The sequence below is a fragment of the Acipenser ruthenus genome, chromosome 9, assembly GCF_902713425.1.
Source record: "Acipenser ruthenus chromosome 9, fAciRut3.2 maternal haplotype, whole genome shotgun sequence".
NCBI classification, from domain to species: Eukaryota; Metazoa; Chordata; class Actinopteri; order Acipenseriformes; family Acipenseridae; genus Acipenser; species Acipenser ruthenus.
The window spans coordinates 37903156-37975244 of NC_081197.1; the positions used below are offsets into that span (position 1 = coordinate 37903156).

Genomic DNA, 72089 nt, shown 5'->3' on the forward strand with positions numbered 1-72089 from the left:
GGGTAGAGGGCAAAATGGATGGAGCTAAATACAGGCAAATCCTTGAGGAAAACCTGCTTCAGTCTGCAAAAGACCTAAGACAGAGATTCACCTTTCAGCAGGACAATGACCCCAAGCTCACAGCCAAAGCGACACTGGAGTGGCTTAAAAACAAGAAAGTGAATGTCCTAGAGTGGCCCAGTCAAAGGCCGGATTTGAATCCGATTGAGAATCTGTTGCAAGACTTGAAGATTGCTGTCCACCAACGATTCCCATCCAACTTGACAGAGCTTGAACAATTTTGCCAAGAAGAATGGGCAAATATTGCATGATCCAGATGAGCAAAAATGGTAGAAACTTCCCCCAAAAGACTCACAGTATTGACTCAGGTAAATACTTATCTAACCAAGACATTTCAGTTTTTTTATTTTTCATTAACTGTTTCACAATAAAAATTCTCTTGCCTCTTCAGAGTGTTGAGTAGGTTGTGTAAATCAAAGAAAAAAAAAATCCCATTTAAATGCATCAAGATTTCAGGTTGTAAAACAAAAAAACTGTGAAAATGTCCAAGGGGGGTGAATACTTACTATAGGCACTATATATATATATATATATATATATATATATATATATATATATATATATATATATATATATATATATAGAGAGTCTAGAGATATGCACCATTTTATTTACTGTAACAGTAAAATGTGTTTAATTTTTTTTTCCATTAATTTTCTCAGGTTTCTGTCATGTTCTTTGCTCTACCGGACTGTTAACCTGTGGGAGCTCCAGAGCCGTTTGGAACCTCCAGTGAAGAACCAAAGCCTTACATAGCCTGGATAAGTACCCCTGACTGTATGACTTACCTGTGGATGTGTCTTTAAAAGACAAGCCATTTTCAACGTCCCCTAATGTTGCGTATTAAACAAGCAAAAGCAGGCATACATATTAAAACTGTAAAGGTGTCCCTGTTACCTCATCAATGCTTCATGGTGGGGGCGGTAAGGGTTCTGTCTTAATGTCTATCCACTGTAAGCAAAGGCCTCGCTGATGGACTGCCAGAAAAGCAGCACATTAGTTATGTAATGGTTTAGACTGGAATTGGATCAGTGACTAAGCTGTGAAAGCATGGAATCCATCATATTGATAATCTGTACGTTGGCTTAATTTCAAAACCAAGTGTCAGCACTTGCACTCTTATGTTGACTCATTCAACACACCAGAACGACCACCAGAACACCCAAAATCAGATATGTGACAAAACGTCCTTCTTGGTTAGAGATGGGCTCTACTAAGAGGCTCTCTATCTGTATGGAGGATGAAGAGCACAACATGGACGTATACTTGAAATCCTTGTGCACTGAATTTCAAGCCATTTGAAACCCAATGGAATAAAACCGAAGATCATCTCTGGCAAGGCAAGAGCAAACACCAGGAGATTAAACCATTTTTGCTTTTTTAAAAAACAGGAGTTTGTGATCTAGATTTCTGTTTTATTATATATGTGAGTCAGCTTGTGTGAAATAGGATACAGGACTACATCCCCCAGAATGCACTGTAGTTGGAATTAGAGCAGGGAGTGATTACACCTGGCTCAAATTTAATGAGGGACACAAAAGAAGGGTTAAAATGTTTGTAGGCGCTCTGTCTGCCTATGTGCTCTATAAAGGTCGGTTGTGACGTTTTGAGAGTCCAACCAAGGTATAGTTCTATTCTATGATTGTATTTTGAATTAAAAGTACATTTTGTGCTGAACTTTTTTCTGGGGTATTACTGAGTCATGGTCATAATGGAAACTTACAAGACGGTCAAGATTTCACAACTGTACCCTGTCTCATTATATAAATAACCTTTCTTTTATAACTGAGGTTTGTATTGTATAATAGTCTATGACTGACCAAGCTATACATCTTGTGTATAGCTTGGTCAGTCATAGACTATTGTAGCTAAATATATTGCATGCCACGCCTGAGAAAAGACCAGTGTGTACCTTGTTTAGTGAATGAGGGGTTTTGGTGACAGTGTATAGTTTAGGAATTATAAAAGTGGAGGAGAGGCTTTTGTTTTGTTACTGTGTTTAGTTGGTTTTGTTTTATTTGTTTTGTAAATAATAAAAGTGTGCAAAAGAGCTAAAACTCTGTTCCTGTGTCTGGGTCTACTATATAAAGTGTGCAGACCAGCCTTGCCCGGGATGCTTTACCACTATATATATATATATATATATATATGATGGTGTGAGATACATATATGACCTTAATTTTAACATACCAGTAATTATTTGTCACCATAAACCCACAAAGAAAATGTGTGCTCAGCTTTAAAAAAAAAAAAAAGTGCTTTTGTTTTCTCAGTAACTTTTATGCTACTGATGCAGACAGTATATTCCTGAGGTTGATGAGCTTTAATCAATCATTTGAAACAATGCATTTTAATGATTATTATTGTTATTTGAAGGCAGGCAGCAGTATTCAAATCTAATATTAAAACAAGGATACATGGTAATTTTGAAACAATAACAGCATCAATAATGGTGGCAATTATACCGACAGCCGATATGTGAGGTGGGGTTCAAAGAAGGTGCTGCCCAAGGCTTTATTGAAAAAGAGCTCACTGTTGCAGTTTGCAATGCTGTATGGCCCGGTAGACAACAACCTAGTTCTAAGCTGAAGTCCCCGAGAACAAGCAAAAGGTCATGACGAGCAGGTGTTGGATACAGGCCTCTGCGGAGACTGAGCTGGTGCTGTAGGCTTGCAGGCAGAGATCACAGGGACCCTGCTGCGTGGGAAGACAAAAGCGTACAGAGACTAAGCAAGGGCTGATGCACATGTCTGCAGTTTTCTTTTTGTATGTTAGATATTAAATTAGTATACTTTTGTTACATCTACAAAATGGTCACCACTTTTTAAATACCATACTTAGAGCTGTACAGTACTCAGGCCACATTTGCATCCCTACTTGATTTCAGTATCAATATTGATTATACAATTTGTTTGGCATTTCATTAGAAATCTATTTAGATGGCTCATTGTTGACCTTTCTTTTCAGCATCCACTGTGGTCGATACAGTATGTCATTATCTAAGGCTGCATCATGAGAACGTTGCTGTGGTTGGTGAAGTAAATGTGAGTGACTCTCAAGTCAAGAAAAGTCAGCTAATCTGCTGATAACGTATTTTATAACATATCTTAAGAATCTGACATGATGCTACTATAAAGAAGTTGTGGTATTGGCCAATTGTAGCTAAATATATTGCATGCAACACCAATAATGCCAGTTAAGAAAACAGGGCTGTTAGTCATTATAGTCATTCTGTGATTTACATTCTTTATAATCTATTTTGCTCTTCTAAAGTCACACAATTAACGTTTATTAAATTATTGCAGAGAATAATAAAAGACCAGCAGTTAACGTGCAACGTTGTAACGGACAACTTTATGACAGCGTGAAAGAAACGCTACGAATGATAAAATCAATGACATCCGGCCCAATATAAGTCACAATAAAGATTCTTTGTGCTCTATAAAGGTCGGTTGTGACGTCCAACCAAGGTATAGTTCTATTCTATGATTGTCTTTTGAATTAAAAGTGTACATTTTGTGCTGTACTTTTTTCTGGGGTATTACTGAGTCATGGTCATAATGGAAACTTACAAGACGGTCAAGATTTCACAACTGTACCCTGTCTCATTATATAAATAACCTTTCTTTTATAACTGAGGTTTGTATTGTATAATAGTCTATGACTGACCAAGCTATACATCTTGTGTATAGCTTGGTCAGTCATAGACTATTGTAGCTAAATATATTGCATGCCACGCCTGAGAAAAGACCAGTGTGTACCTTGTTTAGTGAATGAGGGGTTTTGGTGACAGTGTATAGTTAAGGAATTATAAAAGTGGAGGAGAGGCGGTCAAGATTTCACAGCTGTACCCTGTCTCATTATAGAAATAACCGTTCCTTTTATAACTGAGGTTTGTATTATATAATAGTCTATGACTGTCCAAGCTATACATGTTGTGCTTACTTGCTAATTAGCTGTCAAGTCTTAATGTTGGTTTCACAGACCCAGAATAGCACGAATCTTGGACTACTTTACCTAAGGTAACATTAGCTTGTGTTAACTGGGTCTGTAAAGCCAGTGATTAAAGAGTTATGTTGGAACTGAAATAATATAAAACAAGCTGATTTAAGAAAACATATGTATGAATTCATTGTAGGTCAGTGGTGTTATTTTTTCTATTTCAAAATGGATATCAGTCATAGACTCTGCAGCTTTTGTAACCAGCGTCCCTTACAAGAACATAAACAGATTTAAATCAAGCATTAACGACAGAGATGGAGGCCTTCTGGTTTTGTGGCCAACCACAGGTCAGTATCGACTACTAAAGGTCATAGAGTTCAATAAGGTTAGCCTATTCGTTGTATTAATGAGCACATATATTGTTTTATGTATTTATTGTTTTATGTATGTATGTATTTATTTATTTATTTATTTATTTAGCGGATTGCTACTTTTGAGACAGTGACCAGCGTTTCACTAGGATTATGTAATGCTGTATTCTGGTTTTACAGTTACCTATTTGTTTTTGTAATTCATATCTTGCATGTCCAGGTTACCATAGATTTTCCTTTGTCTAACCAGGTGGTTTAATGACAATGGGGTATTATTAAGTCTTCTTTGTTTAGGTTGAGTCTATTTCTAGTAGTATGTACAGTAGTTTTTACACGCTTTTTTATGATGAGGGAGCTCAAAGCATTCCTTTCATTTACTTTGTCGATATTGTAGCTAATCTGTATAATACATGTCTATGGAAAGGATAAACATGCACAGTGGGTTGAAAAGAATAAAACAAATACAAAATAACCCAACAATTGGACTGCACAAAAGGGTCACAAGTTTGCCCATTTAAACCATAACTTAAATAGCTGCATCTGGGCTCTGCTGTGTTCAATGCAACCATTTCTTCTGTTTGTCCTTCACCACTAAAATGTATACCGTTTCATTTTTCAGGAAGCAAAGGGCTGTGCGGTACATGCATCCACAAGACTGATTCTTATCTACCACTGTGTGAATAAGGCATGTAAAAACAGTTAAGCTAACTGATGGCATCTTCACATGCAAGATTATCTATACCATGTTAGCTTTGGCTAGTAAATGCTGTTGGTTTAGGATAGAGAAACACCTTGTTGTAAACCATTTAACATTAGCTTATATCTTGAAAGGATTATAGATGCAAACAATGCTTTAGTAAATGTACTTTTACTGGGAATGAACTGCACTGTAATTATTAAAGAAGGAAGAGCCTGTGCCACTGAGTGCACAAACAGATATGTGATCTAATACCTGTTCCAATTTGAGGCTACTTCCTTACTGGTTTAACATCTTTTGTTGTTTTACAAAAAGCATTTAAAAACAGTCAGTGAACCCAAACCAGCAATCTTCCACATCAAATGAAGTATACATTTGCATTGTAAAGAAGTTCATTGGTGGAATCAAGGATCAAAAAACTGAAGAACTAAAATTCTTAGTCATTAAATGCAAACCTGAGAAATGAGTGTGTGAGATGACTGCTACTCATGCTGGGGTTTTGACCTACAGTATTGCACCAATTTTCTACTAGACCCATAAATATCAACTAGTTGTGTCTTTTATAAGATTTTGGCTGACAATGCGCAATTGGAAATGTCAAACAAAATGCCTGACCTATGTGTGAATGATAACACTAAGCCACTGTCAGCTGCATTATTGAATTGTAGTAGAAAATGTTACAGCACTTTTTTAAGTGAACATGTTCAACTTGCTTCAGAGCTAAAATAATGTTTAAATTATACTTTTTGTTTTATAAAAATTATGCTACAGCATACATAATGGTATCAACTTCATAAACTAACAATTGCAATGTTTATCTGGAAAGCATTATATCTTTAATCTATTCTTTATAGTTGAGTATAATTTCAGAATACCATGTTGTATTTGCTCGGCAACACTGCTAGCTTGCATTACGCCTAGGGCTTCTGGTTTTCGGTTTTAACCGATAAAACCCGATAAAACACCCCCGATACAAAAAAAATAAATAAATCGGTGGATAGCCAATAAACACCGGAAAAGCTGTGGAAATAGTTAATCAATTCACGTTGAATTTACCGTATTCCCATTAAAAAATAAAACCTACTACAAAAATAATAATAAATACATTTCCCAGTGCTGCTGGGCAATGTCCCGCCTTCCTGCCTTGCATCTATTATTGATTTGTTCTCAATACTTTAAACCCGCCCCAACTACTGAATGACAGCACATTCCTACATTTAGTTTGGAGACTCCGCTTGCGAGATTTAAAACAAGATTACAATCAGGGTGGAGGCTTGTTAGCGGGGTTTCAAGCTGTATTACAGTTAATATACAGAGGATTTAAAACAGAATTGTGGCGAAATGCACAAAAATGTCTGCGCACAAAAACCCCAGAAGAATGTGCCTGTGACCATAGGGATTTCTTTGTGGAAGACAGCAAAGGAAAGAAGGTACAACTTAAGTGTGCAAGTACTGTCGAGTTACTACTATACATATTTTGACAGTAAAAAAAACAAAACGCTCACGCATTTTGAAAAGTAACCGAAAACACTAATTTCATACAGTATATCAAAAACGAAAGCCCCGAAAAAAAAACGATTTACATAAAACTCGAAAATAGCTAAAAATAAGCACCGAAAAATACAATTAATAAAACCCGAAAAACAAAAGTACATTTGTGAGGGAAGTTTCTTTGCAGCAATTACAGACATAGTGCTAATTTAAATACAGAAGTCATTGAGTGTTTTTAATATAATAGATTGTGTTGTTTTTTTATTTTATTTATTGCTGAAATATAAATGTGTATATTGTTATAACTATTTAAGCATCCAACATGGAACTTAAAATACATTTTCCAAACAAAGCTGAAGATCAGCAAGATATTGCAAGTGAATTACAGTATGTATTTACTAACAGAAATAAGAAAGAAAAAAACATACATTGAAACTATTTATACTTTTTTCATTATAACCATATATTATTATTATTATGAAGTACTGCAAAACTGTCAATAATGAACCATATTAAAGACACTCAAAATATAAACCAATAGTCCTTCCCTGAAAATTTGTAGAAACAAATTAAACAATTACTATATATGTCCGATTGTAACTGGTAAATTCAGGTACTGCAAAACAGGAAGTCTTTTTATTTGAGGCATATCCTGTCTTTGGTGCTGACAACCGGTTTCCAGGAAAGTAAACCAAGAGAGAGAGAAAAAGACAGAATTAAAGCAAAATGACCTCCCACTCAGCAGTAACAACAGCCGGGATCAGACGCAATATTGTTTTTCATTGTAAAGTAGGTATTACATCATTCATTTTTGATTGCGCTGTGTCTGTTATTCTTCCAAACAAAGCTAAATAAAGAAATAAGAGAATCCCAATGGACAAGTTCTGTTTTTGTAGTTTGCATTTTGAAGAGGAAAAGGATAAATCTTCCACTATATTTCTAATATTTAGCAAGTCGGGCAGAGCAGTGTATGGTCGGGTGTCATGAGTTCCTTCTCTCTTCTGTAGTCAGTTTCTTCTGCCACAGGCACATGTGTATTTGTCATAAGGTCGAGGGGATAGACATATTTCTTTCAGCAATTATTCACACAGAGAAACAAATGCTAGTTCATTATTTTGTACCGCAGGCTAAGATTATTTCCCTGATATATTTAAGACCTATAGTTATGTGTAACTATTCAACAACAGCAATGGGAAAGAAGGCTGTCTGTTACTTCACAAGGGAGATGATTGCAGGTGCTTTTGCATCTGGCGTGCCCATCCAACATGTCCATCATCAGTGTTTGCAGAAAACCACTACCGGAAACCACAACGCCGACTGCAAGCAGGACGGATGGAGCCTGAAGAGTCTGAAACATAGTGTAACAAGCAACACATGTGCTACAGTGGCCCAAATCTCAGAAACCTTCAAAATGGACATGGTGGGCTTTGGTAGCAGGTCACCTCTTATTATTTGGTCAGTCAGTGTACAGAATTTCTGTTTTTTTTTCTCACTTATAAATAACCTATAATATATTAAAGTTTTCTTGTAATGAACAAAAATAGCAAATATCTGAATCTTTGTACGTTTTTGCATGATATAATCTCAATACTGAACCTAACCCTAACCCAATCCTTAACTCTAAACCTAATTATAAACCTAGCCCTAAACCCCCTAACCCTTTTCTGATACAATTGTGTACTTACATACTGTATATCCTGCAAAAATATTTACACTTTAAGTACATTGTAACTATGCATAATAACATTGTACTTATGTGTAAGTACTAAGTAACTACTATGTAAATACAGTCATTAGAGACACTTAAATTAACACTAAATGAGCAATATTTGTTGTTACAGCAATAAACTAGAAAGGTGCCCATTAAAATGTTAGTGTAGCAAGTACAGGAACGTGCTCCCGACACAACCTTAAATCTTGACTTACATATGAGAATAAACTATTTCAGAAAATGTAAAAGCAAACAGATAAATAAATAAATTTGCTCCACATTAAATATTTCAATGTTAGCAACAAAGTCAACAGACACGGAAACATTAGGACACTAATGCTAAATTATTAGTGACATAACGATTTTATACAGTATACAATTACAGATTTAATATACACACAATTGATTAATATATGGCCTGTACTGTCAAGCTCCCCTTTCTACTCACAAGTAGTTACAGCAGCAGTCCACAAGAAGATGCCAATAAAGGGGTTCAATGTATATTTCAAACTGATGTAGAAAAACGTCATAAATTCAGTGACACGCTTTTCAAGTAGAAGTATTTCTCTGTCTTCAATCATAAATAAATTTATAAAGTTTCTTTCAACATTTCTATATTTAGCGCTACGAAGAGTTTTAAAGTTATGGGTGATATATTTCAAACAGACATCAATGTTTCCACATAGATTATGCAGTCACTTGCAATCATGCACACCACGTGCTTAGAATGGCAACAACTACACAGAGCAGGAAATAAATGAGTGTCAAGTGCATGTTTTCAGACGGGAAACATGACAGACGCCAGTACACAAGCAGCTTTTGCGTAAACATAGAACTGCCTGGGAAAGCAGAACAACAACTAACAAATTGTAAATAATTATTGTTCTGCATAAACTGAAGTAACAGAACTGCAGGAGAGATGGCATGGATTGTGAATTTATGGACGATCATTCTTCTGACTTTTTCTAACCGCTTCGTTTGGACAAATGGTAAGGTAGTTTGTTTTTAAGACTTGTGATGAACAGTCCATCTGGCTGACGAGACACTGTAAGCAGTTGATTGTCATTAGAAAAGTGAGAATTTATATAGTCTACAAAATGACTTCTCTGCTGAATGGTATCGTACAAGACGTGGTATGGTGATGGAATGTCTTGTCTTATTTAATCTTAACTTTTCAAATGTAGTGCTAATTTATACTCAGCACGCCGTTGTTCTGTACGGTACTGCACATAAACACCAGGTAAAGTAATTTAAGGCACTTTCCATTAAAATTTACTTAGCTGCTTAAATTAGCTGCTTATGTACAGTATCTCATTTAGAACATTGTACAATATCAAGCATCTACATTTTTATATTACAACATTTTTTTAAACAACATTTTTGATATTTGAATCTACATTTTTGATATTTGTACTAAACCCTTGACAAAATGTTTTGGTGAATTTTAATTTAGTCCTTTACAGTAAATTCTATTTTTTATTACGCACCATCAGCTCCTGAATATAATCTTGTAGATGCATAATGTATAGTAATATTTACAGTTCTGATGAAAGGAATTGCTAACAAACACACTACTTCAAAATCTCAAAAGTTTGTTTAAAAATGTACATATTTATTCATTACCTAGCAAAACATGTAGCATAAGCAATGAAGGAGTATTTTTTTCATATCACAAACGATTACATCAAACGTTTTTTTGTTTTTTTTTCAGAGGCTTGAAGTATTGTCTGAGTGTATACCATTAATCTGTGTACAGTACTTACTGCATCTAGGCGTTGTATTATACCGTTTATTCTAATTTGTGTGGACAATTTGTATTCAATAACCCCTAGAATAATGAGGTATTGACAAACGGTTAACTTTATTATTGTAAGTGGAACGTTTGCGTCCATAAGATTCCACTCTACTTACAGTAGAGTGGGGCAGTGTGTAGGTTGTTCTCTTCCTTTTGCTGAGAAATGAGGGTGTCTGTCTTGCCATTCAGGCAGCCACATAATGTAATCTTCAACATGACTCACTGATATTTTACAAACTAGAATTACTCATGGAAGATGTAAATATCACAGAAAGTATTTATCCACTGTATACAAATCATATATTGGGTCTCAGTGGGTCTCAGTACTAAACCAAAATGTATTGGCACTGCAAACTGTATTGTTCTCATAGCATTGTTTCTGTTGCTGAATTAATTTTATTATATTTTATTATAAATGACAGCCAAGTATGGGGCAGCAGTGTGGAATAGTGGTTAGGGCTCTGGACTCTTGACCTGAGGGTCATGGGTTCAATCCCAGGTGGGGGACACTGCTGCTGTACCGTTTAGCAAGGTACTTTATCTAGATTGCTCCAGTAAAACTGTATAAATGGGTAATTGTATGTAAAAATAATGTGATATCTTGTAACAATTGTAAGTTGCCCTGGATAAGGGTGTCTGTTAAGAAATAAATAGTAAGTATGGTATTCTATCTTTGCAAACCTTTTCAGGTGTAAATTGGAGGAGATTGTGCATGGGTAGTAAATGCCATATACAGTTGTGGCTATTTTCAGTGTAATATATTGCCCATTTTATTGTTTTACCTTACTGTGTTTGTAATAGACCCCATGACCAAACAAGTGAGCACCTTTACTGTATGTGTTTACTCAAATTGTGAGGTTGTACCTATAACTGAAATCTCAAAGGATAAGATAAAGACACATATAATAATAGAGCATGCATGTGAGTAATGTGTCTCCATTACTATTTAGAGTTCAGAGTTGAAACAAAAAGCAATGCTTGTCTTAATTTCTTATACTTTGAATGAGGCTTGCTTCACTGCTCCTTTACTTCAGGCTGTATAGTGCACTCAATATTTTTTAGACCCCCTCTCCACTAAACAAACTGTATTCACTGTATAGGGATTAGGAAAGAACTGCGAAAAAGTCAAACGTTTCAACATGAATACTACTGTAAATATTTTCATTAGAAAATTGTGTCATTTTTGAGGGACTATACCTTTAAGTTGGGGTAGCTATCACGATAGATGCATTATGTAACCTTCAAATCAATCCAAAAGCTCCCACTATTTAGATCATTAAAACAGAACCCTTATGTCATTCATCCTAATTGTGGGTCTGACTCCCTAAAAATGTCATCTGCTATGCTATGTAGATATTATGTATGTTTGTTTGCCTTTTACAAAATGAATGGAACCGTGCCAATGTACAGACTAATTGTAACCCCAATTCTTTAAAATTCACGACCTGTTGAGCATTGTGGGTTAAATGGTTTGAAACCGTGTGAAGATATATATGTAGCACATGGATTCAGGCAAGGCACAAAGCAATGGAACAACCATTCAAACAGTTTGTTACTAAAAGTGAAGGATTCTGGTGTAAGTGCAAAACTACATCCTGGTACTATTCTTTTTCATCTCGTCTACAATACAGAAACTGAAAGCCGTAGAATATATACTGATACACTGCTTTTTTGTTGTTTGTTTGTTTTTTGTTTTGTTTTAGCACACAGGTTGTAGCTTAAAATCCTAATTGGTTTGAAACAGTGAGCCACAATAGTGGTTTTTTCTGTTGTTTCTGGCTTTCAGTTGTCACACTGGGTCTTATAATAACTGCAAAATCATTTGGCATTCGTTATTACAATAATTACATAACTCTTACAGTAAAATGATACATACTCAGTAATCATCAGAATACAATATGTGCCCTGTTTTTTCATTTCTCTAATGCAACAATTTAAATGGAAAATCTCTCAAATATTGCATGCAAGACAGACAACCTGTGTTTAAACTTGAAAAAATACAATTTACAAATGCAAAACGAATGCTAAATAATTCTGAATGTTTTGTGTAAAAAAATAAGACTTCCCTTTAGTTTGCATGCAGATACATGTTTAATGATGACAGTTGCTAATACTGTACATACAAATAATTTACTGCACATAAAATATAAAGCAAATGCTGTGCTTACTGTGATTAGCAATATGGTAAAGTATTCTACACGCAAACTATTCCAGATTATTTATTTAAGTGTATTACAATGCATACATGCAAATTCTAATGCACTTCATGAGATGTCAAAGGAACCTTTCTTCTCTGGAGTTCTAATGTGTGTTTTTAGTGCCTCGCAATGTTATAATCCAGATTTAAAAAAAAAAAAAACACATTCTAGTTTTGCAATAATCATCTGAACTATTATATTTTTTGCTTCTTAAAAAAGGATTTGCATGGCTATAGTTGCAGGATAAGTGAAATTAAAACTAATTACAGTGAGCCTTGTGAATCTTGCTTGCACTGTGGTTTTACACCTAGGTTTAGGAAACAACAAAGTTGCTTACATTTGCTTTATTTAAATAAGTCATCTCACATGAGATCTCTGAGAATGCAAAGTTCAGCATGCTATTTAGCGGGTAATTACCGTAATTGCAAATTAGGTCTGTTTACAAAAAAACAAACAAACACACATTTGTGCTAAACTGACCGAGTAATAACTTTATGAATCTCTGAGATCATAGCAAACAATTATAAGTCTAATCTTCAAATTACTTTTAACTTATAAGGCCATTAAAATTACAATAACTTTTTTTTTTTTTACTATGATTTTAGTTGAGTGTAACAAAATGATGAAGGATAACATAATATAGTGCACTGCCAGACTTGTGGTGTGTGAGTTGAAGTACAGTCCAGTACATTCCAGTACATTTTTGCTTGTTTACTATATTTTTACCCTTTTTTGTAAGTATGCTAATTACAGTATATGACTGCTTTGCTGGAACCCTCTTGAAAATAAAATGAGTTGTGTCTTGGTAAAGGAAAGTACTGATAAAACCAAAACTAAACGGTGCAATATTATCAGAAAACCCTGTTTTGAATTGGATATTTTGTAACAAATGGACATTCTACAGGAATAATTAAAACTTTTTAGGTTAAGCAATGGATCCTTATAAGGTTTATGAGATTTGCACAGATGATTTGTTTTAATAATAGTTATTTGCATACTTAAATGGAGGGAGTGTCTACTAATTTTCCTTTTCCTGAGAAATTATTTTACTTAAATGCTGGAAGTGTCTGTGTTCAAAGCTGGAAGTGAAATCATCGCTTGATATTACAATCATGTAGGCTATGGATTCCGGCAGCAGTAATTACAAACTTTTGTTGTCGTTTTGTGAAAATGTATTTTTTACAATATATAATATATCTAGTGTGGTTTGATTTGCTCATGGTTAAATGCAAAATATATATCTAAAAAACTGTAATTCACGACAATCTTCTTCAAACAGATAAGCCCCTATACAACCTGTCTCTCCATGTACGAATTTCTTTGCATGAGTTTCACTTCTATTCATGACTGCAAATCAAATGTTACTTTTAATAATACATATAAAAAGTTGTAACAGAAGATTATTTTTATATATTTACAAAAAAAGTATTTAAAACGTGTTGCATACTCTCCATGTGGCTTTCATTTTATTTCATGTAATTACTGTTAATCTGATTCAAGATGCCCACACATTTAAAAAGCACGAAATTCTCAGAATATAGACTGCATGGAACATGAAAAGGCAAATAACAAGTAGCAGATTCTCGAAAGAAGCTACTAGCAATGCACCTAACATTTTTTAAAAGTCTGGTTTCACAAACTTTATTTAATCTTGGAGTGCCCTACCTACGTAACATTAGGCAGTTTTAAACATTGAAAACACTCAACAAAATATTGCTTCCTACAGACTAATATAGGTAACTAACAAATTGTTTTGTGGTGGACAAAAAAAAAACACAATTTACAGGAAAGTCAGCCATTTTTCCATCTCTATCAGCGCTGTCAAGATCCTGGAGGGTGTGCTATTTCAGTAGAACTCTGACTGAGTTGTTAATTTAAGACAGTTGCAGGCATGGACTGTATTAGTCAGTGGGGTGGGGTGCCGCAGGGACTGTGCTTGGACCTCGATGTTTCTTATGTATGTAGATCGGGAGATAATCAGCAAACTTGTCCAATTTGCAGAAAACACAAAGCTTGGGAAAGTGGCTGACACGGTTACAGTCACCCAGGAAATCCTTGCACTGCATACAGAACTGGGCAGAAACATGGCAAATTAAATGCATTGTCAACCAATATAAAGTATTACACAAATGTAAGATCCATATACCAAATGGGTGGATAGAACTAGAACAGGCCCACCAAGAGAAAGACATTGATGCTGTAATGGACTCGTCGCTGTCAGCAACCAGGTTGTGCAGGGATACAATCCAAAAGGTAAACAGAGTGCTTAGGTATATAGCCAAAAATATACAAAACAAAAATGTACAAAACAAAATGAACCCCTCGAATGAACAAAAGGCTTGGACCCCAACAAGTTTGTTATAGTTAAGTTTATCAGAGAAAAAAGCGATCAAAGAACTTCATGATAACACCAATATTGTAATTAAACTTGCCGATAAAGGTGGTTCAATTATAATCCAGAATAGTGATGATTACATTGCTGGAACATTAAGATAGTTAAACAACATTGAGTTTTATAGACCTCTCAGTAATGATCCGCTAGTCGGAGGCTGTGTGGTCCACTGGTTAAAGAAAAGGGCTTGTAACCAGGAGGTTCAAATCCCACCTCAGCCACTGACTCATTGTGTGACTGAGAAAGTCACTTAACCTCCTTGTGCTCCGTCTTTCGGGTGAGATGTAATTGTAAATGACTCTGCAGCTGATGTATAGTTCACACACCCTAGTCTCTGTAAGTCGCCTTGGATAAAGGCGTTTGCTAAATAAACAAATAATAATAATAATAATAATAATACATAATTCACATTACATTACATAATTCAGAGAAGAGAGAGATGGTATCTTAAATAAAGGGGAAAAAAGTAATGTGATTACTCAGAATCAATATGAATTTTTAAAATTGCACTGCACCTTTGGCTGCTTTTTTGGTTTCCTTTGATGTAGAGAGCTTGTATACCAATATTCCACATAGAGATGGTATTGAGGCTTTACACTTTTATTTTTCCAACAGCCATAATGATTTACCTGGCAACTTTTTATTAGAACTTACTAATTATATATTAATTTCAAACTATTTTCTTTTTAAAGATAAATATTACTTACAAATTAAATGTACAGCCATGGGTTTAGCATTTGCAACTAATTATGCTAATCTTTATATCAGCTATTGGGAACAATTATATATTGACAATTTTGCCTCTAACCACCTTTTACAACATGTCACTTTTTGGAAATGTTATATTTATTTCTTAGCAGACGCCCATAGCGATGACATATTTGTTTGTGGACTGGTTCTGAAGCAGATTTGATATTGTTTAAAGAATATTTCAATAATACTAATTCCAATTTAAAATTTACTATGGAGTATAGCAAGACCAAAATAGATTATCTCCATTGATGATGAAGGAAATTTCAACACGTCTGTTTTTCGTAAAATAACTGATAGAAATACAATTTTACATGCAGACAGTTTTCATGCTAAACACATGATTAATAATATACCATATGGGCGACAAAATGACTTTTGTAACGGAACACAATCCTGCCTCTAATAATTTTAAAAAAATTGTTTATAAACCTTGCAAGGTATTACAGTATGATCCACAACTTTGGCCACTAACAAGTATGTATCCCAGATTTATTTTTAAACAAGGAAGAAACATTAAAGATAGTTTGGTATCTTCTAAGAATAAAACTCCCAAAAGTAACAGAAATTGGCTAACTAAAGTCAGTGCTCCACATGGTAATTTCCAATGTGGAAAATATATCCACTGTTGTAATACAAAAGACACAAAGAATTTTAATCACGCACTGTCTGGACGTAAATTTAATACTGACAGTTTCATCAATAAACTACACATGTAGTTTACTTACTTAAATGTCCGTGTGGTCTAGTCTATGTTGGACAAACAGAAAGACAACTAAAAATATGTATAGCAGAACATAAGGCAGCTATACGCAACTCCAACATGGACTATGCGATTGCAAGACATTATAAAAAATTTAATAATGGTTCTGTTTCTAGCCTTATATTTATTGGAATTGAAAAAGTATGCCCTTCGGAGAGAGGTGGCAATACTGTTAATAAATTATTACAAAGAGAAGCCTCTTAGAACTATACACTGAAATCCATGGAACCTTATGGTTTAAATGAGACATTTGAACTCAACTCAACTCTTTTCTGTAAATTGGAATATCCTTATACATTACTTGATAAAATGTTATTTTTAGTATTTTAAGTATGTATAACAAATGCAACATTATTGTAATCATTTGTGTTGTTAATGCTCTTGAACTGTTATTTCTCACTTACTGAATTTGAAACATAGACCACATGTAATATCAGTGATTTTTTTACTCTGAGAATGTATTGATGACCTATTACGAATTCATGGGTCCATGGTTGTACTTTTAATGATTGAATAATGATATTTATACTATCAAATTTATTTAAGTATATGTAAGGACCAGTTGTCTTGAATTGAGATACTTTACTAATGAGTTAATTACTTATTATTCTGTTTAATTGGCTTCATCTACTGACTTATGTAGTGGATTCACCTGATGTTGTTTTTTAAATCTTTAACACCTGATGAAGACACGTATTGTTGAAACGCGTTGTGTTTCGTGTGTTTCGTGTTTTTAATAATAAATAATTGTTTTTTAGATGTAAAACATTGCTGCTTGCTTTTTACTTTGAACTTCAAGTGTAAAATGAATTAAGGATACAATTGAGCCATCCTGAGTGTGTGACCCACCCAGTCTCTGTGGACAACAAACAAGTGGACTTTGGTTTGTCTTTTACTCAACATGGTTGATGACTAGATGACTAAACAGATACTACTTTTTCATATACAGTACTGTGCAAAAGTTTTAGGCAGGTGTGAAAAAATGCTGTAAAGTAAGAATGCTTTCAAAAATAGAGATGTTAATAGATTATATTTATCAATTAACTAAATGCAAAGTGAGTGAACAGAAGAAAAATCTAAATCAAATCCATATTTGGTGTGACCACCCTTTGCCTTCAAAACAGCATCAATACTTCTAGGTACACTTGCACAAAGTCAGGGATTTTGTAGGCATATAGTCAGGTGTATGATTAAACAATTATACCAAACAGGTGCTAATGATCATCAATTCAATATGTAGGTTGAAACACAATCATTAACTGAAACAGAAACAGCTGTGTAGGAGGAATAAAACTGGGTGAGGAACAGCCAAACTCAGCTAACAAGGTGAGGTTGCTGAAGACAGTTTACGGTCAAAAGTCATACACCATGGCAAGACCGAGCACAGCAACAAGACACAAGGTAGTTATACTGCATCAGCAAGGTCTCTCCCAGGCAGAAATTTCAAGGCAGACAGGGTTTTCCAGATGTGCTGTCCAAGCTCTATTGAAGAAGCACAAAGAAACGGGCAACGTTGAGGACCGTAGACGCAGTGGTCGGCCAAGGAAACTTACTGCAGCAGATGAAAGACACATCATGCTTAGTTCCCTTCGCAATCGGAAGATGTCCAGCAGTGCCATCAGCTCAGAATTGGCAGAAAACAGTGGGACCCTGGTACACCCATCTACTGTCCGGAGAAGTCTTCATGGAAGACTTGCAGCCAAAAAGCCATACCTCCAACGTGGAAACAAGGCCAAGCGACTCAACTATGCACGAAAACACAGGAACTGGGGTGCAGAAAAATGGCAGCAGGTGCTCTGGACTGATGAGTCAAAATTTGAAATATTTGGCTGTAGCAGAAGGCAGTTTGTTTGCCGAAGGGCTGGAGAGCGGTACACGAATGAGTGTCTGCAGGCAACAGTGAAGCATGGTGGAGGTTCCTTGCAAGTTTGGGGCTGCATTTCTGCAAATGGAGTTGGGGATTTGGTCAGAATTAATGGTCTCCTCAATGCTGAGAAGTACAGGCAGATACTTATCCATCATGCAATACCATCAGGGAGGCATCTGATTGGCCCCAAATTTATTCTGCAGCATGACAACGACCCCAAACATACAGCGAAAGTCATTAAGAACTATCTTCAACGTAAAGAGGAACAAGGAGTCCTGGAAGTGATGGTATGGCCCCCACAGAGCCCTGATCTCAACATCATCGAGTCTATCTGGGATTACATGAAGAGAGAGAAGCAACTGAGGCTGCCTAAATCCACAGAAGAACATTTATTGAGACTCCTAATGCAACAAATGTTAATGTCATGCCCACTAATCAAAGCTAACCTTTTTTTCTTTTTTATAACTAATTGAACCGACTCATTTTTTTCTGTGTATTTGATTCCAAAAATGTAATTTCTAACATTGTACTAATATTTCTTGTTTGAAATTAACCCATATAACCTTGATTTCTTCTTTAGAAACCCAATCAAATTCTTCACCCACCCTCAGTGTGACTCCAAGCCCTTCAGCTTCAACAAAACCACTGGATTATTTTGGTAATTGTTAAAAAAAGATTTATATATAATTCAAAAATAGTTACTGAATACAACGTCAGAACTGAGCAGTGTACTTGCCATTAAGTAGTGATGCTTTAATAAATACTAAGGGGAACAGTGTTTTAAGTTGAAAAAATAACTATAGCTAATATTACTAATGACATAATCACTTTGTTTCTTACATGCTTGCTTCAGTTTATTAATTTTTCCTGAGAGTTTTAAAGTAGTCTTTAATGTTGTAAAAGTATGCTATACTGATTAACTCTCACTAACTTTACCAATGTAATTTCTACCCTAGTATTTGTATGTACACTTTTTGTATTTAATACTAAAATAGAAAATGTATGATTTGGATCCTGTATTACATTAAACATGACTTTCTCTTTATGTTGGTTCTCATATGCCCCATATATTTCAGTCCCATTAGGGTCTGTGACACAAAAGCACTTGAGTATTTTTTTTTTTTTACAAAGAATTTGAATTCTTGTTATTATCAATTCCCCAAATCTCTGTAAATAGGCAGTATCACACTTGTGATAATTGATAAAGCATTTAAATACACTACCATGGTTTTATAATGTTATTAGTAATTTCCTTTTAATTTCCCTAGAGAAGTTCATCAGCATTAAGCTGGGTGAGAAGATTAATCTGAGCTGCACAAATCGCACATGGAGCACAATGCTGTTTGATACCTGGGAGTTAAAGAACACGGACAAAACGTGCAGAATTGCACACAGCAATAGCGAGCCTCCTGTCAATAATTGTAATGATGGAAGAACCATTACCAATACAACTGAAGGAAGATCACAGCTGTACATACCCTCATTTAAATATACATATGAAGGGATTTACATATGTGAGACAGCTTTCCAACGTGGGAGCCACAAAATATTGTTTAAACTATCTGCCATAGGTAAGAATAACATTTCACAGAGCTCTACTAACAGCACAACTCAGAGGACACCTGGATAGATAAAGCAAATGACAATTGAACAAAGGCTATTCAATACACTGGGACTGTGGGTGGATTTAGACAATTAGGGGGGCCAGATGGTTGCACATGTTATTGTCAAAGTCATGTAAGGGCTGTTTCTGTTGTTCAATTTCGAAAGTATTTATATGCTAAAACAATAGAAAATTCACAAACACAAATGTACTTCTCGAAGTTGAAATAAGGAAACTCGAGATGTTGCTGTCAATGCCATGATATAGTATGTCAAACAAAATCTTAAACTAAAATCATGTTTTAATGGTTAAATGTATTCTTTTTCCAGTTCAACCAGAGATAAGTGGAAGAATTGAATATTCTACCACTGACAATCATTACGTGGCTGTGTGTAAAGCTTCCAATGGGAAACCAAATGCAAGCATATCATGGTCATCAGATGAAAATGTAACCGAAAAGGTCACTTACAACTGGAATCGTACCTTTACAGTGGAAAGCAGGCGTATCATACCTTACAGTACATCTATGGGGAATGTCACCTGCATAGTCAGTCATCCATATTGGAATGAATCACAAACTTACACTATTCCCTACATAAGAGGCACAGGTATGTTTACTACTGTTTATTAAATATGATTTACAAATTAAAAGAAAGCTTATTACTAATGTTACATTTACATCTGCACCATACTTGAAAAAATACTTTATACACTGTCTGAATCTAAACAATGTTTATTTTCCAAATGTATTTATTATTAATTTATCATGTATTGCTGTTTTTGGATTCATGGATATTTGGCATGATTATAAAGTCACCCGCCAATTATTATTTTTTTTTTACAAACCTGAGAAGAGCCAATATCCCATTCATCATTTGTATTGTAGAGATACTCAGATCTCCCCTAAACCAAAGGTACACGACAATTTATATAGTCCTGTACCGTTGGTTTAAAAGCTAGATGCTTGAAAACCATAATAACCTTTTGCTACCCAATCATATTCTGTACAAAAAGGCACAGATAAAGTCAGCAAGTCAGAAGAGTGCAGTCTAGACCTGGTGTTCTTGTCAAAAATATGAAAACTTAAATATGCTATTGATTTGCATCCCTGTTACGGGAGCTGGCATGAATTTGTAAATCTGCAGCCATTACTTCTTAAACTGCTAATCTCAGAAAATTTCAGCTTGCAACTTCATGGTTTCAGTGTTGTGGATTCTGCTCAAGCAAAATCTATCAACGTCCTTCACTTTGACCAGTGACATAAGATGGCTGCCAAATTGAGGTCATGTGCTTTAAGATATTGGCTTCATATTTGGTGTACACTGAAACTTAACCGTTTCAGTGCCATATTGTTTTTGTCTGTACTAACGTGATGAAGACCACTCAGTTTTAGACAGTATCTTTACAGTTAGTACACTGCTTTATACTATTACAGGTGGTGTCCAGTAGAACTTAACTATTTCATTACCATTTTTTCAACCTTTTGAATTTTTTTCCTTCACATTCCTTCTTTAAAAAACATTCTATCATTCCCCTTAGCCAGTAAAATTGACCAGTCTTGGTTATTCTAGGTTTGCTTATAAACGCGATCGTTCTAGTGTTAATATGATTGTGGGGAGCAGCCAAGTCTTTCAGAATCACAGTAAATGTTTTGGTTGGAGGGCCAACAAATCACAGACTTTTCATAACATATAATATGCACAACGATGCTTGTCCATTCCTGTCACATCCATAACATGACCATCAGTGGGCAGTTCCAAACAAAACTGTGATATTATCAACTGTGGGATTTTAACAGGACATGGTTTAAAAAGCACTTCATCTATATAGTCAACAATGTTTGTGTAATTCATTAAGGGAATCCTTGTGCCTGGTTACCAAGTTACATTTTGTGTGCAAATGTCACTTCCATAACAATGGAATTGACCATAAATATGCAGTGGTTGATGATTTCAATCAGCTTTTTGTTCATAAAGTATTATGGTATAAAAAGCAGCTATTCTAGCACTAAATAAATATACATAAAGACTTCCATAGGATAACAAATTTAAAAATAGTTTCTGCGTCTTGTACTGAGAAGACGGACAAGAGGGACCCCAATATGAAGGTTACTGGTCTAGACTGGTCTGCAGTTTTGTAGGACTTTATGAAAATAATACTTTTAAGGCACACATTTGTACATGTTTGTTAAATTCAATACTTTTTAATAATGCTTTATTTTGTTTATTTTCTTTCTAGCTCAAGAGCCAAATAAACTAATCTACTGGATTGTCGTTATTGCCTGTTTATTTTGTGTTCTATTGATTATTTTTGTAACATCTTTTGTTTGCATAAAAAAGCACCTAGCTGACCTCAGGTAAGACATTTTTGTTCTTCACATTAGGAATTCCACAATGGGCCACATTCACTCAATATCACTCAATAGTTTTTATCAGACCTTACCAGATAGGTAATATAACAGTACTAGCAAGAATAAACTGAAGTATTAATTAACATGCTAAATGATTTATTACATTTCTTGTGACATTAAGATTTGTTTCCTGTTTTGTTTATGTTTTGTTTTTATGTTTTGTTTTGTTTAATGGACTTAGTGAATCCAGTTTAATATGCATTATTAATAGACTATTGTATCTTAACAAGATTAAACAAATATCCATTTGATCCAAACTTTTGCAGACAGTATAATGATATTTTGTATCCAACAGAAATTGTTGCAAGTCAACCATCCCTGTAGCAACTGCACCAACCAAAACTCAGGTAATACAATATGAAATGTTTAAAATATTTAACATTGAAAAACTCTTAACCGAACTTGTGTTTGAACAAGAAAGCAAACTCCATTTCCAGCTCAGAATAGCTAGTATGTATCTTCTGTGTCAATACCTGGTCTGACTACAACACTTAAAACTGTAAATCCCCTGCCATGATGAAAACCAAGAATTAAGTACCCTCTAGGTATTGCCCTTTATAACCAACAAAGATCCCCAGAGAGCCCAACTGCATTTCTTGGCACACCCCACTAAATTGCTTTCTCTAGTCCTAATATGGATTCCCCATCCACCCCATTTCTTTCCTCGCTCTTTTTCCAGCAGTCTACAGAAACAGAAAATACAATAGGAGGCAGATCTGGCCCTTAGTCTTATATTTGTTATTGAGAACATACTATATATTTTATTTATTTATATATTCATTTATGTATTCTATACACTACTGGCCTACATTTATGATTTCCATTACACGAGAGTAGATGTTAAAACTTCATGCTGATTTGAACTCGGCTCTCGCCAATATGACACTGCAGCCCAAATATACTATATTATACCATTATACCAACCTTTCTGCATTTTACGAGGTGGCTGCAACTATCCTAGCTCATTGTAACTGTCCTCACTGGCTCGTTGTTAAGCTGAGGGAACACAAAGCCACTTTGTGGCTTGGAACTTGGTTTCAGGAGACTAGGTTTCTGGTCACTGCATGGACACCAGAGGAGACTTGGGGTTTGATACAGTAAAATTGCCTCAAACTAGGTCCCCCCAGTCTCCTGGAACCAGGTTTCAAGCCACTGTTCCTGAAAAAGTGGCTTTGTGTACCCTCAGCTTTACTGTCCTCATCTGCACAGGGGTGGTAGGTAGGGCAGGCACCATCACTACTACAGTGTATCACTACTGTATCAATAACAGCAAAGTAAATACCACTAATATATCAGTAACTGTAAAGTAAGTATCACAACTATATCAGTAACTGCAAACTAATGTTACCAAAAGACTCACCAGCTAGCTAGGGGACAGTTCTGGAGATTCTACCCAAAATGGTGCATAAACAAAAATAACAATATTGAAAATTACTTAAAACCATTACTATCTCTATGCTTTCTCCTTTGAGAATACACATTATTTATCCAGTTTATCTGCTAACATGTTTTCATCTCCTCCTGAAATGGTGGAGACCAGGAAATCACATGTGTTGAAATGTGCAGCGGGGCAATTTATGGGTGCCTTACTGGACCAAAATTAAGACAGGTATGACACCTGCAATTTAGATTTGTTTGGTTTTGAAACCAGAACATGGTCACATTTGTAGCTGTGAATTTAAAGTTCCATATCTGGCTCACAAACTGACAAAGGTTAACACATTTGAAATTATGTAAATTATTGTACAAATTCTATGTAAATCTTTTCTTGTTTTTTAACAGCAGGATGTGGAAGAAGTTGAACCTTATGCAAGCTATGTAGAAAGGGTGAACTCCATCTACAATTCATCAGCAGAGCTGTGTAACGTGTAGACATATTGCCATCATGTGGCTGAATAACCAACTCCATGTACTGTAAGAAGAAAAGAGTTTGACTGGAAGTCAAAGTGAGGAAATGGATTGTGAAAAACAAATCAAGGAACTCATTTGAATCTTCACTTGCACCAAGATTTTGTATTCTTTTTACACTATAAACCTGGTTTTGCAGAAGCCTGTTCCGAAGTGGCTTTGATGACTAAGTGGCTTTCTTTTTTTTTTTTTACTTGTGCAACAGCAATATGCCAGGACCCTATGGACAGGAATATATACTTTCCTATGACTCAGTCCGGAGTGAGAACGTGTTCAATGTTTCTGTACCAGGAATTCATTTTAGTGTGTGCAATTGAGCCATTACTTGTAGAGTTCATGACTTTACAGTTTTAAGAGCTTTCACCTTTGTGTGTAAACGTATATGTCTGGTACCAATATATATTGTAAACATATTGTGTGTATTTAAATGTATCAATTAATAGTCAGTATAAAATGCCATTTTTAATTAGCTTGCCTGTGAAATAACGTGCCATATTGTAAGCATTGAATGATTGTTATATAGCAAATTTACATGCATTCATGTGTGCTAGAATTTACTAATTGATGGATGGAAGCAATTATTGGGCTAATACTGCAGTTTTTGCATTTGACAAATGTATTGTCATTCTGTAATGAGTTTGTTGTCTTACAAATTCCGATGGATAAAGCGTTTTATCCACCCAGGTATTGGTTCTTTACACTCAATTATTTTGTATGCACAGCAACCAGCAATAATACAATTGTCACTCGTTCAGATTATTAATCATTCCTCAATGCCTTACTCAAGGACAGTCAATTGTAGAAGTACTGCTCCACCTAGTGGTGAAAAAAACAACTTCCCTGAATTGACTCCTTTATTAATGAAAAAAGAATCAGTGTTTATATAGAAAATACTTATTTATTGTACACCTTCCTGCTCAGATTGAGTGAGCTTGTATTACTTTAGGTATTTTTGAACTATTTTGAGTTATAATTTAGCCCTGACAATAATGGTCAACAAGAAAGAGTGTTGAGTGGGAAAATTAGGACGCCTTTCATTAAAATGGCTACCAAGCTGACCATTTTTGTATCTTTTGTGCTATTAAATAACAGTGAGCAAATGTATCTAATTGAATATCAATCTTATTTAAATCTGCGGTGTACTAAAATATATGAGGCATTAAAGTGCATATAAAGCTGCCCATTAGCTTTCTGTGATTTTTCAAAAGACTTTTTTGTTTTGTTTCATTGAGCTGTTTGTTACAGCAGTGTTTTAATTATTTACATTTATTGCATAATCTTTACATGTGAAACTAACACATTGCGTTCTGAGCCCTTTAAAGTGCAATTTCCTCTACTTAAGTGCAGCCTGTGTTAGGGCTACTGTTGGAAACATATTAGAATATAAGCACTATTGAAATCTGATGCATTTGAATTGTAAATGTAAATGTAAATATTGTATGTCTGTAAATACTCTTTATGCAAGTGTGGAAGGGTGGTGGGCAATTCACTGACACACACGGGAAACAGAAGGTTTTATTTGTAACGCCGCTCAGGCGCACAGATTTATTTTTACCCGCAGAGGGTGCTGTTGTCCGTGGCCTGAATACTGGTGACAGTAAACAGGACCACGGTGTTACCAATACTGGTATACAGTCCAGTGCACATACTCAGAAATAATAATGAAAACAAAAGGCGAAAGAAAAAGGGAAAATAAAACACAGTAATAAAACTACAAAACAAAAGTGCTGCTTACACAGTGCCCCCACTGCCACTAAGCTGGTCAATACGGGCCTCCGACCTGCGCTCCGCTATTTTCTATACACTGGGGTGGCCAGAGTTCCCCGTATAACTACACACGTCCCCTCAGGTACGTAATTATTATTTTTTTTACTTTTTTGTTCCTTTTAAGGCAGGCTGTCTAACTCAGCCGTGCTTGCCTGCTCTTTCTTTACACTGACATCTTTCTCCAGCGTCACTGGGTATCCACTCTCTGGCCACCCAAATGCACAACAAAGCGCAGTTCTTATGGGCTGAGCAATCCCCCAAGGCCTGCCTCTCAGCCACTCAGAGAAAGGGAAAGCCAACACATCCTCTTCCCCACCTCTCTGTCATCGCCATGACTGACAGGCGGATCTTACGAGACTGCTGCACTCTTCCTGCAGAACCACGCATACACTTGTGATGGAGTGAAACAACTGAGACACGGTTGATGGATTTGGGAGTTAAGGCAACCCCACTCATATTTATGAAAAAATATTTCATATAGCAAATGTGCTTATAAATGGATGGATCAGCACATTGTTGGGGCCATGTTGTACAGAATATACCAATGCATTTGTTTTCTTTACACCTCATACCCCCTAGTCACATCCTTGACAAGAGATTACACATTTTCAGACACAGAAAGACGAGCTGCATCATGATTCTCCACTCTAGAAAAAATCACTGTCTTTCACACACAAACAGTTTATATCATTTAAAATGTTATAACTATATGCATGCAAAAAGGCCTGACAGGGTTTATGTCCAATATACAAATGTCTCCGCTTTGTGCGGCACAAGATGATGGCGAGAAGTCCAACCCCTGAAAAGTCTGTATATTGGACATATACGGACACCCTGAAGGGCCTTTTTGAATTTACAATCCAGGTCAAACAGTGGATTTGAAAAAAAAAAAAGCATAAATCATGTTTAGGGCCAAAAATTATTTGTTTTTTTATTAAATATCCTTACGCAAATAAAGCAGTCTCATTTATAATTTCGAACTACACACTAAGTTAAGCTGAGTAAATTAATATAATTGAAAATGCAAAAGTATATCAATCTTTATTTTTGATGTGTTTAATTGTACATTGCCATTGAAAAGATCCACCAGGTGGTGGAGTTGAGACGGCATTGAATTCATTTTTTTCAGATTCCCCAGTTTTGTTTTCATTTAGACAGCGGTTTATTCCAGCTCAGAGACTAATGTAGCTTGCAATGTTATATTCTTCTCTATGGGCATTTCCATAGAAATTCCTTAGTATTTTATAAAGATTTTCTTAAGATGAGCATTTTCCACAGTTGAGACCATTTGTTTTTTGTTTCAGCCAGTCCTGAAAGACAGCGATTTTTTTAGTTTTTTGGTATTTTTTTCTGTTTTGCTATCTTCCAGTTCATTTAATTGTTCTACTTACTACTTACTATTATTTTTTTTGCTGGTAATTGGTGACTCAGTTTTATAGTTACTGTGCATCTGTAACTGTAAACAAGATGGCTACTGGTACTTTAAATTCTGTGATGCAGCGCAGTGATTTCGAATATGTGACAAAGCTCCAACTGTGCTTATCCATCCAATATACGGACAGCTAGAACCTTGCTCGACCAATCACATTGCTTGTTTCACGTTCCATTGCCAGACCTGGATTATAAGACTGCAAATAGTACAAGACACTGAAAACAATAAAACCCACACAAGTCCATACAGTACAACATTATAGATTTTACTAGCCTCCCTCTCTCAATATTAATACACAAACAGTTTGGAATGATAGTAACATAACATACTGAGGGGCAATAGAAATAGAAATGTCTTAAGTGCAGTTCATCTTACTTTCACCAGAGGACAGTAGTGGTCCACAGTAAAAATATTATTCCCAGAAAAAGAAATTGAGCATTGTATTACCTGAAATCAATTTTGACCTGCAATACATTCATGTTTGTTTAATTTAAAAGTATATTTAAAATATTTTTAATTTTGCCTAATTTGGGGTTGATTTTTAAAGTGCCGAGCTTACCAAATTTCTCCAGCTCTGTAAATATGAATTGAAGAGTTTGGCTCACAAAGGAATTACCTACAACAAGAACATTATGTTTGGAAAAAGACATTATGATATGCTACATCACAAACAGTCCTCTGTTAACCTGTATGTCTCACCAATAACTCACAAAGAGGATGCTACACATCCAATTCACCCCCGTGTTGTCAATTAGTAATGTTTGCAAAGGGTTAAAGTGTGCCACTAGAGCAGACATGCATAGGGACAGATATGTGCAAAGCAAATAAGAATGCAAATGTGGCACCCAAGACCTGATGGGTGCAAATACAGCACATTACTTGTGAGCTGATTCTGACATAACTGCTGTAAACCCTGTGGTCCTGCTAGTACAGTATCAGTATGATCATGTTTACTCATTTCTCCTTACTACTTCTTCCCTCTTTGAGTTTGCTAATGACTAATATTGCATAGGTATCATGCTTTGAGATCATGTGGTGTGAGCAGTCACTGGCAAGTCTAAAATTAAAAGCTTATCAAACTCTGTGCTAAAGCAGTAGTACAAATGTAATGTATAAATTGCATTAGAAATTTGACTATGTTACAATATATAATATTAAAAACAGAAATTACAGTGATCTTGTCCTATTGGACCACAGCAGCACAGCATTTCATCAGTGGCCTTTTAAGTACCATCATTCCACTAATATAAGAAACATAACAGTAAGCATGCAACCTAATTATCCAAATTAAGGCAGCCAGTCAAATGTGTAAACTAAATACACCAATGAGCTCATTAAAGATTTTAATACTGGTTTTATAATACGTTTATTTTTGAATTTTTGATAAGAAATGTCTATACTAAACCTTAAACAATCAAAAACAAATAACTCATTTTAGAATTACAAAGTTATCCTTAATTAGTTTAGACGACTGTTTCAAAATGTCATCATTATTATTATTATTATTTGTTTATTTAGCAGGCGCCTTTATCCAAGGCGACTTACAGAGACTAGGGTGTGTGAACTATGCATCAGCTGCAGAGTCACTTACAACTACGTCTCACCCGAAAGACGGCGCACAAGGAGGTTAAGTGACTTGCTCAGGGTCACACAATGAGTCAGTGGCTGAGCTGGGATTTGAATTAACTGTTGAGAGATTACAGGACAATCAGATGTTGGCTTTTATCACAAAATATGGGCACAGAAACATTTTTTTTACGTTTTATTTTTGCAGTGTTCTAACTAATTAATACCACTGAGTAAAAAACAGATGTACTTTAAGCTAATTTAAAGTTATTTATTTGAGAAAGGTTGTTTGAAACTTTATCCACACTAAAGTTTGCTTGGTTTTACATTTTTCAAGAGGATCAGAATGTTGGTTAGAGTAAGCTGCAGTTTTGAATGTCAGTGGATATAGTGAAAACATTACATTCAGCGTTTCACCAGACAATTGTGTTTATCTTTGTGACAGGCCGAGAGACGTCTGGATCATAAAAGTACAGAAAACGAAAAGAGTGCATTTATTGAAATGTGTAAAAACATAGTGTAAAACCCAAAAATGAGCACAAAATAAAAGGTAGCCAGGAAAGACCAATGCATTTACACCTCAAACCCCCTAGTCACACCCTTGATAAGAGATGACACATTTTCAGACACAGAAAGACGAGCTGTATCATGTCTCACCATTTTCTGTCTAAAAGACACATATGCATAGTGGAAAAATGCCACTTGTATAGCACACAATGTTTAGTTGCGGTTATACACTGCATCCTACATAGAAACGAGGCGCTGATCATGGTCAGTCATGTGGTCAAATACCTCAAAAGATCAGTGATACACACTCTGGGGACATTGCATTTGACAGACTTTTAATACAGCTTAACATGCTGCTGGGTCTCTTGAAAACTCACAATCAATTGCATCCAATGGCATGCATCAAAAAGGTCCCAGTCTTGGTCTGTTTTCACAAGTTGACTAACAGTGTGTTGATCTTGTTTAGTTTTTTGTCATTTGTCTAGCATGAAGAGCTATAACTGTCACTTTTTGAGCCAGTGCTTTACTTCATTGCAATTCAAGCCCAATGGCTTTGGATTATTTTGGGGATAGTTAAACTAGAATCCCATCTCAATCGAGCCAAGAGCACAATAAAAGCTGTGCAAATGTACATTTCTATTCCAATTACTGAGACATACATATATATATATATGTGACAGAGTGACTGAGTCGTCTGACGTCAGGCAGAAGCAGGAAGGGAAAAAATACTGACACCACCAGGCAAGAACTGCAGTTTAAAGTGGCGTTTGCCGTTTTTATTAATAACAAAAGTAAAATAAATATTTAAACAAAAACACACTGTGCTCACAGAGCAAAATAAAATGTTTAAACAAAAATAATCACTAACACAAAATAATACGATCCCAGGTCAGGCTGGGCAGTTGCTGTCACTGTTCCTGAAATCTTTCTTTAATTTTCGTTTTATTCTGTTTCGTTTCGTTTCGTTTCGTTTCGTTTCGTTTCGTTTCGTTCCTCTCTACGCACCTAAAACAACCAAACACCGACTGCTGAGAGCTGCAGGCTTTTTATATCATGGCCGAGGGGTTTAACTAATTAGTAATCATCCTATTACCCCTCTGCCACAATCTGCACGGGTTTATTAATTATGTTGTGGATGGGGCTACCCATCCACGCTAAACAAAACAATCGGCTACGCCGTCATTTAAACAAAACAATAACAAAACATACGGCGCTTCGCCAACATAAAAATAAACAAACACAAAACAATCTGCACCGGGGTGGAGGGGGAGACCCCGATCTAAAAATAAACAAAACAATGTACAGGGCACCTCGCCCTGGTACTTACTATATATATATATATATATATATATATATTATATATATATATATATATATATATATATATATATATATATATATATATATATATATATAGTTTTATAACAGTGTGTTGGGATTATTTTGTTAGCAGTCTGTAATTTCTGTACAACCAGTTCTCACAAATTGAGGGGTGATATATTGCAGCTTGAAACAGCAGAGTATGTCTATTGTGTAATACCACAGACCTGAACAAACAGGTCACACTTTATTTTAGGAGTGGGTTTTAGTATGAGATTGTTGCTTTTTTTAAATCTGGTTTCCTGTTAGCTCATGTAATAATGGCCTTCTAAAGAGATACATTTACAGATAGTTTTTTTTTTTTTAAATTGAACATATAGTGTGTTAAGTCAATCCCACGACATATGCACCTTTAAGAAGCAGTACAACTGCTGGTTTGCAAATGATTCAATTGGGAACCACAAATAAAGAAGTGCAAACAAAGGAACCAAGATTGAGAACTGGGAATATATTTGAAGTGATTAGTAAGCACCATGTTTTAGTTGTACTGTGAATATATAAAGTTGTACTGTGAGTGTATAAGGTTGTACTGTGAGTGTATAAGGTTGTACTGTGAGTGTATAAGGTTGTACTGTGAGTGTATAAGGTTGTACTGTGAATATATAAAGTTGTACTGTGAGTGTATAAGGTTGTACTGTGAGTGTATAAGGTTGTACTGTGAATATATAAAGTTGTACTGTGAGTGTATAAGGTTGTACTGTGAGTGTATAAGGTTGTACTGTGAGTGTATAAAGTTGTACTGTGAGTGTATAAGGTTGTACTGTGAGTGTATAAGGTTGTACTGTGAATATATAAAGTTGTACTGTGAATGTATAAAGTTGTATGATTATTTGGTTGTTTTTATTTTGTATAACTTACAATGTTCAGTTTTTGCTCGGTGTGTTTACTATTTTGTTGTATTTAATATTAGTACACTGGTGACCAAATGGTAGAACTGATTGACATTCTGAGGAACCTAATTGCATCACCTGTTACCCATGACCTCATCTGATTACTAACTGCCTATAAAAGGTGTATTATCAGCACAGTGCAGGGCAGACAGTGTTGCTGAAGGACCCAGACCAGGAAGTGGATGAGAGAAATTGCTGGAGGAACAGACTGCAGGAAGAACCTGGAAAAGTTGGATAAAGGGAAGTTACAACCAAGTAGTACTACTTTTGTTTGACTGTATTGCTTCCAGGTAAGTGTGCAGGGTTAGATTAATGATGTTCAGTGTGCAATTGGAAACCATTTTATGTGACAATACAACACATATATTTACTTTACTACTATATAAAGTAGTTGTCAAATAGCATTTTACTGATTGTACATAATTATTGTGGTGGTTGTATACAAGACAACCTGCTGGAGTATTATTAACTTAAAATTGGGATACATTGCTTTGCAATGGAACTGCACTGATGGTGGCTTTGTTTTGTTCTTTTTGCTTGTTACTGCAGGTGCCTGGGGTTTTGGACTGACCCCCTGTTGGACAGTGACCAGCAGGACAGCATTTGGGACGGGGAGAAGCCGGCCCTGGGTTTTGACGTGGCCTGTCTGTGTGGGGCTAATCTATAGCGAAGAGGACAAGGGGCATTTTTGGCCTGGCAAGATACAAGCCTGGATACAAGGTTGTATCTTTCTGTGCTACGGCCCCTCTTCTCATGGTCGAGAAGCACTGGGACCCTCCCTGCCTATTTGTACAATTTGAACTTGTTTTTAGAAAGTGTTAACATAATCCAATTGTTTTAGTAAAAATTGTAATTTTAGATGTCATATTTATAGTTTGTTGGGATTGTTATTTTGATAGATTATTGTGGCGATTCACTGCAATAAAAATCGAAACTTGTTTACCTGTGTTGTGGTCCTTGGACGTTCATCTGGGGGTGGTCAAAGTTGGTGTCACAGAATCCTAAAATACCCTGTAGAGAGGAAAATGGGAGGGTCAACTTCTGTACACAGTTAACAGTGTTTTGTTTGTCACCTAGTTCGCTCTCTACCAGTTTTGTGCGTTAAAGCATGTGACATTACCACAGCTTCCTTCTGAGGGACTTTGTGTTTACTTCAACGGTCATTACAATAATAGTTTCACATTTTGAAATAATGAAAAACTTTGTAGCAGCACACTGTCTTCAGAATATAATCAGGTATCATACAAATCTTGAATGATAAACAAGTAATTGTAGTCAAAGATTTGATCACCATGTTATCAGTCAAAAAACTGATCACCAAGTAATTCTAGTCAAAGAATGCGAGTGAATACAGCTCTCTGTGCATTGGCACTGCTGTTGTGGAAAACAAGCTGAAGGTAAGAATTTCAGTTCTGTGATGGCAAGGCAATAAAAAGTGTGCTACATAAACTTTTATCAGAACCCTTTAAAGTGTTACATTATTTTTAAGGAAGATTCAGATTCTGTGTTGAATGATACTGGAACATAACATATCCATGAATGTGAAACAAGCACAGACAGAAATTAATATTGTCTTTATAAACTCTGCGTGGATCCCAGGTTGTCTTAAACAGAAAAAAAATGTACTGTTAAAGATTGAAATAAATAACTGTAGGTCAACTTTACCTGCATGCACCTTCGTAGTTTGTTCAAATGGTGTAAACGCCGGTGAGTTCTTTTTTCCATTAGTTTGATATTAAAAGATGGGAAACATTTTTTTTTTTAATGAAAGCTGAAAATGAAAAAAAGACAAGGATGGGAGGCTGCCAGCAAAAGCCTTGAAACCAGAAAGAGTGTACAGTACTACAGAGCCCTTTGTTATAGTGTAAAAACTTTTGTATAAGTCTATTTTCTAGGTGTTTTAGTGGGTCCTAACCTATAGGCTTTTTTCTAAAATTGTTGTCTCAAAAAGGGGTGGGGACTTACACACCGTTTTTTTGCGGTATATAAAGACTATTCTGTTTCCTCTTCCTAGCACACTGTACAAGTATATATTTGAACCTGTACAGTAAAGCAGTTAGTCTGCACTGTACATTGTAAACCACGACTTGTTTTAGTAGCTGCAGGTCACATAGAGAAGATCTACACCCACAATTCAAAGCATATTTTGCAACAGAAAAATAATGACATTTTAAATCGGTATTATCTGTGAAAATGTCTGTGACCAGCATATCGATATTAACTGTACTTTCGGTGTTGACCATTTCTGCGGAAGGTAAGGAAAAACATCCTATTTATATGGTGCGTTTGTTTCAACTTAAAATGGATCTTAAATCTAAAAACAGCAGGATTCTTTGACAAAAGATTAAATTATATATATGTATATATTGTTTGTGTGTGTGTATATGTGTGTGTGTATATATATATATATATATATATATATATATATATATTGTAAGGAAGCAGGTTGGGTGAGACAGCAGGGAGGGGGTTAAAACCTCCCTGCGAGAAGAATGCACTTTTGTTGTGGATTGATTGGTTTATTGTTTGAATTGTTTTGTTTAATTGTTTTATTATTAATTATCATCCGCACCTGGGCGTTATTAAAAATTAGCTCCGGGTGGGGAGTTTAAAAGGAGAGCAGGCAGTCTGCTCGGGGCTGCTGAGTGGAAGGAGGCAGAGAGGTGCGCTGTCTCCGAGTAGCCATTGAATTAGAGTAAGTGCTAAACCGGGGTTTTTGTAAGGACGGGGAAACAGCGTAGCTGTCCCGTGTTAGACAGGGAGTTCCTGTGTGTTAGTTAGTGCTCGTAAAGAGCTAGGTGTTTGTTTTTGTATTTTTGTTTTGGTGTTTATTAAAATAGCGCAACCGCGCAAGAAAAATTCATTTGTGTCTGTTGGGTCACTGGTTTTAAAGGGGCAACGAACCCGAGAGAGGTGAATTCATTACAATATATATATATATATATATATATATATATATATATATATATATATATATATAGTGTATGTATGTGGGTATATTTTATATATATATAATTAGCAATGGCCAAAAGTTTTGCATCACCTATAATTTTTGGTTTGAGAGATAATTTAAAAAAAAAAAAAAAAAAAAAAAATGTGAACATAATTTAGATCCTTTATTTAAAATCAAAGAAATTACAAAAAGATATCGCAAAAGTCTACCGGAAGCCATAATAGTATACAGTATTTCATGTTAGATTTTGAAATGTCACATTTTTCAATTTTTGCCAGTTTTTCGTTAAGTATGGAAAGTGGTATGTATTGCAGTATGTTAGCGTAAAATTTCTTGGCAGGTTTCATTTGACTTTATGAAGAAAAATTAGTTAATTCTATAGGGTGATGCAAAAACAATATTTTAACATTTCTAACGAACCTGCTTACAAAAATGACTATTACTGTATTATACACAATAGGTGACCAACAGGTTAAGACAATATTAAATCTAATTTGTTAGTTTACATAACACTTATATAACACTACAAATAACTGGTAATGCTTTAAAAGTATTTTACTGTGTCGAGCTAAAAACCATTTATTGCAAATTTATGAACACCTGCATGTGATACAGCTGCTGAATAGCAATTATATTCTGATAAGGGTTTTCCTTTTCTTTGACACAGACATTCAAATGGTAACCACTGAGTTGGGGAAGGATGTTTCTCTGCACTGCACTAATCGAACATGGAGTGAAATCATGTTTGAAACATGGAAGATAAGGAAGACAAATGGAGCTGAATGTCAGATTGCTTTTAGGTTTGATCGGACTGATGCAAACAGCACTTGTGAAGACAGAATAACAATTCAGAATACAAGTGAAAACAGACCATTTCTTCATGTATCACATATTAATAATGCTGATGAAGGGAATTATACATGTCAGTCGACTTACAATGGTGGAATGGACATAGTGCAGTTTAATGTATCCTTTATTGAATATGGAATTGAGCCTCCTGCAGAGTCAGGTAAGTGATAAAACACCCGCTAATAATGTATTGACCCACCATTTTGGTGCTTTGTCTAGGCTCTGAAAGTTCTGTTTAAGTCGATTAAAAACACCAAAGTAAACAATAAAAAATGTAGACCAACATGTAAGTTTATAAAATATAAAAAACAATCTTATAGTATTTATAGAAGCAAGTCCTTATGTATATATACCATGTTCCAGAAGAACTCATTTCAGCAGTGTACAGTATCTGTTAAACATTGTGAACCAAGTAGGCAGCATTCGAAAATCCCCTGCGCAAAGGGATTTTGTCTCATGCAAACTTACCCAAAATATAGCAGTGTATTTAACGGCTTTAAATAGTGAACCACTCTAGAGTAGTTCAAAATATAGGTGAGTATTCATAGAAGGCGTGGTGTTTAACTTCAGACGTGGTTAAGAGTGCAAATTGGAATTCAGCGAATCTGGCTAAAATGGTTTTCAACGAAAGTGCAACTAGTATTCAAAAAATGATTTATACACTCTTAGCTAAATGCGTTTAAATGTAAGAGAAGCAGTGTTTAGCTATGTTCTTGTCTATACAAGTGCATTCAATTCTAATCGATTGCAACTGCACACTGGTTAATTAGCCAGTGGTGTAAAGGATAACGTTCAGTTTCATTAAGCAAAATTACAGCAATATAGCCTTAAAGTTTTTTTCTTTATTTGCACACTTTTCTTCCCAGTTAATTGTTTTATGAGTCTGTTTAAGCGCATCTAAGAGCATTTAGATGTGACAGTCAATCATTCCTCTTTGTGAAACAACATTGAGTAAAGTTGTTTAGTTCCCTTTCATTTCGAAGACAACCACCAATGACATTATGTGTGAGATATGCCTGCCCATTGGGTAGCTATTACTGAGCTCTCTATACCAGAGCTGCCGGTAGGCCCCTTCCTGGGATAATGCACTCGGTCCCGGATAAAATTCTCGTCCAAAGGAAGCCACTTCTCTTTTTCCTTCAAGACGGTATGGGAAGACGTCTGTGTTGAGCTGAGCGTGTTGATAGAAAAGAGCTTCTCGAGTCGATTGTATTTCCCTTGCATTCATGCTGAAAGCTGGCTCGTTGCTTTCCCGGAATCAATGACAGAGCCTTTTTGCCTTTCTGTCTTTCATCGGCCTCCTCACTTGCATGGTAGACCTCGCCAGCAACGATGCAAAGAGTCGGCTTACACGGGTGCAGTGTACTTCGTACTTGGGGCTCCAGCTGGACTCCATTACGATGCATGCATACCTGTTGGACAACAGAGTTGCAGCTATCCAGGGTTGCCTCTCACTGTTTCAACAGGGATTGCAGGTCACTCTCCTATTGTGCCAGAAACTATTGTGTCTGATGGCTGATTGTGTCTCATGCGTGCTTGGCAGCCCTACGCTGGTGGAGGACAACCTCTCACCTGCGCGAAGGTGTGCGAATGGGAGTAGTGTTGTACTGCCAAGTGGTGACGACAGACGCCTCCAACTTGGATTGGGGAGTGGTCTGGGAAGGCAGAGGAGTACGCGGATCCTGGCCGGACTGCTGGACATCCCTGCACATAAACATGCTGGAGCTGCAAGTGGTATCCCTTGCTCTCCACCACTTACTCCCGGTGCTGAGTGGTACGCATGGGTTGATCCGGACGGACAACAAGAAAGTGGTGGCATATGTCAACCACCAGCGTGGCCTACGGTCCACGGAGTTGCATCGCATGGCCTTCAGGCTATTGACATGGGCTCAGAGGAACTTGCTGTCCCTAAGGGCGATGCACGTTCCCTGAGCAGTGAGATGGGCAGCGGACCTCCTCTCCAGGAGCGGCCTGCATCCATCAGAGTGGTGACTCCACCATCAGATAGTGGAGTGCATTTGGAAACGGTTCGGGAAAGCGCAGGTCGATCTCTTCGCCTCAGCAGAGACGGCGCATTGCCCCCTATGGTACTCCCTCCACCGCTTAGGTGGTCCACTCAGCGTAATCGCCGTAGCGCACGAATGGCCCAAAGCGTTTTTGTACGCTTTCCCGCCTATACCGCTGCTCCCGGCTTTTCTCTTAAAGGTCCGGTTAGAGAAAGTGTGAGTTCTCCAAGTGGTCCAGGAGAATCTGGTTTTCAATCCTGTGCCAGCTGTTGCACGACCAGCCCTGGGAGATTCTACTTCGCATGGATCTCCTTGGATCTCTTGGTTAGCCCTAGGCCTATCCAATGTGGTTGTGGGTATGTTGCAGAGCGCTAGGGCAGACTCCACTAGGTCTTTATATACCTATAAAGGTGGAGATATTTCCAGGCTTGGTGTCTGGCTAGAAGCTATGACCCCATATCTTGCCCTATGCCAGTCATCTTACAGTTTCTACAAGAACTGCTTGATGCTGGTAGGTCACCTTCCACCTTGAAGGTGTTTTTAGCAGCTATCTCTGCTTGCCATGCCCCTGTAGATTCAATGGGTCCGGGCGTGCATTTTTTGGCTACCCGTTTTCTTAAAGGCGCTCAGTGATTACGCCCTCCTAGGAGAACTGTTCTCCTCAAATGGAGCCTTAATATTGTACTGGAGGCTCTCACGAAGGACTTGTTTGAGCCCATACACTCTATAGAGCTGAAGTGCCTGTCTATGAAGGCAGCCTTCCTCTTGGCTATCACCTCCGCTAAACGGGTCAGTGAGCTGCAGGCGCTGTCTGTGCACAGCACCTGCATGCGTATTTGGGAGGATGGCATCAGGGTGTCTCTGCGCACCAACCCTGCTTTCCTCCCCAAGGTGATCAGAGCCTTCCACGTTAATCAGTCTGTGGAATTGGAGTCCTTCCATCCACCTCCGTTTGCTTCAATGGAGGATGAGAGATTAAATTTCCTCTGCCCAGTGCGGGTATTGAGATGCTACGTACATAGGACAAGAGCTCTGCATCAATCTGACCAGCTCTTCGTCTGTCACGGGACACGGACCCTAGGACAACCCCTCTCTAAGCAGCATCTGTCACATTGGGTTGTGGATACAGTCTCGACTGCATATAATAGTGCTGGCTTGCCCCCACCTGGTAGGGTAGCCACACACTCCACTAGAGGGTTTGCTACATCTTGGGCCCTCTTCAAAGGTGCCTCGATGTCTGATATTTGTACTGCAGCTAGCTGGGCTTTGCCGCATACTTTCTCCAGGTTCTACCGTCTTAATGTGGTAGGCCCTGCCTTCTGTAGGCGCAAGGGTCCTTGAGGGTATAAGTTCACACCGCTAACCTCTGGGTTAGACCGCGCTTGTGCGTCCCTCATATGCTGCCGTTCCTTCTCCCTCGCAACGGCTCTGGTATACATTATCCCATACGTAATGTCATTGGTGGTCGTCTTCGAATTGAAAGGGAATGTTAGGCCACTTCCATAACCCTGGTTCCCTGAAAGAGAAGAAGACCACCAACCACGAGGTTGCATCGGTCACCCTCACGGGTTCGTTGGAAAAAGAGAAGTGGCTTCCTTTGGATGAGAGTTGTATCCCCTCGGTGGGCGGGATCGAGTCCGTCATCCCAGGAAGGGGCCTATCGGCAGCTCTGGTATAGAGAGCTCAGCAATACCTACCCAATGGGCAGGTATATCCCATACGTAATGTTATTGGTGGTCGTCTTCTCTTTCAGGGAACCAGGGTTACGGAAGTATCAACGGAAGTGCAATTATACTTGCAACTCCACTACAAAATAAAACGGAATGGAGAAATGCCTGCATATACAGTGTGTGTGTGAGGGAGAGATAGATGCCGTCAAATGTTTGCATACACCAATGTGTGGAAATGTACTTTGTGCTTAAGCATTTGTTTATTTCTTTCTAAATAAAACCTGATTTCTAACTTTATTTATTTACTTATTTATTTATTCTTTCTTGATTGTATATATAAAAAATCCACCTGATTTCACCTGATTTTTTTCATTAAATAATTCTACCCGATTTTTAAAAAAGCATTCACCCAAATTTGGAAAGAAATTTCACTCGATCAAACGCCCTAAGATAAGCTAATAAAATAAATATTATATTGTATATAGAAACTCATATAAAAAATCTAATAAATAAACCTAAACAAATAGTGTAAACAAATACCTGTGCTTCAATATAGTCACACTGTGCATCTTCAGTCTTTTCAGCCAAAACATACATAACAAAGCATTCATAACAAAAAAGAAAGAAATAAATCCTTCAAAAAATATTACTCGATCCTTCAAAAAATATTAAATAATCCCAACAACTAGCACAGTTATCAGCCTGGTAAATGGAGGCACATTTACTCCAAATTGTCTAGAGTCTGTAAGACAATCCACGGAAGACAGAAAAATAATCAAATCATATTTTTGAATGCTGTACTGTAGCATGATACTGTAAATGATGGATGTATTAAGTACAGTGCTGGAAAGGAATGTATTATACACGTGTATAGCTGCACAGTTTTATGTTTGTATCACTCTAAAATTAGAAATTGAATGCATAGGGCAAACTGAATAGGCAGGGTTAAACCAATGTTTAGAATCACATCTATTCTGTTGGTATACAGGAGTTGCATTATAGTGGTGGCCAACAGTATTCAAAAGACACATCAAAAGACACAAGTATCAAAAATAAAGAATAATAAAATCATAGTTTTGAATAGTGTGCTGCAGCAGATAAGCAGGATGCTGTAATAATGCAGCTATCAAATGCAGTGAGGTGATCCTGGGTAATTCATGGGTGTGTTTGCATCTCATTACCGCTAATGAAGGGTTAATATACTAATAAATGGCCAAAAAAAACTCTCTCTCTCTCTATATATATATACATACATTTTTTATAATAGTAAATTTGAAGTGCTTTTTTTAAATTGGTCATAAAGAAAAGTAAAACAAAATAAGAAAGATTGCATATTTGCATAAAAGTTACTAAAAGAGCTTAAAACAAGACAAACAAGCCCTACCATTGTCTAACAAATTCTATTGTATTTTGGTTAGCCATGTCTACAATTCAGAGCACACTTAAGTGCATGCAACTATAGACATGCTTTATGAATAGGTCCCATACTGTTTGCTATAATTTAAACTTAATTAAATGGAGTTCTAATGCAAACTATTACTCTTGCTTGCAAAGCTTCTCAGGAACTTGATTTTTCCTTTAGCATTGAAGTAGGTTTCTTAAAGGTATCTACCTATTCATAAAGGGAGTTGCTAACCAGGTTCAGGGAAAGTGCATGTTACCCTGGTAAAGGGAAATGTTACCTAAGTAATGGGAAAGATTGCAATACAGTGACACAAATAAACACATGTGTAATATTTGTCTGTAACACCTGTGTTCACTAAAGTGATTGAGTTTATTTATCTTTTTCTTGTAGATTCAGGATTGGTTACCATTCTTTCAGCAATATTGGCTTTTCTAATAATGATACTTATTACTTCTTTCTTTTTCAAGAGAATACTTTTAGCTGCACTCAGGTAAGCATGTGTTTTTCTCAGTTTTCTTTAAACAGGCTTTTATAAAAATGCAATTTATTTCTGAAATATGATAGATGAAATGGTAGCCGTATTAGTTCAGGGATGATAGACAAAGAGAAGGAGATGTGATACCTTTTATTGGACTAACTAAACAATCATTAATCACAAGCTTTCGAGACCTCAACGTCTCTTCAGGTGAAAGTAGGAAAGAGATATGTTTACATTCAAAGGTGGCATCAGAACTTTAACAAAAATAACCAATTTTGAATCACTACAATTCTAATGTAAGGAAAAAAGCTGTATAATAAACAATGAATATATATACAGTATATATATATATATATATGTAAAAATAAAATATATATATATATAAAATACACATACATATGCACATATACATACATATATATATGCAATGTATATACACAAGTACTATAAACCAGTATCCCTATTGAGCCCCCCTTTTTTTCTGAGTCCAGGAATGTTATAAATTTAAGTTCCCAAGTTCTCTTGTCTTGTGTGTTTTTGAAATTGCCCTTTAAAACAAGAACTGTCAGATCATGCAAATAATGGTTCGGCATGTTGAAATGGTTGCCAATAGGAGTGCCGGTAATAGTTTGCTCCGGATAATAAGCTAGGACAGGAGAGGCGTTTCCAAGAAAATATTGGTAAGCAAATGTTATTTTCCAGTACAGCCCCGACAGACAGCACAGCAATTCTTCACGTCCTATTTTCCCTCAGCAGAGTTCAGTGCCAACATAGCAGGGGTAAAACAAGTCCTGTCTGTTTACCTCGTCCTCAGAGGAACTTAGAGCTTTGCCGGTCACTCAGCGCTATCTGGATCGGAATTTTACTCAGTCCTGTACAAATATATATTTATATTATTCTTTTTTCTTACAGTGAGAAAAAAGAAATAACCGAGTAGGATTTACTTTAGTTTTAACAGAAATCAAACCGGTATTCAGAGGTAATATATATATATATATATATATATATATATATATATATATATATATATATATTTATATAAATATATTTTTAAGGAAAACAACTGCATCACACAACTACTGTTCTCTCTCCTCTTATTGTCCCGCCCCATAGCAACCAATACACACTCCTGATTCGCTGGCACAGTCCTCCCCTGACCTCCCAACTACCATCTAATAGGCTCTCGTTAACTGTCCGTAAATGTACTGTATTCAAGCCCCAAAAACACACAAGAGTATAGTGCTGCAGATCGGAGCCTCTCATGGCGCCTTTTCTAAAATGCCTTAAACCATTTAATAAAATATTGCAGCGTTTGTAAAGCATAGTTATTAATAAAGGCTGCCCTCGTATAATCGCCGCCCTCGTTTAAGGGTCACAGTCAGGCTCCCGAGTGGCGCATCCAGTAAAGGCGCTCCTCGCAGGATGTGCCCTATAGCCTGGAGATCGCAGGTTCGAATCCAGGCTATGTCATAGCTGACAGTGACCGGGAGTTCCTAGGGGGCGGCGCACAATTGGCTGAGCGCTGCCCGGGTAGGGAGGGCTTAGGTCGGCAGGGGAATCGACGGCTCACCACGCATCAGCGACCCCTGTGGCCGATAGGGCGCCTGTGGCTCTGCAGCGGAGCCGCCAGATCTGTGTTGTCCTCCGGCACTATAGGTCTGGTGGCATTGCTGTGGATCTGCAGTGCGAAAAATGACGGCTTGGCAGGAGCACGTTTCGGAGGACGCATGTTCCAGCCTCCGTTTCCCGAGTCGGTGCGGGGGTTGTGAGCGGTGAGCCAGGGATACAGATAATAATTGGGCATGCTAAAGTGGGGTGAAAATCGGGGTAAAATAATTGGCGACGACTAAATTTAAAAAAAAAAAAAAAAAAAAAAAAGGGTCACAGTCATTTTGATCAATTTAAAATAAACGCCGCGGCACAAATTGAAGTAATACTGTATATACATTGTCATTGTTTATTATACAGCTTTTTTCCTTACATTAGAATTGTAGTGATTCAAAATGGGTTCTTTTTGTTAAAGTTCTGATGCCACCTTTGAGTGTAAACCTCAATCTCTCTTTCACCTGAAGAAGAGACCTTGATGTCTTGAAAGCATGTGATTAATTTTTAGTTAGTCCAATAAAAGGTATCACATCTCCTCTTTCTGAAATATAACTAAGTGCTCTTGAATGTATTCCTCAGTTGTGTGTTTCATTAATTGTTGTTTTTCTCCTCTTAGAAAAATAGTGCTAATGACATTCATGGTTATTCATTTATTCGATTCAAGTTTGATTTTGTACCTATGTACCAATGCATCCTGCGTGCAAAGACGGCGAGTTTTAATAGAAATTAGACTGATTTGAATCCTGGTTTTGTCCCTCAGTTTTTCAAGTCTATTGCATGATAGCCTCTACACACTGCTTACAGCATGTATTTGTATTGTCCCACAGAAGCTGCTGTAAGTCAGCCATTCCTGCAACAATGCCATCCAACAAACACGTAAGAAACCTTTTTCTGAACACTTTGCCCAAGTATACAAGCCACAACAGTAGACCTATTAATATGGTCGCCTTCTATGGACAGCAAATTATTTCCTTCGAGTGTTTATGTTCCCTATTCCTAATAAAAAATGGTGTGATAGGTTGTTTTTGGACAGTATAACCAATCAAAAGTAGTGTTCAAGAGAATCAATGAGTTTGCAAAAAATAGAAGATTTCAACACAGTTTCAGGTAAAACGAATTGCTTTCATTTCTTTATCATTCTGGAATAGTTTTCAGTGATTATAAAACCAATCCAAAGCACTATAGGAGATCATCAGAATTGTTTATATTCAATTAAATCCCAAATATTTTGATTGAAAACATTTAACATTCACCAGCTTACTATATCTGTTATTTGCTATGCTTGTCAGAGGTGGTATTATTTAAGCTTTGTTTTGTTTTAAAGAAATGCTTTGTGACAAATTTGTTAGATCCTAAAATTGCCCCTAGTCTCCAGTATGTTGAGCTGGTGAATAAAGGAGTGTTTTGTTAATTTTCATGCCGTTGGTGCAATTTCATTATTTTAGCACAGAGAGAAGGAATACAGAAATAGGCATCTAGCCCTTGAAGAAAGCAAAATGCTGGCTTATAGTAAGCAGATATTTTCATGTTGCATAATAAAACAAGATTTTTGTCAACTTAACTGTGTAAAAATGTTTTTAAAACTACAATTTTTCCTGTATTTCTTTTGATGGTTTATGATCTGTTACAATTATTTATGTATATTATAAATATGGGATATACTGTAAATAAATGTATTTGTTTTAGGAGTGTGAAGAATTTGAACCGTATGAATTGTATGTGGAAAAGGTGAACTACATCTACAGCCGAGAAGAAGATGTGTGTGAAATGGAATAACCTAAACCACAGCAGTTAATCAAACTTTACCTTGGATTTTTATTCACAAGTAACAAATTGTATTCTCTTTGAAGTAACAGAAAGTCAAATTATAATCCCCCCCCCCCATTTTCTCCCAATTTTCTCCCAATTTGAAATGCCCAATCGCTTTTCCTCTCACCGCAGCAATTACCCACATGGCTCAGGAAATCCAAGGGTTCAGTGGGTGTCCTCTGATCCCACGACCAAGCAAACTTCCTTTTTCACTCAAGAGTGGATGTCAGTGAGCTACTGACCTCTGGAGGACAAAGTCCAACCCTGCAGGTGTCTGCCTTTGAGCTCACTGGGTGCCTGACCAGCAGGGTTTGCTGTAGCGCAATGAGGAGAAACAGTCCCTGCCGGTTTTGCCTGCCTAACACATGGGAGCACCAGAGCCCATGTAATGCTCGCTGTATGACTCGGCAGCAGTGTGGAGTAGCGGTTAGGGCTCTGGACTCTTGACCGGAGGGTTGTGGGTTCAATCCCCAGTGGGGGACACTGCTGTTGTACCCTTGAGCAAGGTACTTTACCTAGATTGCTCCAATAAAAACCCAACTGTATAAATGGGTAATTGTATGTAAAAATAATGTGATATCTGTATAATGTGAAATAATGTATAATGAGATATGTTGTAACAATTGTAAGTCGCCCTGGATAAGGGCGTCTGCTAAGAAATAAATAATAATAATAATAATGACTCACCCGCACACCACATGGCTGTGCTTCTACCAAGTGAGCCACTCAGGGACCCATAATAAAAAGACTTGATCTTACTGTATATATGTAAAAGAAAAATTAGAAAATATGGAATCATGCCATCTCGACTATTCAAGCTCCTCGACTGCAAAAAGAGTTGGGGGCCTGTTCAATGCAGCTCCTTTATTCCCAAATTTCTACTAAAAAATGGGACTGTCCATTATAGACAGAAGTGTATATATATATGTAAAGTGTATGGGTGTAGTTTCATTATTATTGTGAATGTGTATGTATCAACGGTTTTTAAACATTGGCAAGTGTTTTTTAATGTAGTGTTTTGAATGATATATTGGCATGTAATACATCAATGTTGATAACACAGCAAACAGGAACTACACACACCACAAGTGAGCAGGGCACAAGAAAGACAGGCTTGTTTGCATGAGCACCACCTCAAATTCAACCTATATATATATATATATATATATATATATATATATATATATATTAGTAGTGGGTTTTGGTATGAGACTGTTGCTTTTTTATTTTGGTTTCCTGTTAGCTCATGCAATTGTGGCCTTCTAAAAAGATATTATTTTTAAAGACATGTGAGACTTGCTCAGGTCTCAAGAAAAACAAGATCATTACTGTAGTAATGATATGGACACATTCAATAAAAATAAGCTCCCTATAAAACAGACTTGAGTGGATTTGGAGTTGCACTTAACATATAACAATATGGGTAAGTGAGAATCTACTTTGTGGAAGAACTAGGACCCAAATATACATATAAATGCTTTTAAAATCATTACAATGACCCCGGTTTCTGTTTTTCTTGTCCAAACTGTATATAAAATAATATAATTATTGATCAGTTCATGCAATAATACTTACAGGTTTAAATGTTGGCTACGAGACTAATGATGACTGGGTTCCCCACCTATAAGACACATACATTGAAGGAACGTTTTTTAATGGTGATCTGCTCTATATCTATCATAACTCAGTAATATAATTTGACAATGAATGTAGGTCTTAAGTACATTTCAAACTATGAAAATGAAGAAAATATGCAACTAGAAAAAATCTTTTAAGGGATTTTTTTTTTCAAACAAAGAGGTTGTGGATGTCATTTGCAAGCGGGAAGTTGGTCAGTCTGGAAGAAGGCGAGACTCTGTTGCAGGAACGTATTGATCTGTTGCAGGAACGTATTGACCCGGAAGGGAAAATATGTAGCAGCTGCAGACAGCAGAGACAGCTGCAATCGTTTACCAAGGGGTCATGCATGATAGCATAAAAGGGACAGAGTAAATCTTTTCCTTCGCTTGGTTTCAGTGCCAGTTACGGAACTGACTGGAAGGACCGGGAGAGATTCCCTCTGAATTGTATTGAAAAGAGTTTGTGAGTGTTTTGTTTGTTTGTAGCACTGTTAGTAATTGTCTTTTTATATTATATTATACTGCTAACTTTATTAAAAAGCTGTTTAATGTGTTAAAAAATCAATCCTATAGGATACTACACCTTTAAGAAGCAATACAAATAGTGATTACAACTACTGGATTCATAATGATTAAATTAGGAACCATGAATAAAAATGCGCAAACAACTAAGGAACCAAAATTGAGAACTGGGAATATATTTGAAGTGATTAGTAAACCCCACGTTTTATTTGTTACAGTCTGCAAATATCATTCCTGACATGTGCTTTGTAAAGTTGCATCTCCCTCTTACAAGTCATTGTATTTATGGTGGGTAAGACAGCAGATATAATTTTGATGGATGCCTGATAGTGGGCTCATTACTGGAGGGTCTTTTGTATTTTACATACAAGTTACAAAGTTGACAAATCAGAATTTATAATGATGCAAGTTATACCACAAGGTAGAACCTTCATCGACGGGCCCGATCGCTTAAATATTATTCTTTAGTTTCCTCTTCCTGCCACATTGCTGTAGCACTTGAACCCATAGTTTGGGTGTATTGTAAGATGCAAACCACAACTTGTGGCTGCAGTATTTGCACGGTTTAATACAAAGCGAGAATAATTAGATACTCGTTAGAAAGATCACATAAACTATTAATTAATAGCATACTTAGCAGCAGCAATAGTTTGTGAGTGTTTTGTTTGTTTGTAGCATTGTTAGTAATTGTCTTTTGTTTTGTGAATTCACTGGACGGCTAACACGTCTCCGGAGCTGTCGCCTTGGGCCAGCACTACCCGGAACAACAAAACCACAGCCACTGTTTATTTGTATCACCCACCTCGAGCACTACTGCACACACCCGGACTGGTGATTGTGTTTAGTATTATTGTGGGGTGGATAACGTGTTATTATTTATTGGGTTTTTGTAAACCATTATTATCATTTCCTGCCAAGCTTTACACATTGGTGTGTTTTGTCGGAGGATTATTGTTTGGTCACCAGACTGGGATTTATATAAAATAAAGACCCCTGTTTCCAAACCGGATTACAGGGTCCTTTGTGTGATTATTCCTGCACTGCATCACCTCTGCACCTGTTTCCACTCAGCAGCCACTTTGCCACAGTTACATACTGTAAAAAAGTGTCTTATAATTAGCCTACTATAACATACTGCATTAGTTATCCCCCAAGTACATACTTGTTCCTCAATATCTTTTGTGAAATATGTTAGTACACAGGTAGATTAAATCTAACCCTAAGGCGCTGTGTGTATTTTGAGAAACTGTGAGAATTGTGAAGCTTTGCAGTTTGCAGCTTCTTTTACATAGCATCAAATCAAACAATTTCTGCAATTTAAGCATTTGCAAAATAGGACAGATTTAAAGCAGATTTATTTTGCCTTTTGGTAGAGAACTGAAGTGGGTCCATTTCCACGAAGCAGATCCACTTTGATTGTAATAAAATTATTATTATTATTATTTATTTCTTAGCAGACGCCCTTATCCAGGGCGACTTAAAATCGAAAGCAAATACATTTCAAGTATCACAGTACAAGTAATAATACAATTAAGAGCAAGATAAATACAATGACTTTGGTTCAAGCAAGTACAAGTGTGACAAAATACAATTCAATGATACAGCAGATAAGTGTCAGTGATAGTTACATCAGGATATGATTAAATACAAAATACTACAGATAAAACACTTGGCAGATTACAGTACTCTGACGTACAGGATTAAATGCAGTAAAATAGGGGGCAGATAAGAGCAAGTAAAGCGCATTTAAGGAAGGGTGATAAGTGTCCCAGGCGAAGAACAGAGGAGTTCTACAGGTGCTTTCTGAAGAGGTGAGTCTTGAGGAGGTGCCGGAATGTGGTCAGAGACTGGGCAGTCCTGACATCTGTAGGAAGGTCATTCCACCACTGCGGGGCGAGAGTGGAAAAGGAGCGGGCTCTGGAGGCAGGGGAGCGTAGAGGAGGTAGAGCCAGTCTTCTAGTGCAGGCGGAACGGAGAGGTCGAGTGGGGGTGTAGGGAGAGATGAGGGTCTGGAGGTAGCTGGGTGCAGTCTGGTCAAGGCATCTGTAGGCTAGTACAAGAGTCTTGAACTGGATGCGAGCGGTGATCAGGAGCCAGTGGAGTGAGCGGAGCAGTGGAGTTGCGTGGGAGAAGCGAGGCAGAGAGAACACCAGGCGGGCAGCGGACTTCTGGATGAGCTGGAGCGGACGGGTGGAGGACGCAGGGAGGCCAGCCAGGAGGGAGTTGCAGTAGTCTAGGCGGGAGAGTACCAAGGCCTGGAACAAGAGCTGGGTGGCGTAGTTGGTGAGGAAGGGTCGGATTCTTCGGATGTTGCTCAGGAAGAATCGGCAAGTGCGTGCCAGAGTGGAGATGTGCTGGGAATAAGAGAGGCAGGGGTCCAGGGTGACTCAGAGGTTCTTAGCGGAGGAAGAGGGAGAGAGTGTGGTAGATTCCAGAGGAACAGAGATAGAGAGATCAGAGGAGGGGGAGGAGGAGGAGGGAAAGAAAAGGAGGTCAGATTTAGAGAGGTTGAGTTTGAGATGATGCGAGTGCATCCAGGAGGAGATAGCAGACAGACAGGTAGAGATACGGGAGGGGATGGTGGAGTCAGAGGTGGGGAAGGAGAGGAAAATCTGAGCATCATCAGCATAGAAATGGTATGAGAAACCATAGGATGCGATGAGGGGGCCCAGGGAGCGGGTGTAGAGAGAGAACAGGAGAGGACCCAAGACTGACCCGTGGGGGACTCCTGTTGAGAGAGTGCGAGTTGTGGAGGTTGCTCCACGCCAGGTTACCTGGTAATTGCGGTTGGAGAGGTAGGAGGAGAACCAGGTCAGAACAGTTCCAGAGATTCCCAGGTCAGCAAGAGAGGATAGTAGGATAGAGTGATCGACAGTGTCAAAGGCAGCAGAGAGGTCGAGGAGAATTAGGACAGAGGAGAGAGAGGCAGCTCGGGCAGACTTAGTGAGTTGGTGACAGACAGGAGGGCGGTTTCAGTGGAGTGAGCAGAGCAGAAGCCAGATTGGAGAGGGTCGAGCAGAGAGTGATAAAAGAAGGGTCTGGAGCCGCACCTGCTCTAAGAGTCACAACAACAGAAAGGAAGAAAACATGTATTTTCTAATTTCTTAACTGAAGCATCTACCCCAGATATGTACATCTTTAGAAGCATATTCAAGTATAATGGGCTGTAGGCTAGCTTTTGCATTGCAGGATAATAATCGGTAGTCTCAAGAACGCAAACAAAGATCAGCCAGATAGGCTGTTTGGAAATACAAGGTTCTGTGTCTGAAAAAATATGAAAGGAGATAGCTGATCGGGTTAATGCGGTTTGTACTGTAAAAAGGGAGATCATAGACAGACAGATGTGCTGGCAAGATGAATGCCAGATTGTTAAAAAAAAACAAAAAAAACTGCAGTCTCTTCTCTTCTGGGAGGATCATCATCCAAGGTATCTTCCTCCTCTTGATGCACAGACCACATAAGCACATGGAAGCCTGGCATTTTCTCCACTTAGAGCAGTGACTAAGCTACAAACCTGATTTATATGTTTTCTAACCAGTAAGTAGCTTACCCTGTTCTGACGTTAAAAATGAAATTTAATGTATGTGTTACAAATAACAAAATTCTTACATTTCCTAATTATTGGATAATTATAGACACATTTTATTATTACTATTGGCGTATGTACATGTTCCTAAACACAGAAATTATGCTATTAAATTAGACTAGGGGTGTCAAACTCAGTTCCTGGAGGGCCTCAGTGTCTTCTGGCTTTCGTTCCACCCGAGCTCTCAATTACTTAATTAATCTAATTATTTTATTAACTGGACACATTTAACACTGCTCTTCAGGCCTCAAAATGTTTCATAGGGCGTGTACCTTGAATCAAGTGCATTTTTAAAACCATCAACTGTAAAAGACATTGAAAAATATTAAATCAATTCAACAAATAATTTGATCAATTATGTTAATTGAGATCTTAAGTTGGAATGAAAACCAGCAGACCCTGAGGCCCTCGAGGACTGGAGTTTGACACCCCTGAATTAGACCATTAAGACACATCTTATTCTCCGCCTGGTCCGCCAGGCACATTCCATTACAGGTAGCACAGCTACATTATTTATTGTTTATTTTAGTTTAAAAATAAACATATATATATATATAGTATATATAAAACATCAAATATTGTTTGGAAAAAGCGTGTTCTCTTTCTCTCGCACACTCCTTTTACTTCACCACAAAGGGATCAGCTGCGCCTGCGTTTCAAATAAACCTCCCTTACCTGCTTAGTTTGAGACACAGTCAGCCCTGTTTGCGCTTTCATCGAAATAGCTCAAAGCTAACATGTAAATAAGGCCACATCCAGATAGTTCTGCTGACCACTAGCACTACCACAGACAGAAAAGAACGTGGCAAAGCATGTTACCAAAGTCGCATTACTGGGCAAAGGTAGTTTGCTCCTGTTTGTTCCGAGATTTTTCATCAAAATCAGGGACAAGTGCTTTTTGCCCTACCATTAGAGGTTTGCTCTGTCATTAAAATTGGGCCCTAAATATGTTTGAAATCTTGGTAGTGGTCCTGTTGGTTAAAGTGCAATGAGACTGAACTGGGTCTGCTCTAGACTAATCACAATCATATCAATGCTGTAAATCTGATGGCTACTCATATGCTAGTTTCACAAATAAAATGAGTTGTAATTTTTTTTATTTTAAAGTTTGTGAAAGTAAAATAATTTCAACATTGACCTAGTAAAAGCATTTGTCTATGAATTTACAATTTTTTTTTAGGTATAATTTTTTCTACAATTGTGTAGCATAACCAGAGTGAAAAAAAAAATAACTGAGGAAATGTACTCTGGGTATTGAGAAACAACATACTGTATATTGCACACACAAGGTGATTAAAGAGTTATTAAGTCATATAACAAATATAATTGGTTCGTTTACAAAACAAATAACTGGTTATGTTCACAGAAAATTCCTTTCCTGTATGTCACAAAATACATTCATTGCCAATTCTGAACACCTGCATGTGATGAAACTGAATATGGGGTTTCCTTTTCTTTAACACATTCAACTGGTAACCACTGAGTTGGGTAAGGATGTTTCTCTGCACTGCACTAATCGAAAGTGGAGTGAAATCATGTTTGAAACATGGAAGATAAGGAACACAAATTGCGCTGTCAGGTTGCTTTTAAGTTTGATTTGACTGATGCAAACAGCACTTGTGAAGACAGCATAACAATTAAAAATACAAGTGAAAACAGACCATTTCTTCATGTATCACATTTTAATAATGATGAAGAGAATTATACATGTAACTCGGCTTATAATGGCAGAATGGACAAAGTGCATTTTAATGCATCCATTATCGATAATGGAACGGAGCTTCCTGCAGAGTCAATTTTAATTTTAAATAAATAGCCTTTTACTGACACATTTCCATCTGCACCATAAAGGGATATCTAACCTTCTGAATATTTATGGATTTATCTGTATACTTTGAGTATACTTGCAGGCTTGCATAACAATGACCACCAGAGGTGTGCACCAATAATTTCCTCCCCTCTGAAACAGTGAGTTTGAAAACGATACATTTGCAATATCTATTGGAGACACACTCAGACTTCACCTTCAAATGAAACAGTCTCAGTTCCTTAGTTTTAAAACCTAGAGGCTTATACTCATAAGAAAGGCCTTTTAATTGAGAGGAACCCCCATAACTTATAGCTACCTAACCATATTCAGAATAAAAGGCACCAATGAACACAACCAATCCAAGGGACAGTGGTTAGGACTGGTGCATCGTAACTATAGTGTAGTAAACAGCCCTTTAATCAAGTGCTAACCTTTGTTTTTATACAAGATTCCTTTTTTTTTTCAGGGCATGCAAACTTCAATTGGATTGATCTTCTTGTCCGCTCATCATGTTACTTAGTTTTTATTGTCGTTATCTTGCTCATTTGGAAACAAAAACAAATATTTTATCTCTGTATGTTTCAGATTTAATCATTTTTGTTTTTGTAAAGCTTTGAATTACGCGAAAGACGCTCCCAAACACTTCCTGTTGTACCATTTATCTATTGTGATATCTGACCAAAACACTGAAATAGAGTAACATTTAGGAAAGCAGTTATTATATACGAATTGTCATGCCATGGATCTAGCTTGGCTCTCATATCTCATGTTGTTTTACTATTTAATTCATTAAATAATAAACAGATTAAAAATTGCACTCAGAGGCTATAAAAGAGATTTTTTTGACACTTATCAAATAACCTGTTTTTTAAAGTACATTTTCCCTTGTGTTCCTTGATATCCACAGCATGGTGCAGAAAAACACCAAGGACAGAAGTGCATAACTAACACAACTCATCACTGAAGTCAAAAGAAATACCTGTCTCGGCTTAAACTAACACACCTAAACACATAACTATGCCAGCTTGCTAGACTTGTTTTCACAGAGCCACTTTTAAATAGATCATTATTAAAATACTACTATACTAACACTACGTTTTAAATGTAAAAGACTATAACAGACTACTTAAAGGATTGCTATAGCATTCAAAACACCTCCATCCTGAAACACAATTGTCCACCTTTCCTGGAGTGTGATTAACTAACTTGTGTGTAATCAGTTATACGTTTATCACGAGTGAATACTGAATTGCTGCTCTAGTAGAAGTATCATTACTGTACTGAATGCTGAAGTGCTATTGATGAATTAATAAGACAGTGTGGAGAGGGTCTTAGTGACTCACTGCAGGGCACAGCTAGATCTGAAGGAGTTAAACAGAGTTTCAGCTGTGCTCTCCTATCTTGCTTTTTTAACTTGTGCTTATGTAATCGCTTTAAATGATCATTTAATGAATATTCTTTTTAAAACTTTAGTGAACTACATATTGTTTTCGGGCTTCTGTCCTTAATTGAAAGTTGTATTGATTTGCATGGTCACATCTTCAACAAGTATTTTTATTACATTGATTATTAGCTGATTTTATAAATTTGAATATATTAGGAGGCTGTGTGGTCCAGTGGTTAAAGAAAGGGGCTTGTAACCAGGAGGTCCCTGGTTCAAATCCCAGCTCAGTCACTGACTCATTGTGTGATCCTGAACAAGTCACTTAACCTCCTTGTGCTCCGTCTTTCGGGTGAGATGTAATTGTAAGTGACTCTGCAGCTGATGTATAGTTCACACACCCTAGTCTCTGTAAGTCGCCTTGGATAAAGGCATCTGCTAAATAAACTAATAATAATAACATTGCTTAATGCTAATGTCTCTACTTATTCTGTCTTAATAAAAGATTCATGTGTGGTCCTTTTAGGGTGATCCAGTTCTGATCTACAACTTGGGAACAAGATCTAAACATTCTCTTATTATTGCCACACACAATTGAATGTGCCATGGTGCCAAATTTTCAGATTTTACTGTAAATCTGTCTCCCTTTAAGTTCAATTGTTTTATTTCCCTGTTTAAAATGATGTAACATAATGTTGGATTTCTGGGTTGCTGGACAGTTATAATCTTGTATGACTCAGCTTCTAACCCTGTCTTTCTACTATTTAAATCTGCTGTTTAACCGATCATGTAAATGAGCTTGACTCTTGTGTTGAGTGATAAAGAGGCTCACTTGGGGGACTGTGGTGCAGTCTTTGGTTCACATCCTGCCTCTGCTTGTTAAACAGGTGTTGCGACCCAAATTCCAGTTTTTAAATTGTCTTGAAAATCTAAAATAAAGAAATAAATACAGCACATACAGAAAGAAATACTATTGAATAATTGATGAATTCTTTTGGATACCTAAAATCAGGAGCTAAAAGATATCTGCAAAGAGGTTGTTCTGTAAGTGTGATGCTGCCATCTAATGGACACTAGTGATAACATAGTGCCTAAAGAACGCTGGGAACTGAAGATATTTAATCACTATTACTATTGTGAAAATCATGTACAGTACAGCAGTTAGAAACACATTTAGTAAAATGTACATCTATGTTTAGGCACAAGAATAGAGAAACAATTTAAAGGCCTTCTCTTATAAAAGTTGACCATGGTATTTTTGCAGTTTTACCATATGTTTCCTGTGCTTATAATATACATCCCTATTCTATACAATCCTTACCCATGCTTTACCATGCTCTCACTGTGCTTTATTACACTCTGATATGCTTTTAGAAGGGCTGTGTAATTGCTGATGCCTTGAAAAGCCTCACTTCAGAAGCATTGTGTGTTGTTCAAAAAGACTTTTCTGAAACATGTTGTTGCAAATGCACAGGGCAGCGTTGCAGTGTTTAATGCATTATTGTATTTGTGAATTTCTATTGAGTATTGCATTGTAACATTACCTGCAGCGTTCAGTATGCAGTACCTTCTTATCACAATCATAGTAGAATTTCAAGGAACTGATATATGTTCCATTCATTCAAATGTAAACAGATAGGGAGTCAAATTTGATTGAGTTAATGTAAGCTAATTCTAAACATGTTTGCATTTTACCACTGAACCTAACATGAAAGAACGTTATTACAGACAAAGGGTTGGTAATATGAGTTAAGTGTTGAATATGTTTAATTGATTGTATCACATAAATTCAATATGCATTTAAATGGAAATTGTGTTACAGTCGTTCAGTAATTATATTCAAATAAAACATTTCAATTTGCAATACACAGATGTCTCAAATGTCTTGTAATTAATGTATATCTTATGACGCTAAACAAATATAAACACGTGTAATAAACCATGTTTTATTAAGGCTTAATATAATGGCTATTTTTCAACTTGAACCTCTTTACGTCATATGGAAAACCTAAGACAAAGTTCTTAGAATTCACATTCAGTACCCTGGCTCTTGTCATTGTTTTAGTTTTAGTTTAAAATCTATGCCAGGAAAAGGCAATAGGGTCTTTGCTTCCTACGCTTAAAAAAAGGGTATAATGTAAACTAGTTGTGCAGAGGGTGATGAAATTAAAAACCACAGCCTTACAACGGATGTTAGAACGCTTCACAATAGATTCCTACCTTCACTGTCAACAGTACAATCTAAAATGCATTAAGCAAAGTTAGTGTGATAAAATGTACGTGAATAAAGCTGTCAGTACAACATTTGTGTTGCTGTGGATAACGCAGACTCAAGGTAAGAGAAATTAATATATTCAGTTGAAAAACTTAAGTTGAAAAACTTAATATATCAAATAATGTTGAGTGAAAAATCATACTTTAATTAGTCAATAAATAATTATCATACCTAGTTAAATGTATTAAATCCATGCACTGTTCATTTCAATTTAGGAAATAAATAGTCATACAAAAGTGTTTGTGAGGTAGAGTGTTTTTACACTTCCTCTACATGTAGGCCCGACTGTATTTGAAAAAATACATAATTTAGTTTACCGAAAACTAAGCTCAGTCAAGTCAAATATACAGTGCACACGGGAAACATCACAACTGACTAACATCTGTGACAGGCACTATTGTTTTTTAAAGGAGTAAAAGTGTGTTTCTTATAAAAACTGAGCTAAAATATATAATAAATACTGAATAAAGCACCCAAGGGGAGACTCTTAATGCAACTGATGTTAATGTCATGACCATTAACCAAACTAACCTTATTCATATTAAACTGAACCAACTCATTTTTTTCTGTGTATTTGCATCATTTTGTAACATTATACTACTATTTCTTGTCAGAAATTAAACCTTTTAACCCATTTCTTGCTTTAGAAACTAGACTGGATTCTTCACCCGCCTTTAGTGTGACTCCAAGCTCTTCAGCTTCAACAAAACCACTGGATTATTTTGGTAATTGTTCATTAAAGTAAAAAGAGATTTGTATACAATTCATAAAATAATTACTGAATAAAGCATCAGTCCTGAGCAGACTGATATTAGAATTATACTTGCCATTACTGATGCTACTAAAATCAAACTGAAAAAATAAAAAATAATACTATGCTAATATTACTGTTGAAAGAATCATTTTGTTTCTTACATCCTTGCTTCAGTTTATTAATTTTTACTGAGAGTCTTAAAGTAGTCTTTAATGTTGTGAATGTATTGTATACTGGTTAACTCATGTCATTTCTCCTCAAGTAATTTTATGTAAACCTTTTGTATTTAATTCTAAAACAGAAAATGTATGATTTGGATCTTGCATTACATTAAACAGGTCCTTCACTTTATGTTGGTTATCATATGCCCCAGATATTTCAGTCCCAGAATTTTAATTCTTGTTATTATTCATTCCAAATTCTCTGTAAATAGGCAGTATAACTTGTGATAATTGATAAAGCACAGGTTCTTACTGAGACTTAAATACACTACCCTCCAGCACAGTGTGCCACAATACTTGATAATGTATGTGCTGCATGAAACCAAACTGAAGGTAAGGATAGTATTTAGGTTAATAAAATATGATTGCACTGTGCAATTCTGATTTAGATTTTGTGTAAAACTTTCAAGTTGATGAATGTGTAACAGTGGCTTGAGCGGTCTTTAAATGAAGGTTTTATTGTTACAGTATACTGCTGGAAGAGAATGGAGTGAGACAACTTCCATCAACATTATCTGACCATTATTTGATTTTATAATGTTATTAATCATTTCCTTTTAATTTCCCTAGATGAAGAGAAGTTCATCAGCATTAAGCTGGGTGAGGAGATTAATCTGAGCTGCACAAATCGCACATGGAGCACAATGCTGTTTGATACCTGGGAGTTAAAGAACACAGACAAAACGTGCAGAATTGCACACAGCAATAGCGATCCTGCTGTCAATACTTGTAATGATGGAAGAACCATTACCAATACAACTGAAGGAAGATCACAGCTGTACATACCCTCATTTAAATATACATATGAAGGGATTTACACATGTGAGACAGCTTTCCAACGTGGGAGCCACAAAATATTGTTTAAACTATCTGCCATAGGTAAGAATAACATTTCACAGAGCTCTACTAACAGCACAACTCAGAGGACACCTGGATAGATAAAGCAAATGACAATTGAACAAAGGCTATTCAATACACTGGGACTGTGGGTGGATTTAGACAATTAGGGGGGCCAGATGGTTGCACATGTTATTGTTCAAGTCAAGTAAGGGCTGTTTCTGTTCAATTTCAAAAGTATTTATATGCTAAAAACAATAGAAAATTCACAAACAGAAATGTACTTCTCAAAGTTGAAATAAGGAAACCTGAGTTGTTGCTATCAATGCCATGATATAGTATGTCAAACAAAATCTCAAACTAAAATCATGTTTTAATGGTTAAATGTATTCTTTTTCCAGTTCAACCAGAGATAAGTGGAAGAATTGAATATTCTACCACTGACAATCATTACGTGGCTGTGTGTGAAGCTTCCAATGGGAAACCAAATGCAAGCATATCATGGTCATCAGATGAAAATGTAACCGAAAAGGTCACTTACAACCGGAATCGTACCTTTACAGTGGAAAGCAGGCGTATCATACCTTACAGTACATCTATGGGGAATGTCACCTGCATAGTCAGTCATCCATATTGGAATGAATCACAAACTTACACTATTCCCTACATAAGAGGCACAGGTATGTTTACTACTGTTTACTCAGACTTCACCTACTAAAACAGTCACAATTACAATGTTCCTTAGTTTTCAAATCGAAAGGTCTTTCAGTTGAACCACATCATTAACCTTTTAGGTTTAATTAAATCCCAATGAAATTTAAGTAACATAATTTAGTAACTTTTCAAAATACATTACCTAATATATTTACACTTTACCATTTGTTCCATTTGTCACATAAAATATTCAGAGCATTAAGATTTTTCAGCTTAGCTTGTATTAATGGATTTCAATCTGTTCTTTCAGAGCCAGGTTCATCAAAGGAGTCGCAATGGATTGTACTTTTTGCCCTCATAGGGTTTTTTCTAATATATATTGTTTGCATCATTGTATTTCTCTTAAAATTCAAATCAAGTTGACCCCAAGTAGGTATCTATATTACATTATTTTGTGTTTTGTGTGCATTAATAAAGAAACGGTAATAATGAAATAACAAAATGTAAAGCAACATGATTGGTAATCACATTTTGCCCCACAGACTGTAAATGTAGCCCCCAGTAATTATGAATCACAAACTCATATGCATATAAAACACCTCAACACCGGATTAAAATGCCAGTATGATTTTCAAAGTAAGTTATTAATGTCAATTTAGAAATAGATTGCAAATACAAAAGATCTGAGTTTGTGGTAAGATACCATTAGATTCAAAATTTTGCAGTAAAAGATAGCGTGAGTGATTTTCTGAAATTAGGTGAGGAAGCATATTAGTGTTGCACTTTGTACTGAAACCCATAGGTAATGCATTGTGCATTAAAGCCATTGTGCACATAATCAACTAATAGGTTATTAATGTAATATAGGTGATGCAAAGTATGCCACTGTACAAGTTAGATAAAGAGAAGGATATGTGATACCTTTTACTGGACTAACGAAACAATACTGTACAAGTTAAATCACATTCACCAACACCCATGCCAATATCCATGTTATCAATCCTTCCTTATTTTTAGAACCTGTCCCCTTTCCACTGGTAAAATGCTTGACAAACATGTATAATTTTTCTTGTCCAGGGACCACATATGGAGGACACTGATATTGCACAGGGGTAGTGTATTGTACTTAACAGCCATGTATAGAATGGAGAAATCAAGAGCCGCCTACAAGCAGTTGAAATGACTGATTTATAACAGCTGCACACAAACTGCGCTCTCACACAGCGGAAACCTGCCGGGACTGGTTTTGCTCTCTTCCGTTTCTAAGAGATGACCTCAAAAACACAGAGATATACTCTTCTTTAGAGGTGCAATTCTCTGTGCTCACCCTCACAGTGTTCACTTAACTGGAAACCCCTCTCCCCTCCCCTTAAAACACATTAAAACACATTCAGGACATGTTTTCTCTAATTTAAACTGTATGAAGGGGATTTCCAGTGCTTGTGTGCACTTATCTGACCACATTGTGCTAACCTCTCACAATTTTATGTTATCATGCTTTATTATATAATTAAAACTGCTATATAAAGCTACCAAACACAGTTAAAAAATATGAATTATAAATGTTGAACAAGTAGTTGGTGATACCAATACCACTGCTGACTTTGGTGGATAAGTGGCTGGTTATTTCAATACTGGCTGGTTGGTTACTTAGAGATTTTCTGTTGATGTTTAAAATGCAAATGTAGGGGCAAGATGGAGCTCAGTGCAATTTACCATTTTATAACTTTATAAATGCATGGACTAGCCTACCAGATGAAGCAGTATGATCTAAAACACTGGGAACATGTACAAAAAGACTAGATTCTGTGCTGTTACATTAGTTCCCTCCAGTAGGGGAAAATGGTGTGCTAAGAAAGGACAGACTTTGATGGACCGAATGGCCTTTTCTCATTCTCAGACTTTATAAAGAATAACTTGACCCTGAAATTGTGTTTTATTATTATTGTGATCTACTAAACATCACCACCATGTTCCCATAGAGGTAATAGAAACTGTGCCATCTGCTTTAGGAGGCTTGGTGGTCCAGTGGTTAAAGGGGCTTGTTACCAGGAGGTTCCCAGCTCAGTCCCTGAGCAAGTCACATAACTATTGTAAGTGACTTTGCAGCAGCAGTTGTGATGCATAGTTCATCCCCTAGTTTCTGCAAGTCGCTTTGGATAAAAGTGTCTGCTAAGTGACTCATGAATAATAATTTGTATTATCTGAGTAAAGCAGGTTTTGTTCTCTACATTGGACAGATTTAACTTATGGGTTATTTAAAGAAAGCTCTTGAAAGTCAATTTTTGTACAAATAATACAGTTTAAAATCCAGGGACTGTTATTGGCTTCTTCAAAAACAGTGTACTAAATACCAAATTGTAAAGTTCTTATCACTACTTAAAGCTTTGTGAATAGGGCCCACTATACACAATTGCATTGCTAGCTTATAAAGATGGTGAAGAAAAAAGGTTATCATGTTTTAAACCTGAATCAGAAATGCGTAAGTACAGTTTGATGTGAGTGGTCATATTTAGATCATTACAAAATACTTCTCCCTACTCCCATAGTCCAAACTGTGGCGTGGTCGATGATAAGAATAAGTGTAACTAACAATTTGGTTAATACACCTAAAATAACTGTTAGGGAGCTGTGACAGAAAAAAAACAATATGCAAATGCACTGATCTTAATCAAAGGTCAACACCCCACCCTAATTTGCACATTGTATTATCTCCTGCCCAATATACTTTTTACATATTCAAAACCTCAACATTTAGAACAACACAGTACAACTCCACCAGTGGACACATATCTATTGAGTAATATAGATTTTTATAGGAAAATGGACCCATAGCTTGAGTAAGATTGTAAGAATTAGGTGGCTGCAACAAACACATTTTCTGTTTTCTGTTTTTCTAAGAAAGTATAGAACTACTTATGCTGCATTTGTCTGTATCTTCTCGAGGATCTAATGTTGCTAACTGGTCACAATGAGGATGTTTGACTAAACGTGTGGGATAAATATAGACAAGCAGCCAGTCTTCTCTGACTGCTGACTTTCAAATTACTTCTATTTTTAGTCACCCTGGTTGGAGAGCTAACACACCAGCATGACTGCTAACACTGGGCTAGATTCTTAAAGCTATTTAGTTCAAAATGTCATAAGCAGGTTGTTTTTCAGATAGTTAAAATGCCCCTAATTAAGTTACCAACTTAGAAACGACCAAGTCTAAGTTTTGTGGCTTGTGAGTAGTATTTCTCATTTGTTTTAGAATTATAAATGGTGTTTTTTTCTCTTTAGACAAAGAAAACACTAATGGTGATTTGGATATCTAGCCCATTCTGCTTTTAAAAATAGTTTTTGCTGTTCAATGACAAACACTAACTGGGAGGTGGGAGATTACGAACTGACAAAGGTCCAAAAATACCATTATTCTAAAGTTCTTGTGGCACATTAAAAAATAATGTATATATAAATAAGCGTGTGTAGAGCTCATAGGGACTAGAGAGATAATCATTAGCTAAAAGCTCTATGCCAATCCACTGTACCTGTATGTATGAAGGGAGTTAGCAAGTATTTGGGGAACCACAACATGTGTAGTAAAACCAGTAACCATATCTATAGTAAGTGCTTGTCTATGTCTTTATTGCCTTTGGACTTGCCATGTACCTTTAATAAAACAGCAAAATTAGCAGCCATACTTAAGCATAATGTAGCTAAAATTACATATGAACATATCCAAAGACAGACACCAATGTAAAATATACTGAACACACTTATCAAATATCAGTGAGTGCAGAGATAGAACACATATATAGGATAATAAATTATATATATATATATATATATATATATATATATATATATATATATATATATATATTAAAGAAGCAAATTTAGGGGTTATTAAGTATTATTTAATAGCTTATAATACTAGCTAGTTAATATTATATAGTTTGTACATACATTACTGGTATACGGAAAAAAATCCAAGTCACAAGAAGGTGCAAAAAAACAGAATTTACTTCTTTAAAAGCATGAATATATATATATATATATATATATATTGTGAGGAAGTAGGTGGAGTGAGACAGCAGGGAGGGGGTTAATCCTCCCTGCATAAAAGAAACATGTGAGAATGCACATTTGTTTGATTGTTTAATTGTTTTATTAGTAATGATTATCCGCACCTGAGCGTTATTGGGCAGTATAAAAGTAAAGCAGTTAGTCTGCTCGGGGCTGCTGAGGAGAGGGAGGCAGAGAAGGTGCTCTGCTTCCAAGCAGTCGGATGAGAAGGTACGGTGCAAACCTGCGTGGTTTAATTAAGTTTGGGGCAGGGAAACGGCTTAGCCGTCCTGCGTTAGTTAGGTTCCTGCGTGTGTAGTTAGTGCTCGATAAGAGCTAGGTGTTTATTTGGTTTTGTGTGTTTTGATTTTGTGTTTATTAAAATTAGCGCAACCGCGCTGTGAAAATCCATTTCTGTGTGCTGGGTCAATTTTTAAAGGGGCAACGAACCCGAGTGGGTGAGATCTTTCACATATGGTACCAGAAGTGGGGCGCCCCTACGACCCAGTAAAAGGAAAAATGGATTTTAAGGAACTGATCGAGGAAATTAAGAGAAACACCGCTGCTCAAGTGGAGCAGACCAAGAAGTGGAGAGTGGAGCTAGGGCTGCCGGAGCCGGAGCCTACAGAGCTGGACCTGCTGCTCCAGAAATGGGAGGTAGAGCAGCTGTTCCGAGAGCCCAGAGGGGAGGAGCCGCCGCTTCCGGAGCCCAGAGGGGAGGAGCCGGAGCCCGGGGAGGAGGTGGAAAGCATACCTCCACCACAGCCCCGACCACCACCCCTACAGTCCAGTTCGGCGCCGCTGCGTCCAGTCCCTCACCCCTTGCTCCGGGACACCCTGCCGGTCTTCCTGGACCTCCCTGTGCTGGACCTGGAGCCCAGGGGTCTGCAGCACTGGCCACAGCTCTGCCCCTGGTTACCTGCTCCGCTCTTCCCGAGCACCCAGACGTCGCTGGGCTGCTGCCAGACGTCGCTGTCGCTCCCCCTGTTCGCTGCTTCGCTCCCCCTGGGTGGTCGGGCATCACTGCGCCAGTCCCCAGGGGAAGACCTGTGTCCACTGCGGCATCCTCCAGTGCCCCGGCCTACGCTTCGGTCGGCCCTGTTAGCCCGGTGGGGTCCCGTGTCGCCGGTTTGCGGTCCCTTCCTGGCAGCGCCGAAAGAACCGACCCATCCTCAAGCCCGCCCGTGGAAGAGGGCGGCAATGGACATTGCTGGACTTGAGGCTGGGTGGTTGTGTTTTAGGGGAGGAGGTGGCCGTCTCGTGGCCTGTGTCTTGAAAAGACAAGGGGGGGGATGTGTGAGGAAGTAGGTGGAGTGAGACAGCAGGGAGGGGGTTAATCCTCCCTGCATAAAAGAAACATGTGAGAATGCACATTTGTTTGATTGTTTAATTGTTTTATTAGTAATGATTATCCGCACCTGAGCGTTATTGGGCAGTATAAAAGTAAAGCAGTTAGTCTGCTCGGGGCTGCTGAGGAGAGGGAGGCAGAGAAGGTGCTCTGCTTCCAAGCAGTCGGATGAGAAGGTACGGTGCAAACCTGCGTGGTTTAATTAAGTTTGGGGCAGGGAAACGGCTTAGCCGTCCTGCGTTAGTTAGGTTCCTGCGTGTGTAGTTAGTGCTCGATAAGAGCTAGGTGTTTATTTGGTTTTGTGTGTTTTGATTTTGTGTTTATTAAAATTAGCGCAACCGCGCTGTGAAAATCCATTTCTGTGTGCTGGGTCAATTTTTAAAGGGGCAACGAACCCGAGTGGGTGAGATCTTTCACAATATATACATACATACAGTAAACTGTTTTGGCTGTGTAAAACATCAGTATACAGTCTCTGGAAAGTTGAAACATGTGACACTCCAGTCTCAGATTATGGTGCACCACGTTAACTGCACGGTCTACTCCTACTGGCCTGTAAAAACTAAACAGATTGCCACATACTGAGCATACTGTTTTGCTGGGGTAGCACGGTAGTAAACAACAGAATTTTCCAGATAATGAAGTACAATTTTAGATATAGGCCTATTTACAAATCTATTGCATTCAAGTGTTGAATATTATAGTATATTACTCATCTTTTCATCATAGTAAAATACTTTACAAACTTGCAATATTAAGATTCTAGATTTAATCCATTTGAACATAATCTTCATTACACTCTTCAATATTGTTTTTTCTTTTTTTGACAGATGTTAGACTGACAACTGCATAGTCACAGTTATCACTCATCTCCACTCTCTTTTTAGAATTTGCTGGGTCTCCATGATCAATGACGGCGTACAAAACATCCTCGTTCACAGGTGTCTCCCCCTTTCAGTTTAAAGAGGAAAAACAAAAAATGAATGCATGTCTTCAGTTAAACATAATAACAAAATTGCAATAAAGTTAAAGAATTCCTGTGTTTGCTTTGCTGTTGCTCTGTATCGTTAAACCGAAACAGAAACATCTGCTGCAATTGTCAGTGTTTCCTTTGACTCTTAGTTAACCACCATTTCATCCGGTGACGAACATCTTCCGTAAGAGATCCTTGCGCTGCACCGGATGTAAGGTATTTCTCTTCCATTTCACACTCAGACATTCAACTGACAATGGCTTGGTTTACTTGCGGAAATAAATACAAGGTCTCACCTTTTTGGCATGCTATTTTGGTAGTACCTTTAGGGCAATTTGGGTTTACTTGTAGTATTCTTTTAGGGAGAGAAATTCTCCTCCAAACTTCAAGTGACCTGATTCATATTAAATCATAGCAGGGTATATTTAAATGTTTCTTAACCTGGGTTTACAAGAAGTTTTTATGTTGTGTTGAAGAACCAGCAGCCCACCAAAAAATGAAATTAAAAAAGCAAAGGAAACGAAACAAAGCCCACACATACCGTTACACAGATACCAAAAAAAAAAAAAAATGTAAATACCAACATTCCATAAGAGGGCTTTGCACTATCCATGCATTATTTACTAAACATTTTTTGAGTGCATATATATTTATACAGTATACATAAGAGGGCCTTTTGTTATTAGTATTATTATTATAAGAATATTATGTATTCGGAAATGTAGGCGAATAGAGTAGCCTATTGTAGATTTACTACCAGAATTTTGAAAATGTACTGTACTAAACATTGACTGGATTATTTTTATATCATTAACTTAAAGTGCCGGAGTTCATCTCCGTTCATGGACTACTATAAGGCTCAGAACTGCTGAAGCTATGCTTCTGTAGGAAAACGTGTCATCTATATATTATATATGTACATGTATATTCGGTTTATTTATATATATATATATATATATATATATATATATATATATATATATATATATATATATATATATATATATATATATATGTTTTGTTTCCTTCGCTTTATTATATTTATTTGGTGGCCAAATGAGGCAGGCTGCACTTGCGGTTCTTCAACACAACCTAAAAAAAAAGATTATTCCATTTCAAGTAAAATTACCCAAAAAGTTTCCATTTATTGACTTATTATAATTGTTTTTAAGTATACCTACTTAACCAACATTGTTGTTTTGTCTTAAGCTGAGGGATCACAAAGCCACCTTTTCAGGAACAGTGGCTTGGAACCTGGTTCCAGGAGACGAAGAGACCTAATTTTACGCAAGTCTCCCCTGGTGTGCCGTGCAGTGGCCTGAAACCTAGTCTCTCAAAAACAAGTTCCAAGCCACAAATTGGCTTTGTGTTCCCTCAACTTTAGGGTGCAATTAATTTTCAGTTACATTGCACTAGATTCATAGCTGATTTTAAAAATGTGAATCATCTGTGCTGTACAAGTATTTATTTTAATGCCAGTTTTAATTATTATATTCAGCGAAAAAACAACAGCATATGTTTTATAAATCTAATACTTTTATATTACGTTGTTATTGTTAGTATGCTGTTTATAAGTGGGTTATATTTTTAATAGGCATGTATTAGCATGGTCCCCAGTCAGCATTCTGTCTAAAATTATTTCTACTTCATGCGTGACTGCCAAGCTTTTGATCTAGAGACCACCCTTTGGCAGTTAAAGAGCACATCTGCACACAAATACAATACAGAAGAACCTTCACAAGAACTAATCAAACTGCACTTTCCATATGGGGTTCCTTATTAGTTTCCTGATCTTACTGATGTTCTGGGAAAATTGTACTGCTTAATTCTATGTGTTTATCAGTCTGCACTTTGCCATTCAAAAAAGTGTGCAGAACTGGTGGAGGGGGGTTATACTGCAGAGGCCCTGATAGTTTTTTGTATAAATACACTGCATAATAGGTGTCTTTCTAACATGCAATTTGAGACATTTCCCAAGTAACTGACCCTAAATTAAACAGCTCAATAAATCCAGATTTGCATAGTTTACTCACTTGTTTGTCAAAAAAAAGGTACCACAAGAGAAAGGTAATTTACACTTACAACAGCCACGTTTTCATACAATGTTTCCTCTTGACCTAAAATGACAGAAATAGAATCCTTGTCAAAAAAACGAGATACTCTGAGGTCCAATGTTATAGGCCTAAAACCACAGGCTTTCCTGTCATGAACGCGAGGTGTTTCAGTAAACGCTCATTTCAGAAAGGAAGTTTCTGTTGCAGTTATAACCAGTTTCTGGAAAGAAAGTTTTTTGTTTTTTTTTTGGTTAACAACAGTCGTACAATTTGTTGATATTATAATGAGGTCACTGATGCATGTTTTGCTGAAGTGAAGTAAACTAAGGCAAGCAAAAAGACCATGCTGCTAATCAACTTTCAAAACAATCAAGTTAGATGTAAGGCTGCAAATTATGTGAATCTGCAAAAACTTATTTGGACAAGCTGTCTTTCTCAAGGGGATTCCTTAAATAAAAGACAGTCACAACGTCAGGGTTTTTATATCTTGTGTGATCTGTTTAAAATAAAGGATTTTTTTCAGTATGTAGTTCACCCCTTGCTTTGCTTATTGCAATTTTGAAAAAAAGGAAATCATTTGTATTTGAGTTTCATGAAACTTCAAGGCATTATCAATACTCTTTAGTAACACATCTGAAAAGTAAAAGTAAATCTATGCAGTTCAGTTAATATAAAAGAATCAATGTGGTAGCACTAGGGTACATTTCTTAAAGGTATATCTACTGCAAAAGACTAATGGAAAATTTTACCCAGGTGAAGGGAACACCCCTTGCTTGGTTATTAATTTATAACCTAGAAAATACAATTCAGTGTCTTAATAGAACACAAGCACTGGATAAACTAAGAAGGGATATATTGAAATGTGTGTATTAATAAAATTGCCTTGGCTTTTTTTTCAATGAGCAGCACCTCAACATTAAAAAAATCCTGCTTCAGTAGTTTCAAAAGCTAGTGTAAATGTAACGTTATTTGAGGGAAAAAAAACTAATTACCTTGTACGTCGTGCTTTCCATCCCTAAACCAAAAAATAAAAAAGAGAAAGGATTAACATCGTTCTTGTGACCAAGTGCTTACAGTTACTACTGTAATGCAATGTTCCTGTTATTTATACTTATTATTTCAATGCAAAGCACTGTTTTGGGCATTTACTGCAATGTTAATTTTCCATCAATATGGTGTTAATAGTTTCCTATGAACATCATGTTACCATTAAAACTGGTATGAATCGGAGTCTGGGTCATGTTTTATACCTCATAAATGTAACTTCTGATTCATTCTAATAAAGCATTTTGAAGTTATGGATGATTGCCTAATATGCCCCTTGACTGGCCTTCTTAAATTCAATAGTTTCTCAAATTTCTCATCTCAACACATTGTCTATATCCACAACCTCTTTTACAGATACCAACAGAATAACTGCAGTCAGTATCTTGTCTTTGCTCATTTTCTCCATGTTATTTTGTCATTATTTGCCACAACTTCTGCTGTTATAATCTGAAGTTCTAAAGTCTTAAATGTGGGTTTTCTGATCCTTTCTCTGTCTTTTGGCACTGACTTTACCTGCGAACGTCATATCATCATCTTAAAAAAGGCATGGAGTATGTAACACAGACTAGATCGGCAAAACTGTCTTCTAGTAGTAAGAGGCAGCCCAGTTTACAGTACAGCTGCTGTGAATCAAGGTTGCTTTTAAATAGTATTTAAAAGATAGTATTTCCCATTCCAATACTAATGAAACAGGGCAGAATTCAGAAGGGTGGCAAAGTTGCTCATTATAAATTATTGGGCATACAGCTGAATGGCTAGGAATTTAAAAGCTACGCCATCAGTGTAAACCGTCAGCGGCCCAGCAAACAAGGCAAACGTTTGAATCTCCAATTAGGCGGTTTAAATTCTCTGACATGACACAATCTCAAAAATATTTCAAATCGCAGAATCAATTCAAACTTTTAAACTTTGACCACACTGCAATCATTTTGTTTGGTTTAGAATATATTTTTATTCTGGTGTTTATTCTGCCCTTTCCTTTTTCTTGACTACTTTAATCAAATTTGCAATGCACATGTCTAATTTGTTTAAATGTGGTTAAAGTTCTCAGCCGATGTGTGCACTAGCAACACCGCTGGTAGAATGTCTATAAAAATGGGTTTATGCGTCATGTGCATGCAAATTCAAAAGATACAACAATAATGTAATCTAGATTATGGTATACATCAGGGGTCTCCAACCCTGGTCCTGGAGAGCTACAGGGTCTTCTGGTTTTCATTTCAATCAAGCTCTCAGTTACTTAATTGCACCAATTATTGGTTCAATTAGTCAAGATTAACAGCTGTTCCAAATCTTTAGCCATTGATGACAAAGACACCTATAAAACCTGAGGATTTGGGGCTCTGCAGGACCAGAGCTGGAGAATCCTGCTATAAATATACAGTATGACACAAGAGCTAAATGTAGTAACAGAAAGTGGCTGCAACTCTTTCAAAAGGATACTTTTCAATGATATGCTGAAAATTTCTAAATAATTATTTGTAATACCATTTTAGGTTTGATCAAAAACAAGTCTTTATATTGATATGTTCAACAATTAGGTATACTGTGCTTGGAAAGTAGTAGATAGTAAATATCAAGTGAAATGGTTATTTATTTATTTTTTTGCATATGATGTCTTTCCTGTTCACTAGTTACTATATATAACTGTAACCAATTATTTTGCAGAATGTTTTTGATTAAATTTGTGTGTTCAAAATGTTGTCAGCTTTGTACACCGAACCAACAGCAGAGTTTGAAACTTAACACCATTACCCACCGATTATCTATACAATTAGCTTGCTGGCAATAAAACAGATACAAATGCTTTAATACATAGAAATGTTTCATGTGGTGTGAATCTTTGTTCTGTACACTACATTTTAAATATGTTTTTCTTTGTAGAGAATAAGAAATGCTTCAGGGAGCACAAATCTTGAACTACCTCATGTAAGGAAATAGTAATTCTGAAAATATACAAAATATGCATATTTTCTTTGTTTGGAATTAGAAAATATACATTAATGGCTGGTTTACAGACTACAGTGCATGCCACTAATGTTGAGATACCTAAAATTGTAAGGAATATGTGAAACCAGCCATATGATTTACAAGCAAGACATGTAAAATACTGTAAAGATTGTAAGTCGCCCTGGATAAGGGTGTCTGCTAAGAAATAAATAATAATAGTAATAATAATAATAGTAAATAACCATTTACGATTAATGTATTAATGTATTAATGTATTTTTGTTCACGACTGTAAGTCGCCCTGGATAAGGGCGTCTGCTAAGAAATAAATAAATAATAATATTCACTGCAGGTGAGTAACATTTGCTTTGACTAAAAGCATTACATATAATAAAAAAAAACCTCTAGAATCTCAGTTCCTGGAGGACCGCAGTGTCTTCTGGCTTCCATTCCACCCGAGCTCTCAGTTACTTCATTAGTCTAATTATTTGATTAATTGCATACATGTAACACTTTTCTCCAGGCCTCAAAATGTTTTATAGATAGTGTACCTTGAATAAAGCGCATTTTTTTAAACCATCAAGTGTAAAAAAGACCTTGAAAAATATTAAATATGTCTAATTGTACAAATAATTCGAGCAACTAGGCTAAATGAGAGGTTACATTGGAATGAAAAGCAGAAGACCTTGTTGCTCTCGAGGACTGGAGATTGACACTGTTACTCTAGTAGTTCTGTTATAATAATGAAACAGAACAATTTTCCTAAAAATGAACAATATGTCAGTCGAAATAGGAAGGAAAAAGAACAGCAGTACAAACACTCATGTTGACCGTACGTTCACACAGTGGAACCCACAGCCTGGCCACAGACAACACACATTGTAATTCAAATTCTATATCAAACCTTTAAACCTTTCAGCATATATATATTTAGCATATATATAGTGAGCTGCAGCATTATACAAAAGAGGTCACTAACCTGTTGACTTTGTGACAGCAGTTTCCCATCATTCATTTACCTGCAGTAATGTACATCAGTTATGTCTTTGCAAAGCAACACCATGTGTAACCTGACATTAGAAAGTGTACACAGCTGATTGATAGGAGAGGCCTCATGAGCTGTACGGATATGGCAGAGGCACAATGGGGTATTTATAAAGCACTGTCACTTCCTGCACTCTGCTCTTCACCTTATTTTGCAATTCAAACTTGTATTTGTTACAGTCCTGTTAGCTTCGCTAGCCCATACCGCATGCGTTTTCTCCTTTGCAACTGGAAAGATTTGTATTTCAATTACGACTTCGTTTGGAGGTACCGTATTGTTCATCTTTTCAGAGTAGGCTGACTCACCCAGTTTAATTTTGCTGCCTTGTCGATTTTAACAGTCATGTTTACATTCATTTAGGTTGCCAATTTTGTAACGTAAAGCTATATCAAAACAAACTATGTGCAAAAAAGCAACAATTCGTATTCCAGCTCTAAACTGAATATGTTTTGACCCTTTTCAACAAATAGATTGCTACAGTTTTTAGAACTACATTACTCCATCTTTTTGCTAATTATTTTCAAAGCTGTTGTACTAAACATAAAACATATATAAATATATACTGTGTACTTCTTTGTACTTCTCCTACCCCACACAAAGTGAAATTTAAAAAAAAAAACATATACTCATAATACGAAAAAGCTCATCGTGTGAGTGCTTGTTGTCTGAATAATCAAGGTGTCAGCTATCAAAGTGTCAAAATCACCTTTATTAACCACGTGGTACTTACTGATAACAGATGCCCATTTACAGTGATGACTTGGAGGCAGTGGAATCTCCCATGTATATGATCTATTCACAAAACCACACCTCATGCATTACTATGCATTTGTCTTCTGCCAGCTCTTTGGAAAAGGGAGGCAATTTGTTTTTTATAGCAACACAGTGAAGTTTAAAGGAACTTAAGGCCATGTCTCCCACTGTGATTTCAAAATGTGACATCAGAATGTTCTCATTTTGGTACAGTGGACAACAGTCACAAATAAAAGACACTGGCAAGAGGAACATGTTAGCCAGTCAGGAGTCCTTAACATTTTCCAACACTTTTTTTAAAATACCAGTAACAGAACAATGTCTGAATAAACTGCTTATTGTGTGTATTTATTGTCTTTAGAAAAGGGAAGCAGTACAGTATTTATAACTATACAGTGTCATCAGGTTCCAGTGTAAGCGCTGTTTTCCACACACGTCTGCTGGAATTTGTTACAACAGTTACAAGGTGCTGGCCACTGCTCTACTAATACATAAACACTGGGAAATGGTTAAACAATAAAGTTAAACAATGGTTAAACAATAAGGAGTCACTAACATTCCCTTTAAGAGGAGTCGTGTGATTGCAGCAATGTTTTAAGTGAATTTGCATACAGTGGTTCCTATTGCCATGTTAGCAGTAGGTGACATCTGTAGAACGACCTGGGTGTTACGTTGCTCATTAAAAACTACAAAACCATACACTGAAAGGCCACCAGAGGGCATTGATTCCCGTTCTGTTGACTATTACTGATCAGCTGTCACCAAAGCTTTCTTGCTTCCTGTACATATTTAATTTGTTTTATTAATAATAATAATAATAATAATAATAATAATAATAATAATAATTATTATTATTATTATTATTATTATTATTATTATTATTATTATTATTATTATTATTATTATTATTATTATTATCATTATTGATTCACATGTGGC

General features: G+C 36.6%; 3 protein-coding genes across 7 annotated transcripts; all 3 read left to right on the forward strand.

Annotated features, from left to right (window-relative positions):
- Positions 1-9052: 9052 nt before the first annotated feature.
- LOC117405511 (cell surface glycoprotein CD200 receptor 2-like) lies at positions 9053-25167 on the forward strand. 2 transcript variants are annotated; one of them, XM_034008613.3, is made up of 7 exons: positions 9053-9261; positions 18618-18695; positions 19306-19608; positions 19970-20248; positions 21879-21996; positions 22346-22397; positions 23833-25167. In XM_034008613.3, the coding sequence occupies exons 1-7, from the start codon at positions 9192-9194 to the stop codon at positions 23920-23922; spliced, it is 990 nt and encodes a 329-aa protein (XP_033864504.2). In that variant the 5' UTR covers positions 9053-9191; the 3' UTR covers positions 23923-25167. The 2 variants fall into 2 exon arrangements, with proteins under 2 accessions (XP_033864504.2, XP_033864506.2); XM_034008615.3 differs by having other exon boundaries at positions 23836-25167.
- An 8371-nt stretch (positions 25168-33538) lies between these two features.
- Positions 33539-47395, forward strand: LOC117406381 (cell surface glycoprotein CD200 receptor 1-B-like). 4 transcript variants are annotated; one of them, XM_034010385.3, is made up of 5 exons: positions 33539-33754; positions 35121-35462; positions 40774-40873; positions 43294-43342; positions 44153-47395. In XM_034010385.3, the coding sequence occupies exons 1-5, from the start codon at positions 33694-33696 to the stop codon at positions 44240-44242; spliced, it is 642 nt and encodes a 213-aa protein (XP_033866276.1). In that variant the 5' UTR covers positions 33539-33693; the 3' UTR covers positions 44243-47395. The 4 variants fall into 4 exon arrangements, 3 of the variants coding, with proteins under 3 accessions (XP_033866276.1, XP_033866277.1, XP_058885924.1); XM_034010386.3 differs by having other exon boundaries at positions 44408-47395; XR_009329492.1 differs by lacking the exon at positions 33539-33754 and adding an exon at positions 34148-34195.
- An 8019-nt stretch (positions 47396-55414) lies between these two features.
- On the forward strand, positions 55415-58411 carry LOC117405195 (cell surface glycoprotein CD200 receptor 2-like). The gene is made up of 5 exons (XM_034008062.3): positions 55415-55528; positions 56116-56193; positions 57014-57322; positions 57682-57960; positions 58245-58411. The coding sequence occupies exons 1-5, from the start codon at positions 55468-55470 to the stop codon at positions 58355-58357; spliced, it is 840 nt and encodes a 279-aa protein (XP_033863953.3). The 5' UTR covers positions 55415-55467; the 3' UTR covers positions 58358-58411.
- Positions 58412-72089: the final 13678 nt, after the last annotated feature.

Bases quoted from the DNA above. Each gene is read 5' to 3' on its own strand.
- LOC117406381 (XM_034010385.3), top strand. From the start codon at position 33,694: ATGTCTGTGACCAGCATATCGATATTAACTGTACTTTCGGTGTTGACC. The intron at 33,755-35,120 runs GTAAGGAAAAAC...TCTTTGACACAG, and splicing joins GTTGACCATTTCTGCGGAAG to ACATTCAAATGGTAACCACT. The intron at 43,343-44,152 runs GTAAGAAACCTT...TATTTGTTTTAG, and splicing joins CAATGCCATCCAACAAACAC to GAGTGTGAAGAATTTGAACC.
- LOC117405511 (XM_034008613.3), top strand. From the start codon at position 9,192: ATGGCATGGATTGTGAATTTATGGACGATCATTCTTCTGACTTTTTCT. The intron at 18,696-19,305 runs GTAATTGTTAAA...TAATTTCCCTAG, and splicing joins AAAACCACTGGATTATTTTG to AGAAGTTCATCAGCATTAAG. The intron at 19,609-19,969 runs GTAAGAATAACA...TTCTTTTTCCAG, and splicing joins GTTTAAACTATCTGCCATAG to TTCAACCAGAGATAAGTGGA.
- LOC117405195 (XM_034008062.3), top strand. From the start codon at position 55,468: ATGTACGTGAATAAAGCTGTCAGTACAACATTTGTGTTGCTGTGGATA. The intron at 56,194-57,013 runs GTAATTGTTCAT...TAATTTCCCTAG, and splicing joins AAAACCACTGGATTATTTTG to ATGAAGAGAAGTTCATCAGC. The intron at 57,961-58,244 runs GTATGTTTACTA...CTGTTCTTTCAG, and splicing joins TCCCTACATAAGAGGCACAG to AGCCAGGTTCATCAAAGGAG.